General features: G+C 52.0%; 4 protein-coding genes across 10 annotated transcripts in view; 2 read left to right on the plus strand and 2 right to left on the minus strand.

Annotated features, from left to right (window-relative positions):
* Positions 1-3,980: 3,980 nt before the first annotated feature.
* DHRS7B (dehydrogenase/reductase 7B) lies at positions 3,981-19,322 on the plus strand. Of its 4 annotated transcripts, none has more exons than XM_057416842.1 (7): positions 3,981-4,390; positions 13,025-13,200; positions 15,061-15,176; positions 15,814-16,024; positions 16,665-16,757; positions 18,385-18,537; positions 18,849-19,322. In XM_057416842.1, exons 2-7 carry the CDS (start codon positions 13,050-13,052, stop codon positions 19,052-19,054), a joined length of 930 nt encoding a protein of 309 aa, XP_057272825.1. In that variant the 5' UTR covers positions 3,981-4,390; positions 13,025-13,049; the 3' UTR covers positions 19,055-19,322. The 4 variants fall into 4 exon arrangements, with proteins under 4 accessions (XP_057272825.1, XP_057272823.1, XP_057272826.1 ...); XM_057416840.1 differs by lacking the exon at positions 3,981-4,390 and adding an exon at positions 7,985-8,019; XM_057416843.1 differs by lacking the exon at positions 3,981-4,390 and adding an exon at positions 8,301-8,425.
* A 3,748-nt stretch (positions 19,323-23,070) lies between these two features.
* Positions 23,071-31,720, minus strand: TMEM11 (transmembrane protein 11). The gene is made up of 2 exons (XM_057416917.1): positions 31,590-31,720; positions 23,071-23,995 (listed from the first exon to the last, which is right to left on the minus strand). Exons 1-2 carry the CDS (start codon positions 31,703-31,705, stop codon positions 23,479-23,481), a joined length of 633 nt encoding a protein of 210 aa, XP_057272900.1. The 5' UTR covers positions 31,706-31,720; the 3' UTR covers positions 23,071-23,478.
* Positions 31,721-35,896: 4,176 nt separating this feature from the next.
* NATD1 (N-acetyltransferase domain containing 1) lies at positions 35,897-44,837 on the minus strand. The gene is made up of 3 exons (XM_057416835.1): positions 44,710-44,837; positions 37,323-37,441; positions 35,897-36,533 (listed from the first exon to the last, which is right to left on the minus strand). The coding sequence occupies exons 1-3, from the start codon at positions 44,804-44,806 to the stop codon at positions 36,417-36,419; spliced, it is 333 nt and encodes a 110-aa protein (XP_057272818.1). The 5' UTR covers positions 44,807-44,837; the 3' UTR covers positions 35,897-36,416.
* Positions 44,838-49,298: 4,461 nt separating this feature from the next.
* The window catches only part of MAP2K3 (mitogen-activated protein kinase kinase 3), a 28,969-nt gene continuing 9,591 nt past the window's right edge, over positions 49,299-68,676 (plus strand). The window contains exons 1-3 of one of the 4 annotated variants that reach the window (XM_057416828.1): positions 49,299-49,368; positions 67,113-67,142; positions 67,305-67,374. In XM_057416828.1, coding sequence (XP_057272811.1) covers positions 49,353-49,368; positions 67,113-67,142; positions 67,305-67,374 — 116 coding nt within the window. In that variant the 5' untranslated portion in view covers positions 49,299-49,352. Of the gene's footprint in view, positions 49,369-50,042; positions 50,485-62,399; positions 62,591-67,112; positions 67,143-67,304; positions 67,375-68,676 lie in introns of those variants that run through there. The other 3 variants (XM_057416830.1, XM_057416827.1, XM_057416831.1) reach the window with 3 other exon arrangements.

A 68,676-nucleotide genomic window follows, 5' to 3' on the forward strand; every position in this document is an offset into this window, starting at 1 on the left:
CAATGCTTCACTAATGAATGTCCAATGTCATTTTGGTTGCCCTTGTTTTTAACTTTTGTTATGTTTTTTCCCCCCAGACAGATCAGTAGTAATCTTGGCCTGAATGAACTGAAATGCTTCTTCATGTTAGGAAGGCTTCCACACCTTATACATCAGTTTTGCCAAGGTCTAGGAGGATGTGTGGTCTCTGGCACCCTGGGAAATCCCATTGAAGGTGATGAGGCAAAATCCTTCCATTTGGGCAAAAATCCATTAAAGAAATCATCACCTGCTTGGAAACTTTGAACCCTTACTGAATTCAGTACTTCAGGGAGTTGGATACTCAGTAAATTCCTCTTTGAATAGCCAATTTGAAATCACACTAACCTCATTCAAAATAAAATAAGCTATTTTGTCCATAGGGAGTATTTGTACTGATCATGCCCAGCGTTATCTTGGGAGTTATCTGCAGGAAACTGCAAGCTAAAGGGAATCGCTATGTGGGATATGGGGAGGTAAACAGACCAGGCAGGCACCTATGCTAGAACAGAGGCTAAGAAGACAGTATCAAGCAATGGCCTGTCATTAAGCTTCAGAACTGATGATCCACTGGCATTCACATCCTTTTTTACTGCTTTGGAGAGGCTGGAAGTTCCAACTTGATGGCATAGCGGGTCCCCACAGGAGTGCCCTTTTCTTACCTTGTTCCTTGGCTCACTCCTCCACTGCTGTCACCACTTCCAGCTCCTGCAGTGCTGTGGTTCAGCTCTTTGCAGACCCACAGTGCAAACCAAATCCCAGAAACAGAGTTAAGAAAAAAGGGCAACAGTGAGACAACAGAGAAAAGAGAGGGGCAGATAAGTAGAGAAAAAGGAATGTGGATTGGCCCTTAGACTTGGGCTTCCCAAGGTTGTCCCTGAGGTTATTTGTATTAAACAAAATCTTAGGCTCTGCAGCAAATTCTAACAGACAGAGATTATTTTTGTTAATCCCAGTGACAATAAAGCATGTGGGTTTGTAGTTAACGCTATCTAAAACTTGAGATAGAAATGCTCACTTCATAAAACCTCACTACTAGCTCAGGCTTCCAAATAAAACAGAGAGAGATGGCATCAACCCCCCCGGGGCTTCTGCTTGCAAAATCCCCACCCAGTTATCTTGCAATGTGGGAGTTTTACTCACAGCATGTATTCAGAATGTCACTGAAGGTGGGACTCAAGAGGAGGGCTGCCAGCCCATACTGGGGCTATTTACATTACCACTGCCAGCTTCTTCCCATCCTTCAGCTGGAAATCAATACTGTTGAAACAGAGACTGCAAAATGGGTGGCACAACTCTGTGGCCACCACTTGGGATAGTGCAACCTGAAACAGAAGTTTACTACTATGGTACTTCCATAGAATCATAAAATGGGCTGGGTTGGAAAGGACTTCAAGATCATCCAGTTCCAACCCCCTGCCATGGGCAGGGACACCTTCCACTAGAGCAGGTGACTCCAAGCCCCATCCAACCAGGCCTTGAACACTGCCAGGGATGGAGCATTTACTACCTTTTTTGACAACCTGTTAAAACCTTAACTTTACTTCAAGATACATGATTCTTGGTACCTACTAAGCGGAGCTGCCAAGTAGGGTCATGGAAATTGATGGTTATGATACTTTAGAGCTGGAATCCTGAATGTTGCCTTTTCACTGCAAATTGTATTTGGGCAGGGAGGGACAACTACCCAGCTTCTAATAAACAATAGCTCGTTTTGCAAGTCCATTGCCACCATTTGCACCAACTGACACTTTTTAATAGCAATCTCTGTTAAGAGACAAAAGATTTCAAGTAGGAAGGAAAAAACCCAACCCCCTTATTCTATTAACACCCCGGATTCTAAAGGCATCATCCTAATATTGGGATACACAGAGAAGAAAACAGGTTAATAACCCCCTTTCTTTAATAAACTTCCCCTAAGACATCCCAAAAGTGTATTCAGTACCATTCTGCTCCTCCCTGCTCTGGTAAAGAATGTTTTAGTCCCTGGAGTGGTTGCTGAAGTCAGGTCTCACTGTAATTATATCTCACAGCAGTGCGGGGAGACTTAATTACCAGAGTCACTGGAGGTGTGCTGCCAGACAGATACAACCCAGCCCTGCCGGGGGAGACACAAGGATCCAGCTGCAGTGGGCACGTTAGGGAAGACAACTGGAGTTTGCAGAGAGGGTTTTGAGATGCAGCACCGACACACCCAGGAGCCTTTATTGCAACCCCTCAACTCCATCATGAGGGAGTCTGCGGTTGAAAAACCTCTCTGTACTCACCAGGAGATGCTCTGCCACACCGCAAGATTTCATATTCAACTTCCCCCCCCCCCTAGAAAAGAGTGTGACTCACCAGTTTCAAACGGTGACATTTCATTCCCAAACTATTCTGGGAGCAGCTGGCTCCATAACACATGGGGATGTGGGGAAAAGGGAGGAGGGAAGAGCCAGATTGCAAAGTGAAAACTACTCATTCTCTCCCCCACACAGGTATGCTGCTTTTCAGTTGCAGAGCCACATCATTTGGGACACGCTGGCAAATTCCAATGAGGAAAAACAATAAAACAAGCACATTTCAGAGGGAAAAAATTTCTATCTACACACACCAGTGATGCAATTCCCTCTCAGCCTGGAGGGATTGGGAGACTGGTTTGCTCTCCATATCTAATAGATGTGAGGAAAAGCACTGTCCCCACTTCTTCCTAGTTTGAACCCTGCCGTTCTGGGCTGCTCCTTCAAACGGTTTCTCTGTGATGCAGACCCAAGTTTTAGTCATCAGCAATATCTTGCTAACGATGAACAAATGTATGTGCAGTGGGATGGTGACAACAGGGGAATGACAAAGAAATCACTGTCAGCTCCCAGTCCTGAGAGGAGTTTTGTGTCACGCTCCAGTTTAGCGCTGCTCATGTCCCTGCTGTGGGGATGTCACTGCCATAACGTGCAGCACGTGAAGGCACTGGCCTTGTGGGCTTGTCAGTCAGCACACACACGAAATCACTGTCGCTGGTGCAGTGCCACAGGCAGCAGCAGCATCTCTTCTGGCCTCAGACTATAAATCTGTGCATGGCTGACTGGCCTCAGAGCAGCAATCCAGCCCCATTCATTAATAGTGGTGAAATTCCATGGGGAGGGAAGCTGTAAGGGATGTAACCTCGCAAGTCTTCCCAATGGGAGCCTGGATGCAGGTTTATAGCTTGCAAGGCACAAAGGCTGCAGGGATGTGAACACACAACTCATCCCTACAGATGAGTGGCAGAGGGGCAAGGAGAGCCTCAAGGCAGGCCCAGCTCAGGATGGGTATCTTCATAACCCATCGCTGTGCATGTCTGCACAGGAAATGTTTGATTACGATTTCATTCATTTCCTCTGCTGTCTTTATACAAGAAAAAGGCTGTTCTGTCTTTCCTTACCCCACACTGACTTGGGACCTTGCACTGGCAGATTCAAGCCTATCCCATTCTTTACTTAGGGAAACCTCAGTGAAACCGGTGCTCATTCAAGGAAGAGGAGGCTGGCTCGCTGCGGGATGCTGGCATGCAGCAGCAGTGACCTTGGCTAGGTAACTGTCTCCTGAATACAAAGATGGATCTAAAAGCAGCAATTCCCTTTAAAAAGAAACAACCAACCTTCAGCTAAGGTAGGGAAAAGCAGCGGTTTGTTAAAGAAACGCATCTGTCAGAGCTGGGTTTTCTTTTCCCAGCTTCCCTAAATGCCCTTCACCAGCAGGGAGGGGGAGGGGACCTGCTCTTTGAAGCCTTTTCCTTATGGGAATAGAAAACACGGAAAGAATTCAATTCCCTGCCACAGCCCAGCAGCACTGATCTATGCTTCAAAACCCAGAGCCCAGAAGACGAGCTTGGCTGGTGGGTATGGGTGGCTCGGAACCTGTGTTTACCACCACATTAGCCTTGCTCAATAGCCAGCATCGCGAAGTGTCCCCAGTAGTGTTAAAGCACAGAAGGAAGAAGGGGAAGGAATGGAGACTGGGGAAGGAAAATTAGGGAATTCTGTGTGGAAAAGAACTGCGGTTGTTCAAATCTTTGGTCAAAAGCACCACCTAGTGAAGAAAGGGCTCACTGCAGCTGGCATTGCTCTCTGGGGCTGCTGCAGCAGCGACAAATGGAATGTGACTTTCACCACAGGTTTGCCTACTAAAATAACCCCAAATATCCCCACGTGCACAGCCCGAGCTCTGAATGAACAAGGACATGCCCCAAAATTGCTACCCCCTGTGTAAATAGATCTGCAGTGGAAACGTGTTCTCCTCCTCCCATCATCTCCCACCAGAGAATCTCAGCCACCCTGAAAGCCGCAAGGAAGGAGGCACCACAGGAAGAGGAATGATTTCCATGTTATAATCTGGGAGCTAAGGAAAAGAAAAGGTAAGGGACCGGTCCAAGGTCATGCAGGAAGCCAGAGGCAGATCCGGGAATAGAGATCAGCCACCCTGAACCCAGGGATGCCTGAACAATAGCACAGCCTCTCCCTCTGTTGTCATTTAACTCTTTCCTAACCCACCAAATACCAGAAGAGGGGCAGGGTATACATTTCTCTGCATGACTTCTTGCTGCTTTACAGCTCTTAGGGGCCCAGCCCTCAGCCCTTACCTGCTAAATCATCGAGGGAAGGCAGCAGGGAAGGACAGGGCTGGATATCCTGAGATCAGTGAAGGTGCAGGTAGGAGATACTTCTATACACAGAGCTTAAGCTGTCCCCTCAGCAATTAAAACAACCACAATTAGTACCTTTATGGAAACGATACCTCAGCTTTGCCACGTCTCCATTTCTGTGTGTGACAAAGCATCACTATCTCCTGTCACAGCAGTTAAAATGGCTGTGGTGTGTGTTTGAGCATCTATATAGAGGATATTGCTCCCTCTTCCCCTGCTTTTGGGTTAGCTGCAATGACTGGGGATTTGCGGCACGATCAGACATCACAAATGCAGTTTCACTAAGTCTGTCTACACTGGTGTCATACTGAGCCTGGAAATGCTGCAGTGCAGGGGCTGGAGAAGGCACTACTTACAACCAGCTGGAACCAAACCTTAGAGAAACTAACTCAAGAAACCCCAAAACCGATTCAGGTGATGGAAAACCCCCTGTGAATGCAGTGACCTGAATGTACAGCAGAGAGAGGAGCTCAAAGGAGTGACCAGGGGTCCAGCGAGAGGAGTTTGATGTCCCTGAGTCAGAGCCCAGTTCCAAACCAGAACTATAAGTGGAGCAAAGATTATGATCATCTCCTTGAATCCACTGCTTGGAAGGGACACAAATGATTATCCACAAAGAGCTGCACAGGAGAAGGCAAAAAGCCCCAAGAAACTCTTATTTATCTGTTTTCTGTCACAGGTCTCTTTTCATTCACTCCTATAAACCAAATCCATGCAAACAGGGAGGAGAGTTTGTACTTTTGAGACAAGAGAATCTTTAAGCAAGCCACAGCCCTTTGAACATTTACATTCTCCAGCCAAAGGCACTGTGAAACTGGGAGCTTTCAGTTCAAACTAGTTCAAGGATGCTTTCCCTGGGGGAGGTTTTGGTTACCCAGCGAAGGTTTCTGCTCTTAGGGTAAGCAACCAAAGCTTTTCTTAAGGAAGAAGCTACATCTCCTCCTTGAAGAAAAGGTGATAAAAAAAGAGCCTGGAAGAACTAGAGCACAAAATTGTTGCCCTAGAGAATAGGGTTAAAAGGCTGTAGATGAGCACTCTGTGATGCTTGCAGTAAAGCAGATGTCACCAAGCACAAGTGCAAATAGTTATGTGAGTTTGGAGGAGGTTTTCCCCCTCAAAAGAGCTCCTGCAAGTCAGGAGGGCAGCGGTAAAACAGGATGTTTGTCAAGGGAGTGTTAAACTGCTAAAAGGATTCCAGCCCTTTGCAGTTCTGGCCTGACACAGTGAGGAAGAAGAGGGGAGAGATTAAGTGCTAACAAAAGCAGCCATAACTGTAGAAGACTATACCAATATTTACCAGTTGGGTCTGCATGGTCTCCAGAACAGAAGTCCATTAGGGGCATAGATTCCCCCTAATGCTTCTGAGAACAAAGCCATGTCCATGTAAGTGAGTTCAATGTGCAATGTGTCACTCAGCAGGTTTAACTCTAAGCTGAATTTGTTGCTAATTACACCGGGTTAACCTAAGAAAATAGGATCCCAGTCAAAGCCCCAAAGTCAAGCCCTAGTTCAATGAATTCCCTTCTCTAATTACGATCCCAGTGTAACCCTTTGCTCTGCGACTCCCTCCTGGTACCATCACTGCAGGCACGTGGTTTCCATCAGCACCTGCCAGTGTGGTTCCCTGTTAGAATAAAACAGGCTGGCATGTACCAGGTAATGCCCACAGGAGCTCTCAGGCAACTGCTGGCCTATAAGAAGAAGAATCCTATAGGATACAGCTCATCCTGCTGCTTTGGTGGGAAGGATGGTTTGAAATGCTTTTTGTAGCTCTGATTTTCGTAAGACTGAAAGGACCACAGCTTCCATGGCATAACCCCCCCTGCTTCTGGATGTTATTGGTCAATACATAATTTGTGCAAATAAGATTACTGAGTCTCTCGTTTCACAATGGCCCTGAAGCCAGAGCAGTGCATTCCCATCATACCCTCTGGAATGTGAGTTTTCAGGAGGATCTTGGATCCTTTTCTCCTTTTGCCTGAAATATTGATCCCATACAAATGGCAAACTTACACTGAAGCTGTGAATTCATTACAAATGATGATTAAAATGCCTTTCAAGTAACTGTCATAAAAAGCTGTCCATTACCTCACTGCTTTCCGCAGGGAAAGACCTCTTGGATTAACTGCCTTTGCCACCAAAGTATTCCCAGCTCCCTCTTAATGGCTCTTGGGCTCATGCACACCATAATGAAGAGGAGGAAAAGCTCCCAGCACTGGAATGAAGCTGTGCATCCTCTCCTTCCTCAAGGCAAAAACTCCCAACACCACTGACTCCATTGAGGCTTTTGGAACCTCAGGTTTTCCAAAGGTCTGCTCAGGTTTGTGCTACAGCCTGGGGCACTCTATTGCCCCTTGTCAGCACCATTACCTCAATGAGACGTAAAGCTGCAGGACGTGCAGTGCATTGAAGCCCCATTTCATCACAGACAAACTGAAGTGGTCCCATAGCACTGCTGCAGCACTCACAGAACTCACCTGAAAACAGAGAAACTGGATTTCCCCCGATCATGGCTTTGAAAATGCCTTTTGCTCCTCCTGTTGTTGCTCACAGCCACGCACTGCCCACGGTCCTTTTGCAAGGAGTTTCTCCATCTTCAGCTTCCATGTGGAGAGACGTTGGGAGCTCCCGCATCAGAAGGATGTGGAGCTGTTGGAGTGAGTCCAGAGGAGTCCATGGAGATGCTGCGAGGGCTGGAGCAGCTCTGCTCTGGAGACAGGCTGAGAGAGCTGGGCTGGGTCAGCCTGGAGAAGAGAAGGCTCCTGAAGGGGAGACCTGAGAGCAGCTCCAGTGCCTGAAGGGGCTGACAAGAAACCTGGAGAGGGGCTTGGGACAAGGGCCTGTAGGGATAGGAAAAGGGGAATGGCTTTAACCTGCCAGAGGGGAGACTGAGATGAGCTCTTAGGCAGAAGCTCTTCCCTGTGAGGGTGCTGAGGCGCTGGCACAGGGTGCCCAGAGAAGCTGTGGCTGCCCCATCCCTGGCAGTGTTCAAGGCCAGGTTGGACACAGGGGCTTGGAGCACCCTGCTCCAGTGGAAGGTGTCCCTGCTTGGAGCTGGCTGAGCTTTAAGGTCCCTTCCAACCCAAAGACGACCAAAGGAAGGGCCGGAGCCCCGCGCTGTCGGTGCAGACCCTCAGCCCTAGCGCTGCGGCGGGTGGGGGGAACCCGGTCCCGCTGTAGGAACCGGGGGCCGGGGCCGCCGCTCCCCGCCCGGGCGGCACAGGCGGACGGACCGCCGGCGGGTGGTACCGAGGCGGAGCCGCCTACCATTGGAGGAGCAGCCGGCGCATGCGCACTCCGCCGCCACTTCCGGTGGTGGCCATGGTGACGGCAGCGGCCAGGTAGGGCCCGGGACCCCCGCGGCCTCCCCTCAGCCCCCGGCCCGGGCTCCTCCGCGGGCCTCGGGTCCTTCCTCTGCCCGCGGCACCCCCACACGGCCCCGCTGCGGGCCTCGGTGTCGCCCGCCTGGCGGTGACCTCCCGGGGAGCTGCGAGGGGGCAGATCAGGGACTCACGGGGTGGGATGGGTTGGAAGGGGCCTTAAAGCTCATCCAGCTCCAAGCGGGGACCCCTTCCACTGAAGCAGGGTGCTCCGAGCCCCTGTGTCCAACCTGGCCTTGAACACTGCCAGGGATGGGGCAGCCACAGCTTCTCTGGGCACCCTGTGCCAGCGCCTCAGCACCCTCACAGGGAAGAGCTTTAAGACTTAACTTTGTTCGTCCCCCAGACAGCAATGGTGGATTTTCGGGTGCGGGGTTGGAAATGAAGCTTGTAAGTGAATAGAAGTGAAAGGGAGATTTAGGAGAAGATGACTTCTCAAGTCCAGGTGTGGGTTTGGGTGCTGGAAACGTACTTTCTCTCCCTTCCTGTACCATGACGTGAGGTTGTTTTGCATAATGCCAAAACACGTGTGTGTATATATATATATATATGTAATATATATATACATATTATAAATAGTATGTTAAAATGCAAGCCGGCTGCCTTTGAATAACAATAGGGTTGTTATTCAGATGGGCTTTGTCGGTGATGCTTCAAGTGATGCTTCTGACATGGTCAAATTACCCTAGAAAAAGTGAATTCGAAGTATTCTAACCAATATTAACCCACCCCCAGCAAACCTCAAACACTGGGTCGTTGTTGCCAGCTGCTTACAACCAGACCTACCCCTGTGTAGCACTTGCATGGTGCTCTTAATGCCACTTCTCATTCTGGTCAGTTTATTGTATTCCTTCTCCCGAATTCCTTCTCTGTGTTTGACGTGGCTGCGTTGCAGTGAGCTCTGTCCAGTTCCTATGGGCCTTCTTTGGAATTTTACTGGTTTCTTGTGACCTCAGTGTGTTTTTTGCGCTGTTTTCTGCTTATGAAGTACGGAGTGAAAGCTGTGAACATGGAAGTGCACCGCGGTAAATCAGTCAGCTGAATTAATGTGATCTCACTGGGGTTTGAAGGAGGTTTTTGAGGTTGAACTTCCCATTTTGGGGGGGGGTTACATCAGAAAACTTGTCAGTAAATTTGCATTGTCAGCTGTGTGACTTTTCCTCTCTGATTTAGATATCTGCAAGTTTGATTTCAGCTTCTTTCCAAAGCAGCTGGGTCAATACAACCGTTTAGCTGATACAAACCATAAGTAAGCCTCGTTTTCCTCCCTGTCAAACACTTCTAAGGGATTCAGTGCATTTGGTCTGCTGGAGGGAATGCCCATTTCCCTGACACGTATGAGAAACTCACTTGTCAGTTCAGTTGTGCACAAAGGCTTCAGAACCCTAAGGGAAGAAGTTAAAAGTCTGTTTTAAGCAGCACGATACCCATTGCAGAGTGTGCTCTATGACACCAAAACTAATCCCACCAATAGAGCACTGATACTGCTTCACAAGCTGCCTTTATTTTCTTCCATCTAAAAGAGAAGTATTGGTCTTTGGGGATGCTCTGGATTCAACACCACGAATTGTTTAGTACTAGAAGTAACCAGAGGATCATCGGGATGTTTGTATCATTCTGAATTCACTTCTCTCTCTTCAGCCTGGGGGTTAAATTCCCCCCCTTGCATTTGAAAGGTCACAGCCTCTACTCCTCAGGTTTGTTTTTAGAGGCAGCTCTTGGCTGGGCTGGCATTGGGCAGAGCGCATTTGCTTGGAATGCTGCCACTTCCAAATTTAAGTGAGGGCTGTGCTGTTAAAAGCCCGGAGGGAGACGCCACCTCAGAGGCACTGGCAAGTGAGTGCTTTTCAAAGGTAGGATATTGTGCTTTCTTCAGCCTAAAGTCACTGGCTATTCCAGCTTAGAGCTGCTCTGCTTCAGGACAAGGGCTTCCTTAGGAAAAAATGATCCTTTTCCCTTCCTTTTAGCCCCCCCTTTGAAATGGCACCTTTTGATTGCTGAAAATAGCCTCCCAGTTGCTGCCATTTGTCACGTAAAGGACAATGTGATTTTAGGTGGCTGCAGCTAAAGGAGAATAGCTGTTGTGTATCCGGAGGGTAGTTTCTTCTAGGTCTTGGTCTCATCTCTTTGCTGCCTTTAGTGCACTCTCGACCTTTTTAACTAAGACCCTTCAGAAATCATTGTCCTGGGGTTTATGGGATAACATCCAGGTCTTGGTTTCAGATGAAAGCTGGGGTTTTTAACTGGATAGATATGATTTCTTTTAAGGTAAGCCTTTCAAAGAGTTTCCAATCACCTCGGTATGTACATTGTCAGTGTTCTTATTTCTGCTCTCTGATCATCTGTGTGTCCCAATCCTGCCTTTTGCGATGGGGAACTGAGAATTACAGGACTTTCTTTGAACCAGTTATAACCAGTAGCATCACGTGATAAACTGGTGCCATAAACATGATCTGTTAAGAGTTAATATCAGTGTTTTTCAGCAGGAATACCCAAATGTTTGACCAAAGGTGACGGTGGGGTCTCAAACTGAGAGACTGGGTGATTTGTCCACTTTGTATCTATAATACAGAGAAAAAGGGGAGGGGAAGGAGAGAAAGAAAACCAATAAAAGGCTTGGAAAGTGTTTTTCAAATGAGAAAGGATCAAAGAGACCTTCTTTGCATAGAAAGTGCATGAATAATAACTGATGTGATTCAGGAATAACTGGTTCATGCTGATGAGGCACCAAAACACAGCTTTTAGTTGCTAGGCTTGGGGCAGGGGGGGAGCTCTTTACCACCAGCCCCTGTGGCAGAGTTTAGTCCTTGCATAATCAACCTTTATTTTTGCCTAAGAACATGGAAAGAACCAGGCTGGCATCAAGCATGGGACTCTCTCCCATCTCCTAGTGTGCTTTAGCTAGAAAAGGTGTCAAAAAAGCCCCCTCTTTCTAGTTACCTTTTCATCTGCTTTCCACTACCTGCTGAAATCAGAAGCAAAGCTACTCAGGACCACATCTTTTAAATACCTCAGTGTGGACCAGGGCTCATAAAGGAAGCTCCACTGCATCTGTCAGCTCCCACTCTGGAAATACTGAAAGGTCCTAAGTGGGAGCTGAAGATTTTTGATCCCAAAATGTCCTGTGAGCCACAGCACCTGCTGTCCCTGCCCACACCTCACCTCCTGAATGTCAAGAGGCCTTTGAGAGCAGAAAGAAAGGGACAACATAGAAGGCAACTGCTGTAACTGAACATGGGACAGAAAGGAGAACTTTCTGCTCATCCAGCCTAAAGAGGCCAAAACAGCTCTTTCCCAGGAAGTATTTTAGGGGTGCTGCACACTCTTATGCTAAATCAACTCTGCTGTGTATCAATACAAAATAGTCTGTGTACAGCACAAAGAGGGATGAGATGCTGCTCTGCGTAGCTGGGTGCTGGGCTCATGCACTGCTTTGCAACAGAATGAGTTTAATCCTATTTGGGTTCCTGATTCCCCACTTTGAGCACCCTCCCTCTGCCCAGGAGAGCTCATGGCCTGGATGTCTTGCTGCATTATGCACAGTGTATTACACAGTGGGTTAGCTCAGGAATGGGGAGCTCCATAGTTCCTTGAGAAGAGCTGTGTACTAACTTAAGGGGTTTAGTTTTAGACCTTGTCAAGTTTATTTCAAGCCAGCTCAGCTATCTTTAGGTGCTGTTTTATTGTGTTCCAGCTATCCCTCCAGAAATACTTACTTTACACAGTTCACTACTGCTTCAGCAAGCTGGTCTCCTCACTGACCAGCTACATCAGGAATTCTGACCAAGCCCCTGATGGAAATCTGGAAGAGCCTGGTATTTTCCACATTAGCTCTGTTCCATGGCATGCAGCACCTCTGTCGTCATCTCAGATCCCTACAAGTTCAGTCCTGCTTAGTGACACTGAAATCTGGCTTGGCATTATCAGTTACCTCTTGTTTTCTCCTTCTTGTGCTGTTCTCTGCACAACCAGGACTAAGATGATACACTAATACTTGGTTTTTACCTTAAGTGTGACCCCAGAGCTGTAGAGATCCCAGGAAGGGATTTAACTGACTGCACTGTGCCACCAAGCATAAGAGCTTTGGGTTAGATACAGTGGGAAAGTGAGTGGCCTTTTTTACAGCTGAAAGTATCACTTACTCTTCTATCCATGGAGTAAGCAGTAACATAAACTACTCCCTTGAAGGCAGTGGCTTAGCAAGGAGATTAGGGTTATGCACTGGTATCAGAATCCAGTTCCAGGATGAGCTCAAGGTCTCATAGCTACCTTTAGCTTGGGTTTCATTCACAGGTTTAGTTTCAGTACATTAGAACACAATTAAAGTGCATGATTACTGTTGGCATAAGAGCACGATCTTAGGCTTTACCCTGCTAGAATGGACATGTGGTTCATTTAAATCAGACAACTTGTCTCTGCTAACAGGTGGTGAAAGACGCTGAAGATGGAAGCACAGATTCCAGTGTAGCAAGCAAATAACAGGCTACAGAGAAAACTTACTCTGAGCCACCAGAAGCCAGATTGGTTTATATTCATCTGGGATGATAAGCAGTAACTGCTCTCTGGGATATAGATACTGCGGTACTGGCTGTTCTAGAGAAATCCAAGAGGTTTTATTACAGGCAGGAGGATGCAGAGGCACATCCCAGCCCAGAGGAGCTTTCACTCTGAATACAAGAGAGTGAACCTAGAGCAGAATGGGGGAACAGCATCTCTGAAGCCAACTCTGTGAGAAGTCCAACTCCAAATGTCCTGCTGGGATGTGCAGATGAGCGTTTCAGTGCTTCAAATTGGGCACTGATGTGAACTTTGGAAAGTCGAAAGGAAGGGAGGAGGAAATGAGGAAGATACCTCTGTATGGGATCTGTTTATTGGTGATCAGTGCTAAGGAATTCCCTAGTTGTCAAGCATCTGCTCCTTTTCTTGCTGATGAAACAGTCTGTTCCCTTCCATCTTGTGGCTCTAGGAAGACGGTTCAGAAAGGAAAACTCATGGATTTCACAAGCACAGTCCTCATCCCACTGCTTTTTGGCAGCGTGGGGATCTTTGCCCTTTTTCGCCTGCTGCAGTGGATGCGGATGCGAGCGTACCTCCAGGAGGCAGTGGTGGTGATCACAGGGGCTACTTCGGGCCTGGGAAAAGGTAAGTGCACACAGAAGGGCACCAAGGGCAGGACAAGTAGAGGTTTGTGAAGGGGCACTGGAGGAAGAACAGGAAAGGGCAAGAAATTCCTATTGCTTGGAATTTTGAGGCAACCCTTGCACAGTTAGAACTACAGCCAGCACAAGCTTTGGTGCAAGAGAGTCTCAAAACTGAAAGATGGTTTTCATCACGCTGTATAAACTGGAGGTCATCAAAGCCAGGAACAACTTAGGCTATTCCTGCACTGTCAGGGGGCTTTTCTCTAAATCCTGGAGTAGCCAGGAAGTCAAATTGTTTCTCTAAAGCTTCCCAGAACTGGTGGTCTGTATTCACCTCTGTTGTATTTCCAGATACTCTCCTATACTTCCCATTTCACCTCCTTGCCCCTCTCACCCTCATGTGAAGGTACCTGTTTCTTGCGGTACAAATCCATCCATTCTAAATTCAAACTCTTGGCAATATTAACACCAGTGAATAGAATCACAGAACCATAGAATGGTTTGGGTTGAAAAGGACCTTAAGATCATCCAGTTCCAACCTCACTGCCATGGGCAGGGCACCTAGACCACACCACCCAAGGCTCTGTACAGCCCAGCCTTGAACACTGCCAGGGATGGAGCATTTACCACTTCTTTGGGCACCCTGTTCCAGTGCCTCACCACCCTCACAGTAAAGAACTTCTTCCTTATATCTAACCTGAACTTCCCCTGTTTTAGTTTAAACCCATCTATTCTAAATTCAAACTCTTGGCAACATTAACAGCAGTGAGTAATAGAATGGATTCTTTGTCTGAGTGGATACGTTCTTTAATTCTGCTTTTTAGAATTGCTTTAAAAGCTTCTTGAAGAGAAAACAAGGTGCTCTCTGCTATCAAGGCCTTTCATTAGGATGAGTACATTCATAGAACAAATAGAGCTTAAATTGATGCTGTCTTTGCATGTGGGCTTATCTTGAAGGATAGGGGGGTTCAGTAACTGAACAACCAAAGGAGATGCAATGGGCCTTTGCCTGTCACAACCAAAGAGATGGGGAGTGCTAAAGCAATTTGTATTTCACATCAAGAAGAGACAGAACTAGTGTCTCAGCTGTGGTAGGCTGGGCAGATGCAGCAATGTGGTGTTGGCTGTATGGATTTCCACCATCATACACGGAAGTTTCCTCCCTTATTGACTCAGTGGCAAGATCTTCCACTATTCCCCTCACTCCCAGTTATTAATACACCAGAGCACCTCTAATTACTGTGTGTCCTTATACACCCTTTTTACATCCACTGTCATCCCTTGCACAAGTGATTTGTCTCACTGGGTCACAGAGGGGTAGGGTAGAACATGCAAATGCCTCAGCAGCTGGTAGCACTGAAAGGAGCACAAGCCATCCCTTCTTCAGCCTTGCCCTAATGATCACCCTGATGAAGTCATTAGCTTCAGGGCTTCCAGAACCTTTGGAGGTGTTCACTAAACCCTAAATCTCCTAAAACCAGGCCCTGCTGCATTAGATGACACACAAAGGAACTGTAGTCCCTATTATGAGGGGCATACAGTCAAAACTGAAGAGGCACAGGCAAACCTGACCAGCTGATGGGGGAGAATGTGTGAACAGCACAGTAACTGCATAACCAGCACCCTAACTGTGAGCACAGCAGCTGCTGCACTGCTGTCACATGTCTGTCAGCCACAGAAAATGGCATCTTGCACCTTCACTGTAAATCACACCACTGTAATTCCTCATTAGGAGGAACAAAGCCACCTTAGACCCTTGCCAGCTAAAAGAACTTTTAGCCTATCCCCCACTATGATGTGAACCTGCTGTTTGTCTGTCATTCACATATCTACTTTGCTCTCTTCCTTGCTTCCTCCAAAGAATGTGCCAAAGTTTTCCATGCAGCTGGCTGCAAGCTGGTGCTCTGTGGTAGAGACAGGGAGAAGCTCCAAGACATGGTGCAGCAGCTTTCCTCTGTGACCAACCACCGCAAGAAGGTGAGTGTGGGAGGAGAAGCTGCTGCTCGTGGTGGTACAGAATGGCTTGTGGGTTGTTCTGTTGAGCAATAGGAAAAATACAACTCTGTGGTTAGGGATAGATCCTGCTCTAGGAGTGCACAAGGCTGACAAGTCAGATCTTGTAGAAACCCTACAAAAATAAGCCATCTGAAGGACTCCTTGCCTTGGAATGGAAGTGCAAGTGCACAGTGCCCTCAGCCTTTGCATCTGTACATCCTAGACTGAATCTGGGAAGTGACTTTCCTTCTGTTGGCCTTTATTCCTGATGCTTAGTTCTGCTGACAGTGGCTAAGAAGGGTATTGCTGGCTATGTAGAAGACACAGGGGTTGGGGTTTTGACTTTTTCAGATGCATCTTCTGTAGTAAGATAATATGATGCTTTAGTACTTGAGGGAGATCTCACTTGCCCCTTTCCTAAGCTCTATAAGGAAGAGGAGCAAAGAAAGATGAGCGCACAACCTGCTCCTGTTGTGTGTCCCCTCCAAATGGAACTGCTGCACAAGGTCTGGGTGGCCCTACTTCTGTGCTTGCAGAGCTGGGAGATGCCATCATGAGTACACACATCACATTCAGCACAGCTTCAACTAGGCTTTTGCTAACTTCTCTTTGTCCACAGACACACAAACCTCACACTGTGGTATTCGACCTCTCGGACACCAAAACTGTGCTAAATGCTGCTGAAGAGATCCTGAAGTACCTGGGGCACGTGGACATCCTGATCAACAATGCAGGCATCAGTTTCCGAGGCACAATTGTGGACACAGGACTGGATGTGGATAAGAAAGTGATGGAAACAAATTATTTTGGTCCTGTAGCCCTCACCAAAGGTACCCGTGATCCACATTACTGGGGGACAATGGATTTAGCTGATACCTTCTGCAGGCCAACACAGCTAAGCACAGTTTAACCTCTGTTTGTATTTGGTACAGTACAAGAGGGGAGGAAAGTCTTGTTCTAAAAGAGATGCTTGGGCATGGCTGCATGGGAAGTACCTGATCAGAGATACTATCTTGTATAAAGCATCTCCTGACTCTGGTCTTATGAAGAGAGCCATGGTTACCCTGCCTATGCTGCTAAAACACTCAAGCAGGCAGACTGGCTCCTAGGTGAAGCTGTAGCTTCCATGGGAAGCTTCTTTGGGTACACAAAGCTCAGCCTGGAGGGTGTCAAGCAGCAGGAAATGCAGTGGTAAAAGAAAACAGCAGGTCCTGCTGATGGTGCTTGCGGGAGATCACAGGAACTGTGACAAGCCTCTGTGGCACAAGGAGTCTCCTCACAGGTGAACATCCCAGCCAGACTGCAGCTTCAGTCTGAGGCATCCTAAACACTATCCCTTGCCCAGCCCCTGCACTGAACAAGGATCCTGTAATTCACTTGGGCATCTTAGAGCGCTCTGAAAGCATTGATTCTTGACAGCAGTGATGGCAGCACTGGGATTCTCAATGGGTCTTTTCTGTCTTTTGCTAGCGCTTCTCCCCTCCATGATTAAGAGGAGACAAGGCCACATTGTGGCCATCAGCAGTGTTCAAGGCAAAATAAGCATTCCTTTCAGATCCGCATGTAAGTACCTCCACAGAAGATGGGAAGACATATTTGGGGCACTAGAATGAATGAATACTTGGCTGCTGCTTCCACTTTTAGCTCTGTGTAGAGCTGGCTGCATACAGGGAGAGCAGAGCTGCGCATCCTTCTCAGTGTTGCCACAAAGCACTGACAGCTGTGGAGGAGGGCACTCTCAAATACAGAATCTTAGCCCTGTCCCTGGTAAGGGATGGGGAAGGAGAATGTGTTTTCACTGTCCTGAAAACACCTTGATATACACAGACTGGTTTGGGTTGGAAGAGACCTTAAAGCTCATCCTATTCCAACCCCCTGCTATGGGCAGGGACACCTTCCACTAGAGCAGGTTGCTCCAAGCCCATGTCCAACCTGGCCTTGAACACTGCCAGGAATGGTGCAGCCTCAGCACCCTCACAGGGAAGAACTTCTGCCTTATATCTATCTGAATCTACCCACTGTCAGTTATTTTCCTATCTTAACACTTGAGAGTCCCTATAAACGGCCTGAATAACTGTATTTGACTGTATTTTATCCTTGCTGTTTGCCTGGTTCATGTCCTGTAAAAAAGCAGAACCTTTTTGTCCTGGTAAGTTCCAAAGTGCCATAGTACAAACAATGCCAAATCAAAAGCCTAAACGGTTCTCTTGATCCAGCAAACTTTGTGCTACATCAGTTATGACAAGAAATAATATTGCTGAGATTACTAGAAAAAGCCTTGTAAAAGATGGAGGAACTAAATGGAGAGTATTTGACATAAAAGCATCTGTAAACCACTGAAAATAGGCATAAAAAGGGCAAAGTCCAGTGATGATAAGAGTGGTAGAGCATGCTGAGTGCAGGAGAATGGGGACCATCTGGGTAATCTCCTCTTGCAGATAATGTGGGGATGATTGTGCCAAGAAGCATGTTCTGAGGAGCCTGCAGAGCCACACGGGGCTGTGAGTGTGGAGCTCAGCTCCTGCCTATGTCCTCAGACAGGGATCACAGCCTGTGCTGAGCTCCCTGCTGCTGGTGTCAGCCCTGCAGCCACATTCAGGTGATGGCAGGCACAGTGGCAGTGACCAAGTCCACATGGAAAGGGAGTGAAGAAGAGCTGCTCAGGCATTTAAAAGGGGGAAATCCTGCCCTAGGCCACGCTTCTGTCTGCTTGTGGGATCAGGTTTTGACTTGTGTGCAGCCGAGCTCTGAACCTGCTCTGCAAGTCTGTAGTACTCAGCACACGTAGGCTCAGCGAGTGCCAGCTCTGCTCTCCTGTACCAGCACTGCATTCCCCAGCCCCAGCCTATCCTGTCAGATGCTTCCCAAGCCAGACTTCCTGTCTCCTTTACCATGAGCAGGAGGCAGCTTGGGTTCACTCTCCAGTGCTTTGGCCTGGCTGTGGCGTTAAGCTCAGGACCCCAGCCAGTTTCCAGCTTCAGTATTTGCATTCTGCCTTCCTCATCCCCACTACCTATTGCTGCCATTCACTAAAAGAAAACCAAACTACACACAGACCAACCTAGAAGTTGGAGAACTGCTGGCTTCTTGCTGAGAAGTGGGGGCACTGCAATGACAAACGCATTCAGGGGAGTGAATCTTCCTTCAGCCCTGCTCCTTCCCACTGCATGGTGCTTTCCCTGTTTTTCAGATGCTGCCTCCAAGCATGCCACCCAGGCCTTCTTTGATTGCCTACGAGCAGAGGTGGAGCAGTATGACATCGATGTGACAGTTATAAGCCCTGGCTACATTCAGACAAACCTCTCTCTCAATGCTATAACAGCGGATGGATCTCGCTATGGAGGTGAGATATGATTCTGTGCCCTGTATCTAATGCATCTCCACCTCACTGAGTTACTCCAAAGGTGGTGGGGACACAGGGTAGCCCTGAAGCATCAAAAGATATCTCTGGATGCAGGGTAGGAACAGCAACCCCCAAAATTCAGCCTTCCTAGACAGCAACTACTGACTTCTAGCCCAGCCATGCCTTACACCTGCCTGTGCTCCCACACACAGCTGGTGTAAAACCAAAACCATCCAAGCAGCCATGCACAGTTAGAGTATTCCCAGGAAAGGTGCTCAAGCATGGGCTTACCTGAGGCTTTCCTTTGGCAGTTATGGACAAGAACACCGCGGAAGGACAGACGGCTGCAGAGGTGGCTCAGGTGGTGCTCAATGCAGTGGGACAGAAGAAGAAGGAAGTACTTGTGGCTGGGCTGACGCCCTCCCTGGCTGTCTACCTGCGAAACCTCTGCCCCAGGCTCTTCTTCAGGTTAATGGCAGAGAGAGCAAAAAAGGAGAGAAAAGCAAAGGCCTCTTAGAGCTGAGCTCACTGGAGCAGGGACTGCAGGGAGAGGCTGAGCCCCTGCGCTTCAGCTGGGACATCGGGAGGTGCTCCTGCAGGAAAATCCTGTCTCAGAATGCTGCCGTTTACCATTGCATGGAGAGTGGGAAGCGGGTTCCCCCCACGGCAGGACAGGCCCGTTTGCTGGAAGACAGCACCTACAACTCACCTGGAGAAGGGTGCTTGGACAAAGGGGAGAGCTGAGGCTGCAGCGGAGGCAGCTCAAGGGAACACGTCGCAGCAGGGGATGCTGGAAGACAGCACCTTACCTCACACTCCAGGCTTGCTCAGCTTTACTGGCCTGCTACAAATAAAACCCACCCGTTCTGCCTTCACGCAAGCAGATCTTGTCTTTTCCTACCCCATGGCTCCTGTGAAATACACTCCTCAGCTCACTGTCTCCTTCCCACTCCTTCCACTCTAATCCAGAACCCACTGCTTGAAGTGGGGAACTTCACAGAGCATGCCACATCATCTGATCTGTTCAGCTGAAGTCAAGCCCAGTGCCACTTTTGAAGTAACTGATGTAAAATCTAAGCTTTATTTGGCAGTTACTTGTGTGTATCATGCCTTACTGACATGGTTCAGTCTAACTCTGCACTACCAGACAGCACAGTGTTCACCCCAGCATGAGCTAAAGCAGGGGGAGGACTGGACAGACAGAAACCAGCACAGCAGGACATGCTGCGAGCTGATGGTACTGGTCCCCCTGCAGGAGCAGGTGTGAGTCTGCAGGGACCAGCACACTGTCTCTTGCAAGCAGAGGGTGCATAGGGTGGACAGAATAGGAGACAGACCCTTAGTTCTCATCTGGTGTAAAGCAATCAGGTGCTCATAAGGATCACAGCCGGGGGGGGGGAATGATACCAGCCCATCACACAGCATAAGCCTCAGGGAGCCTGATGGCCTTAGGGAATGCCATATTCCATTCCTTCCCCTTCTCTTCATGTGAGGGATCCTAGGAAAAGGAGTGGCTGCACAGAGGTAGTTCAAAAAGGATCATTTCTGTCCTTGCTAACTGGTATTTTAGCTAAAGCCTATTAGTGGGAACGAAGGTCCAGACCCCTGTGGCCACCTCCATGCACTTCCCAGCATTTTATGTATCCTGCCTTGTATGTCCTGCCTGTGAGTGCACATCGATGACAAATAAATTACATTGCTATGAAATCAATTCTTTGTTCTGCTTCAGCTCCTCACAGCAGGCAATGTTAGAGGAAGGGAAAGCAGGAGAGGTTTGGGTTTCTCCCATTCCTGCAAGGTGCAGGACAACATACTTCATCCCAGCCCTCTTTCCATCAGCTTACAATAGGCATAGTGCAAATCCACACAGAGGATCAGTCACACTGGAACTCAAATACAGGTGTGCAGGCTTAGCAGGAGCTTCTTCAAGAAGTCTTTTCTTTACTACAGGTTTATAACTGATCTCTGAGAATCCATCCCAGCTGATGCCCAGGATGTGCTTAATGACCACAACACTACTGCTGCTCAGTTAGGACACCTTCTACCATTCAATATGTGGCTGAGGTTCTAGATTTGTTACCTAAAAGCCTAGGGTTGAAATTACAAGTTGAAGCTTTACCTTCTCTCCTCCTCCACAACGGGTTTCTAAGCATTAGTTGGGCTTTCCTTTCATGTTTTGCACATTCAGGTCCTCCTGCCAGTCCTGTCCAGCTGCTCACTTCTTCTAGGTCATGGCAACCCAAGAAGGACCAAGGGGTTCTCCGTGTCATCATCCAGGGTGCTGAAGGGTACAACACAGGGCCTTAGGAGAAAGATTACACACGGGGAGTTAATTGTAATTACTGTTTGAACCACAGCTCCATCTGAGAGGTTACCAAGAGTGTGCACATTCCCCTTTGGAAGTAAATCCCCTCTCTGTGATGAGAGGCACGTTAACATGCTCCACTTAAGAGCCCCTCCACAACGGCCAGGATGGGCAGCAAACCATGGGGGGGCTTTTGCAAAGCTCATCCCCAGCTGTAATTCACAGCTACCAGCAATGGGGGTCAGCAAATACAGCCCTCACCTCATGCAGTGCCCCAAAACACAACCTCAGACCCCTCTTAATACTCCCCCAGCTCACCTTGTGTGGTTCCAGCACTGATTCGCTAACAGCCAGGATGTCACCAAGCACTCTAGCTCCATTAACAGGCCTCCTACCCCATCCACGTCCTCTGTACCTCAGCATGGAGCAAAGGGCGAGTTCTTAAACCAGACCTACCTGTTGTGACAGCTGAGCTGACTTCACCTTCCCTCCTGCAGTAAAACACCACAGGGAACTTGCCCATTCTTAACTCCAGAGTCTTTGCTGCAAGCCAGGCAGTTCAGGAGCCTGCTGAGGGTCAGTCCTTCTGCCATAGCCATCATTCCAGGCAAGGAAAAGCATAGCACAAGAAAGTGGCAGGACCACAGGTTTGGTGAAGAGAAGGAACTAACCCTGACAGTTATCCTGGATTAAAACAAAGAGCAGGAATGCCTTTGGTGTGGCCAGCACAAGGGGATTTCAGTAGTAAAGCACATATCAGCTACGGCAGCTCTGCCACTCGATTAGACTCCATCCAGTAGACAGCACTTCAAACGTCAGTCTGAAGGGGCAGCCTGCCCAGCAGACTTGGCCTAACCACAGGAAGATGAAGTAGCTGCATTTCTTCCCCTCCTCTCTGCCAAGGCAACTGTACATTGTCGCTATAAATAGAGATGAGCTGGATCCCTACTTCTTTTAACCTTGGAGGGAGACAACTCAGCCACTGTACCAGCAAAGGGCTGTTGCCACCTAGGAACATCTGGATGCCACTGGTGTTTCCTCTCAGCCATGTGCCTGCTGAGGTTTGGCTGCCTCAGGGGTAGAAGCACATGGTCAGGACTCCCAGCAAACCCAGTCTGCCCAGCACACACACTGGGACGGGTGCCCTGCTGACACAAAAGCCACATCAGCAGCAAAGCACGAGCTGGAAGCATGGCCAGAAATGCTCACTGCAGCCTGGAGGCCAGGAGGATGCCTCAGTGCCTGCTGCTGCAGATAGGGAAGATAAAGACAGGGCTACTGAATGTGGGGTTTTGACCTCATGAGACTGCTTTCCAAGGTCAGTGCCTCACGGTGGAGGTCAGGCTCCAAGCAAGCAGGACGCCTGTGTGCAGGCAGGTTTTATTACAGGGCTTTGCTCTTGTATTCACATCGTAACACTTGAAGCTGTGCCAAGCTGGCCTTGGAAGCGCAAACCACGCCTGGTTTCCATGTGGGAGGAGGAGGTTATAGGCAGCAGGCCCCTAGCTTTTGAAAGGAACTGGCAAAACCAGTAAGTATTTCCAATTCTAAGAACAAGATTTTGACGGTTCTGAGCTAAAAGATGAATTAATGCACAAGAGTGGAACCTAATATTCCAAGTAACAGAGTTACAAGACACAAGCACATGGATCATTGCAGCAGCAGCAGCAGCTCCGTAAGTGCACGTTCCAAGCGGAAGCAGTGGAATTGCAAAGTAAGGGCGCAGCCCCCAAGGGTCAGCACATAACAAAGCACAAGGGTGAGAGCCCAACTCCCACCTTAGCAGTGCTCAGCTGCACAGGAGAGACGGATCCACGTTAGGAAGAACATGAACAAGAGCTGAGCAGGATGAGTTTGTAGCTGGAAACTCAGTGTTCTCTCCACTGTGTGGAGCAGTAACAGCTGGAGGAGAGCAGCAGAGGATTTGGAGCCCTTTAGCCCCAGCCATCAGTATTTAAGCAATTGCCAAAAGGATGTAAGCACTGGGGTACCAAGTTAGCCTCTTCCAAGAAACACAACTAGTCAAGAGGGAAAGCAACACTACAACAGCTACTCCTTCAACAGATGGAGATTGTCCATGGACACCACTGCCATGGGGCCAAAGGGAGCATCAGGTCTGTGTGTGAGCACAGATAATCAATCATCACCACTGGCATCCTCACAGCAAAGTCTCCATCCCCTGCAAGGAAAAGGAACTACGATACCAGTAACAAGAGAGCAAAAAGCAGTTGAAATTCTCATCCTTTAATGGTCAATGATAACTTCTGTCTGGTTCTGTGTAATACAATTAAACAAGATACTTAAATGTTTCCCCCCCCCAAAAATAATAAAGAAGTAGAAGAAGCTCTCACACCCCCTCTTCCTATAGCTCACTTTCGACATGCTGCTGCTGGATTGGACTCCCATCGCCTAACATACAGCTCTCAAGTCACCACACATCCACACCTTAAGTGTAACTGAGAAGAACTGAAAAACCTCGGTGCACCAGTGATGTGTTATTTGAAAAATAACATCTCTTATGAAACCAAATCCTTTCCCAGTCTCCAACTGCTTCTCAAAAAAGAGGAAAAACAAAATGTTACTGCGGGAGTCTTAATACACTTTGTCTTTGTGGGTTTCTCTCTTCCCTGCTGGAGTCATACAGCATAGAGTTCGTAGATCTTCTTTACACAGTACACCAGGGCAGCGAGTGCTATCGTGTTGTGCAGTCTCTTTCTGTGCAGGTCGTCCTTCCTCACCAGCACCACCGGGGTGGAGGAGGTGAGCGTATGCAGGGGCAGGCGGGAAAGTTTATAGGCATCGTACTCTACTTGGTACTTGCAACAGGGATCAAATTGCCAAGAGATGCCATAAAGGGTGCAGCAAGCCACGCTCAGCACACCAGCAGGCAGGGAGATGTAGTGAGAATAATCTACTGGAAGGGCCAGAGGGGTGAAGAGGCAAGTGGTACCCGCCAGCACGGCCGTCTTGTGCAGGCAGTTCCCCACCGTGATCCAGCGCGCGGTCTCGTCCCCGATGCGGGTGGGCTCTATCACTATGTATTTGTACTGGGCTTCCAGGGCCTGCTCCAGCTCGTACTCAAACTGGTCCTGAGCGTTCTCTCCATTGTAGATCTCATGCACGATGTAACAGTCCGTGGAGGACAAGGTGACCCTGTTAATAGGAAACACGGAATTAAAACTACAGGGCTTCTAGTCAGGAGAAACATCCCAAAGTGAGGATGGGCAGCCCCTCGAGGTCAGGCACTGCCTCTGTTCCACAACAAGCAGCTTTTAAACTCGCCTCATTTCACATCAGCTGATTATGCCTGCTGTACGTGAAGTCACCCCAACATAAGGCAGGGTATTTTTCCTTGCCTTTACCTAACTTGGAGGAGGGAGAACATTGAGAAAACAGGATGTTGTCAACAGTCCTGACATGGTTCCTTACACTGGTACCCCATCGGCTTCTCTGATGCAGAGATGCTGGAGTGTCACCTTAGTGACCACACACATCAACCACTCAACCACCCAGACCTGAGGAGTTTTCATAGAAAATAAGACTGGCAGCAGGAAATAAGACTGATGCACTTGATGGGTGCCTCAGGAGGTCAAATTAAAGAGAGAAAGCACCTTCCAATGAGCATTTGCTTCCCCATCACAATAACTACCTCCTTGCCACTGATGCAGCTTGCTATTTAGTCCTCCACAGTAAATCCAACCTAGTAAATCCATAGTAAACCTTCACAAGGATGGCCAAGAAGCATTGCTGGAAGTGAAGGTGAAAAAGGTAGCAGAGCACCCTGTTACGGAATGGTTCATTCCCTCTCCTGAAACAGGACACAACAAAGCAAGACAGGAGGATGTTTTTAACCCAGGCAGGCTTTGCCAGTGCAGAAAGAGCTGCTCGCTTCACCTCAGAGCACGCTCCTACTGACAGAGCATTCACAAGGCCCCATCTGAGCTGCAGCTTTTAGCTACCTGAAGGCACATCAGTTCCCACCTTCCCTCCACCCTCCTCACACATCGCCTTTGCTGCAGCTACATTCATGTGACAGACTGCTAAGGAACACGCTGGTGACTGTTTACCTGCGCTGGGAAAGAACAAAACCCCATCCATGAGGAGGCAAAATCCTTCCTTTTAAGAGAGGAAATAATTATTCCTGACAGACTTGTGCTTAACCAGAGCATGCGGCCTCTCCAGGATAAAAATATCCAGCAGATTCCTTCAGCAGGAGGAGAACAAATCCTGCAGCAGACAAAACATCTCATCCCAACCACACTGAGACCCTCTCCATACCAAGAGGCAGGACTCTGCTGAGAGGGAGACTGAAACCACCACTTTTTACTCCATTAGTACAATGGCACTTGTGTGCACACGCTGGAAAATAAGGGAGGAAAACCCACATTCACAAGCTGCTGTGTTAGACGTTACCCTTAATATGCAGCTCCATTCACGCTGCACAGGGTGTTGTGCAGTGGGCAACTGTAATCAAGGCTATTAGTAAATTACAAGCTGTTGCCAAAAGAAGCTGCTTGTGTGAGGAGCAGCAAACACATCAAGCAGCAGGACCTGAGCTGCACCAGCCTCTCAAAGCAAAGGAATAAGCAGTTTCGTTAGCAGTCTGCCTGGAATTCATATAAACCACAAGGAAAACTCAACTGACAAGCCAGCTATTGAGGTCTCTGCAGTGCATTTCCCCCTTGGCATGTTCATGGGTAGAAAGGAGAATAAAACTCCACTGGAATGCTGTGTATGTGTACGCCAGGGGCTTCTTTAAGGCAGATATTGGTTGGAAAATAAGGATTAACTCTTTCAGCACAGGATTTGGGGAGCTCTGAGGTTCTGCAGTGAATTGGAAAGTGTTTTAAGGACGAATAATGAAGCACCTATATAGAGTTCTACACGTCTAATAGAACTGAATGCATCAGCTAACACAAAGGTGGTTAACCAAGAACTACTTAACCGAGTTACACTGATACATTAAGAACAGAACTGCTAAATGGGTTTTGCCAAGGGTTTTCTTTCCTTGATGACAACTGTCCCAAATGCAGCTTCTTCCAAATCAAACTCCAGTTTCATTACAGCCGAGACTTCAGGTAACTGTAAATCAACACCAGTGACTGTGTGAAACCACTTGCTAAGGCCTAATGAATGACTTCAGGGCAAAGCTATTGCTGAAAAGCATTTTGAAGCTGGAAGCTGACCCAGTGCTAACACAACCCCCCAGATAAAATTCCCATTTCCTACCAAGGAGGATTTTCAGTGTTCTGTAACACACAGGAACATGCAGAGAAGCAGCATCCAAATTGAACTAAGAACTCTGCAGGGGCTTAGCACAACAGTCTAATCACCCTGGGGTCTTCTCCCTGTTATCAGTGGCAAAACAAGGGTGAAGCAAGCCCATTTCATCCCTGCCTGTATAGAGCCATGGAGAACTGGGTTTCTAACTCTACGAATCAAGTAACTGCATTGCATGAGGTTTCTCCAGGCTCACTGGAGGCACTAACCCATCAGCCTCGTTTCCCCTTGCTCACATCTTGCCTGGTTTCCCCTCTGAACACCCCTTTCTTTCCTTTCACTGGGATGTACAGGCAGAGCCAGACCACAAGCCACAACAACCTGTCAAAGAGAGCAGGAATCCAACAGGCTTTAGCCAGAGGCAGTACTGTCCATCTCTTCTGGAATCTTTTGGCTCTGGGGCTTTGTAACGATAAAGTCAAGAAAAGCACAATCCTCCTAAGCCAAAACAAGCAGAACTTAAAATACGCTCTATTGAAAGCAAAAAATCACTGGGCACTGTACAAAGGCTTCAGCCATGATAGTGTGGCCCCCAAACTAGGCTGCTTCTCCAAATCACTCCTCTAATATCAAACCCAATCTCCATCACAGTGCTGAAGCTGCAAATGTGCAATCCAAAACCAACAGAGAGAGCATGAAAAACGAGCTGCCCAAACAATAGGACACATGAAGAGTCAGCAGCACAAGCAGAAAAGCTCCAGTTCCGTAACAGGGGGAAGTGGGGTTCAGCACGTACTATTGCCATGCAAGAACTGGCTGCCTGAGAGGATGGAAAGCTGGAGACTAATATAGAAAGAGACACAGATGAGATGTGTGGGCCTGGGAAGGTTCTGGACCTCGTTGGCATGCAGAGAAGGACCCAGGACTTCAATCCCAGCAGCAATCTCTCCTGACACAGCTTTTCAATTGAAGCCAGCAGCTGCACATGAACAAACCCAGTGAAAGCAATGGGATTTGCTGGAATGCTGGAGGCTTTTGCCTTTTGGAGCTTGTCCCCCACCCCCAGAGATGGGAAACAAAAGCGCAGAGCTATGCAGGAACTCCAGGCTGGCATCCCCCCTGTTGTGAAGTGTGGTGATTTTATAGCAGCTCCATTTTACATAGTAAATAACCAGTGACAGAGAGGGCCTAGCTCCAGGAGCCACAAAATGCTGTACCCAATGCAGAAACCCAATGTGCTATTTCCTACACCGACAAAACCTAAAAGCAGTTGTTAATTATTCAACCAGATTATTTTCCAGGACCTGTCTCCCCACCCCAAATAAAGAGGGCCAAGTTACGAAGTTGTACAGCTTCTCTGTAAGAACGGTTCCAGACCTTATATCCATATGGTTTATTCTGTTGCAGCTTCCTGCATTCTAGGCTTGCAAAGCAAGATGAAAACCATTCAAAATCCCTGCTGTCAGATTTGGTATTGCCAAAGTTATTTATAAGGGATGGGTTGTTAACGGAGCTACCACCAGCAGGAGGGGCAGAAGTGTCTGTTCAGCTATAGGGCAAGCTTCAAATTACGTGTGGATTAGCTTCCTAACATGGGAATATCCAGAGCACCAAGAGAGAGGTGCTGCAGCTGCCTGCAAACAGCCACTCCAGCAGTTTCCCAGTTGCAGGCCTCAAAGCAGCTCCATTTCTCTGCCTTCAGCTTGGGAGCAGTGTCCTGAGCTGCCTCCTGCAAACAGCAGCCTGTCTGTTAATTCTAAGTTTCAATTAGGTAGTTTTATGGGTGAAGAAATAAATACTCTTGTAAGGAGGAGCCACAGTGCTGCTCAATGTGTAAAAGCATTTGCCAGGTGCCAAGTGGCAAAAAGAGAAAGGAAGAGGGTGCTGAGAACAGGGTAGATGACAACATCCTTCATCCTTCTACTGTCCACTTGCAGGGGAGAAGGACTGAGCTGTTGCCCTCAGCCTAATGGTGTTCCTCAATCCACCAGAGAGCCTTTTGGTGAGGGTTTCCTGTTGTCCAGCTATCTCAGTTCTGCAAAGTGTTGAGAAGCATGATTAGAAGCAGTCTCTCCCTGCACAAAGCATGGGTTCTAAGCATAAGCAGTTCTTTTTAAACCACTCCCATAATATGCAGGACAAGTTTTGTTCCTGGACAGCAGTACTGCTGAAAGCACCAAACACACATTGAGATTAACAGCAAATGATTAGTAGTTAGAAAAATAAGGAAGGAGAGGCTTGCAGCAGTGTGATAACAACTGTCACAAGCAGCACAAGCAATCTCATCTAGCAATGCAGCAGTGGAACTTCATGTTGCTGTGCAAGTGAACTGCAGCAAAAGGACGTTACAGATGGCCAAAGCAGTGTCTGGGGTCATTCTTAGCATCTCTGCCAAGCTTGATTAAGTCAATAAAGTCAAGACATGACAAATACAAACACTAAAACTCCCCTCCTCCCACGTAAATCCTTCTTGAAACTTAATTTCATCCCAAGAATAAGGAATGAGCTGTGGTCTGGCTTTAATTCTCAGGGGAAATACTCCACCTTATATTCAACTGTATTTGGCTACTCAGGAGAGCTCCAGGATATGGTGCACAGAAAATACTGACCCATCCAAGCTTAAACACATGAAGAATTGTTTCTCTGCTCAGTGTCCACATAATCTACCAGTCTCAGGCCATTAGCCACGGCTGTCAGGCCTAGGAGGCTGTTCTCAACAGGCTGTCACTGCATGCATTAAAGCAGAGGAAGAACAGGAAAAGCACAGCAATAAAGCAAGACTTGTGCTCAAAAGATGAGCTTTAAACACAAACGGGGAAAGAAAGAACAGGGGAACATAGGTGAGATCTTCAAGCAGCCTCAGTAAGGGAAGACAACATGAAGGAAAACATCACCAGAGCACAGCAAACCACTCCAGCCATGAGACAAAAAGGAGGTGTCAATTTTAAGTCAATTAATGATTAGCCAGACTAATGGAAACAGGTCAATCATTGCTGTAAGCAAACAGAGTACCAGAAAACTGAGCAGTGCAGGTAGCAACAGCAGAGCCCTCTTTAAGGGCACAGAGAAGCCAATGCAAGCAGCAGGGAGGACATTAAAGCTGCTCTTTCTGGAGTTCGTTAGCACATCACCCAGGGGAACAAATGCCATTCTGTCTTTTGCCCTGGCGGGCATCGTGCTGAATGTCATACAAAAAACACTAAACACAATTCAGTGCCTGTTCTGTACAGAAAAGGTTGTTTTGGTCTAGAGATGAACAACTGCCTTTAGTCAGGCTCCATTAAAGAGTCTATCCAGAATGAAGAAAACCAAATATTTAGCTGGTTCTCTTCAATGTTTTGGGTTATTTTCACTGCACTATTTCAGCAGCAGCTGGGCTTCACAGCAACATCCTTTGAAATTCATGTCCTTACATTGACTCCTATTGAGGAAAGGACTTCTGGACCAACCACTGACTTCTTTCTCTCAATAAAGTCCTTTATGAAGGGATACCGTCTCCACAGATAGAGCTGCTGCGCTGTTTGGGCTGGGGTATTTTTAAACGAAGGCTGGGCCGCTCTAACAGCACACAGGATTTTATTCACTGCTGAGTCTCCTCAGAGCACCTCCCAACACACAGATGCCTTTCAGACTCGCTGGCTGACAACTCTAAAACCTCCTTGAAGCAGCTCATTTAGGAGGAAAGCTGGATTAGCATATTCAGTTCAAAGGAACGTGTGTCTTTGGACAAGAACCCTGCCCAGAGTGAGGGAACTGCATTCACCATATAAAAAACACATGTCATCAAAGGCTGACATCAGGCCTGCCAGCACTGATGCACAACTCGAGGTGCCAGCAGCCAGATGAGATCAGGAGGTGTGATTTAGGATGGTGGAGAGGGGAAGAGGCCCAGGCATGTGCATCTCCACCTCTGCAGCTGCAAGGAAGAAGTAGCACGAGGCTGATATCACCCAGCAACTATTGCAACTATGATCTTCCATCACATCCATGCAGGATGACACCGACAAGAACCATCATCTTTTGATGGGGATTGTGACACACGGGCCGATGGGGCATGTGTTGTTTCATGTCACTTCTGTGCTTTCTCATACTTCGCTATATACTGATTGGGAAAGGAAAACTAATACAAGTTTATGATTAAATGGTTTTGATTATAAGATCAAGAGTAATCACAGCTTAAAAGAGTCACCTCCAACTGCACTTAGATTACTATATGATTCACAGATGAAGTTCCAAAGTAACAACTCACTCTTAAGTCAGCATCGATTCTCATTGAGGTTATTAAGTGCTCTTTTCCATCCTATTTTCCCCCTTCACTTCTATTGGGAGGTCAGGCCTACCACAAGGAAAACCCACATGGAAACTCCACACCTCATGGGCTTCAGCCAGCACTGGGTGCAGGCAGCTTCACCACGATGCCACTGAGCCCTGTGGCATCCCGAGTCGTTGTATATAAACTCCGCTGATGCAGTAATTCCGTTGGCTCTTCCAGTTCAATTACTTTTGAATTCCCTGAACGCACCCCGCATTCCCGCAACTCACATCAGCGCCAGGGTTTTAAGGGCTGCTTGTGGCTCTCCTTGGCTACACCATCAAATAGAACAGCGTTGAGTTACAGCAAGAGAACAAAAGGAAGCAAAAGCCAAGGCTGAAATGAAGGGATAGATCAGAGTGTCTCGGTAAGGCGGGAGGACAAAGGAAAACTCACACTAAAAAACGGCAGCCGCTTGTTACATCAGTCAGCCCTGGGGCAAAACAGGGAAAACGCCAACGTAAGGAAACGCAGGCTTTAACCAGACGGTTTAAGGAGGTAAAGAACCGTGCACACCGATTTTAAAGCAGCTCAACAAGATTTTCCTCTGCTTCTCCCCCCCCCCCCCCCCTTCCCCGTTTTAAAGCTAACGACTCCCAAACTTCCACAGCTGCTCTATGGGAAGCTCCCGCACGTCCCAAGCCGCTCCTCTCCATCCCGACAGGGGCAAAGCCACAGCGTTACCGAGCCCTGCGAACGCCCAGGCCGCAACCGCGCCTTTCCCCACGGCTCGGGGGTCTCGGCGGCTCCGCACTGAACCCCGCAAACGGCCGGGACCGCGGCGGCAGGAGGTCACCCTGGAGGACTCCTCGCTGCCCTTACGGCCTTTATAAATAGCCGCCGAAGGAGCCTCCCCGGGGCTGGCCCTCCTCCACCCGGCCCCGAGCGCCGCATCCCCGCCGGCGGGAAGGGCTGCCACCGCCACCCCGCGGGCCGCGCTGACCTTCCCTTCGCTTCCCTTCCCTTCGCTTCCCGGTTCTCCCCGCCCGCAGCGGGAGAGCGCTGGACCCAGCGAGCTCCACGCCTCAGCCCCACACGCAGCCGGGCCGCGTCCCCTCACACGCACCCTGCCCGGCCACGCTCCCCTCAGCGAGGCCCCCGCCCTTGCCCCGGGGTCGCGGGGAGCCCCGCGTGGCTGCAGCCCGCCTCGTCCCGCTCGCTGCCCGCCCGAGGAGCCCCGGCAGCGCCGCAGCCTCGGCCCCAGCGGCGGCTCACCTCTCCCGGCCGCCACCGCTGCTGCTCCAGGGCCCCCTATGGCTCCTCCCTGGAGAAAAGGAGCCTTTTTCTCTGGAATTCATTTTTCCATTGCAACGAACAGCTCCCTGATCCATAACCTCCCCTCTGTTGGAGATAAACCTTGCTACCAGCTGTCCCCAGCACCCATCAGAGCACAGCCCTCCCTTTATCCTATGCACCCATCAGCAGGGAACGGCATCTCCCATCCCTAGAAAAAGCCTCTTTTTACCAACATCGTTCCCAAGCGATGTCACGTAACCAAAGAGAACAAAGGGAATGGCTGCTCGCACCGTCCCCGGCATCCCAAGGATTCCCTCCAGCACCCCTGGTTTGTCAGCCAGAACTCGGGGTCCGGCTCTTTTCGGTGGAGGTAGATGCTCCGTTTGCACTAAGAAGAGACATTTGGGAAGCGTGCCCAGCCTGGCATTGCTGGGACAGGCTGGAGCTTCGGATCGTCTGGAATGTGGAATGCAAACAGAGCGTGTTACCAGCAACAGCCCGGCTTGCTGCTAGAACCCAAACCTACCGCGCTGTCCCTTGGGAGCAGCAAACCCCACGCTCCTGCCTGCTCTCATTGCAGCCCAAGGGACGCTTGTCACTTGTCAGGTTGGATGAGAGTGTGACTGTAAATCAGCTATGGCCTTTCTCCTCACTCCAGCCCTGTTTTTAGCCATTGGAACTCCAGGCTCAGCCTCTGTAGCTTTAGGAAGTGACAGAAACACGCTATGATGGGAGCTCACTGCATTCCCAAGGCCCAGCAGGGAAGCGCCGTGTGTTCTCTTGCTCTGGCCAAGCACAGCAGGGAATGACTCCATCAGCTGCTTATTAAGGTGTTTTCATCCCTTAATGCTTTCAAACACCTTAAACCAGTGAACACAAGCATTGAGTGGCTGCTCAGCAGAGGATAACACCCAAGGACTGGCCTGAAATCTCAAGGCAGGACTGAGGAGTGTGAGCAGGGCTGGATCTGCTGGTAAAGGAGAGGAACCAGTTGTGGTCCCACTCACTCTTACGCTCTATGCACTCATTGCAGCCAGCCCTATGACCTGAAATAAAGTCCTATTGCTTCAGCGCATGGTTCCCTGTTTATCTGCAGTGGGAACATCACCTAGGATCTGGCTCCAAGGTGCTCCATGCTGGGAGATGGGTTGATGCAGGTAGCATCCAGGTTAGGTGATGAAGATACAAGTGGCCAGCTGCAGCCACAGGGAGCTGTGGCCAACGCCAGCCCTGGGACCACGACTCCTTCGTCCTGAACCTAGCAAGGGTCTTATGGACCCTCCATCATCCTCACCTCTTGGATGGGGTTCTCCTTGCACGAGATCCTCCTCCTCATGAGGGAGAGAAATAGCATTTGCTGGAGGAGAAGGGTAAGCAGGAGGAAAGGAGCTGGTAAGTGCATCAATGTGCAGATCTGCCAACTTGTGTCTTTTACTGTCACCTTCTCCTGACAGATGCATGGCAGCTACTCTCAAGAAATTTAGGGTTAGATCTGTTAGAATACATGGGTTTTTTTTGGAGGGATGAGGAAAATACTATTTACCTTTATGTAGAAAATGCATGTGCAGCAAAAACCATACCCTGGCCATGGACTGGAGAGCAGAGTTGTGTGCCAGGACCTGTCAAACAGGCTCTGTGTCCAAGTGACCCAGCCCATGGTGACAGAGCTGGGGACACCCACTGTGCCGGGTTCTGCAGCACTTCCTCCTGCTTCCCCCCCCCCTCCCTGGTGCAGCAGAGGGAAGCACTGCAGGGCAGTTAAGCCACACTTTTTATTGTATTGTATTCCATGCATTATGTTCATGTTTTATAGTATGACAGAGGGGAGGGAGGAAGATAAATGTTTGACAGAAAGAAAAGCAGAAAGGTCATTTGTAACAGGTCCTGAGAAGGAAAGGCACATCGTAACCACCGAATTCAACAGAATGGAGACCTTGGACAAAGGAAGACAACGCTGGGAAGTGGGTGAGGGAAGGGGTGTTTCAAGTTGGGTGGTGTGGAAGCACGTTGGACAGCAATCTGCACCTCCCCACCCACCCAGGTCTATAGTTCAAATGGATCCGGGGAACCTCGCTATGCAACCAAACCACTTCCACACTCCTGTTGCCAGAGAGAGTCCAAGATCCCCAACTCCTCCAGACTTAGTGAGCACCAAGGGGCAGCACAGGACTCATAGCTCCTTCCTGCAGAGGCCAGCTGGAGGGGCAGGGCTGCCCAACACCAAGACCCCGAGCCATCTCCTTCCTGGCAAGGCCAGATCTCAGGAGCACCATGGACCGCAGCATCGCTGGTGACCTGTGGGTATTGCTATTTATCATCAGAGACCACAGGGAAGGGAAGACCAGGGCAGAGGATGGGTACAGCAGTGAAACTGTTGGCACGGACACTGGCACACGTCTCCGTCAGGTCACACACCGGAGGGATTGTAGCACCTTGAAGGGAAGCAGCAGCGAGACCGTGTGCTGAGCCTGATTTAAGGCAGCTGCTTGTGATCCAGCGCTGGGAAGCATGAGATTCCTGTCAGAGCAGCATGAAGGGCTCCAGAGCCAAGCTGGGATGCTGGGATACTGCAGCAACCACAGCACACCCTCTGCTCTCATGCAGCTGATGCAATGGTACTTCTGGAACTGTCACACAGTGGAAGCGAGCACAAAACCAGGGCAGAGGCTTGCGGCACTGGGCTCACGCTATTGCTCCCATGAGGCAGCCAGGCACACATCTCTTCCAAGCGCCCAGCCCCACTGTGATAACGATACAACAGTGTCTTATCTTGGCTTGCAAGAGAGGACATGGTTCAGCTTCACCTTGAGATCAAGAGCAGGGATGGCTCTGTCATTGCTTGCTGTGACAGAGCCAGCCTTGCTCCTGTAACTGCATGTTGAAGTGTTTTTTGCATATGAAAGAGTGAATATTTAGCAGCCCAGATTTCTTCTTGAGCCCTTTTAACTCATTACCTGCAACCCTTTCCCAGTCCCTCTAAGCCACCCTGAAAGTCACATCCTGGCTGAAATAAGCAGCAAGAGGGCAGAAACGTGAGGCAGTGGCAGGGCTGAGCCCAATGCCTTTCCTGAGCAGCTCAAGCTGGAGATGGGTCTGCTTGATGGACACAGGCTGTGTTATATTGGTGGTGGGCAGCCCAAAAGCAGAGGCAGGCAGCCTCAAGCCAGAAGGAACAGGGCTGGAACAGCTCAGGGCCGAGATCAGGCACAGGGTTTCCATCTCTGACCAATGCAACCAGGGTGTAGGAGCTTTTGCCTTTGCTGCCATGGGCTTGGTGCTGGGCACTGGGAGAGAGCTGAGCTGCCTCCTGGCCTGGGCTTCATTCAGTGCGTGGCACAGAGTGTAAACTTTAGTCCCTTCTGAGAGATAAGCTGGGGCTGGATTTGACCTCCAGGTGAAAGGCTCCTTATCTGCTTCTGTCTGAGGCTGCCGAGCGCAGGTGTCCCCACCACAGCCCAGCCCTGGGATCAAGGGGAGATGCTCTGGGGTGTAACTCAGGCCCCGGCAAGCCTGGGCAAGGCAGCAGAGGCAGGAAGCCAGAAGCAGGCAGTGCCATCACAGTGTTACCTCTACATCCAACTGCGGCAATGCTGAGCTGTGCTACAGGGTCATCATCTGTGGAGGTAACAGCACAAGGGTGTTCCTGCTGCTGGCTGAGCACCCTGGGCTTGGAGCTGTGTGGGGGGCAGTGAGCAGGCAGGTAATGCCCTGAGCCAGGGCTCCTTTCCAAAGGCTGTAAGGAGAAGTGATCAGCATCCAAGTGGAGGCAGGCGGCTCCAGCATCAGGTCCTGGAGATGGGATAGGAGCAAGTCCCAGAGGCCTTACCCCTGTTGCTGTCAGGACACAATGACAGGTCAGGCTTTTACGATGTGGGTGCAGAGCTGGAGTTGAGGGAGATGGAGGGGAGCCTTCCTCTTCAGCTGCAGGAAACCACTCTGGTGCCTGCAAAAGCAGGGGGTGTCCCCTTATTGCTTAGGCCAAGGCTGGTGCTCTTCTCCTGAGCAGGCTTTGTCCACACCAGCACGGTCAACACCGACAGCAGGGAGCAGAGACACGAACGATGGCCATGACCCTGTGGAGATTCCATGCTGGGGCTATGTATAGGAGGCTGGGCAGGAGCTGGCATCTCCAGGGAGGAGCATCTGCAACTCAGCTGCCTTTCTTCCTCTGCGCACTCACATTGCATATGCTCTGCCACAGCCCCTGTAGATTAAACCCACTCCTTACGTGGCTCCCGTCTCTAGACTTGAAGGTGTCACCATCCCAGTGTCTCCACAATGGTGCCATCACGGCCCACACGTTCTCATCTGTACTCCACATGGGCTTGGGCAATGCTCAGTGTTCAACAGATGCTGCAGGGGATGAACCTGCCACCTCCCTCTGTCCCACAAGGCCTCATCCATAGCATCTCCCCCACCTGCTGGGAAGAAAGGGGAGCTGGTACCCCACGACCACCCCAACCAGCATCCCTCAGCAAGTTCATAGCTGTCACCAGGCAAAGGGGACAGGATGAGGGGCAGATCGGCTCATCCCCTGCTCTTGTGATGGAGTTTGGTGGAAGAATCATCCTCTTCCATCGCCTGGCTCGGCAAGAGCACCGAGAGGCACCGCGTGTGCCTGGAGCCAGCAGCCACGCTCGCACGTGGGCAGAGAGGAGGAGGTTGTGCCCACACTCATGCACCACATGGATGCACTTAAAAAAGAGAGGGAATTGTGAGTGTGGGAAGGGGTTTTCCTGAGACGGCAGAGAAGCGAAGGCCGCGTTGAACAGTCAGGGACAGCGCTGGTGTCGGAGCAGTCCTGCCTTAAGGCTGCAAGTGTTCCAGGTACTGCGGCAGGGGGTTCTCCTTGACGTACTTCTGAATGTACCAGCACGTCAGGTGAGCTTTCAGGTCCTCCTCCACCACGAAGTCCAGGGCTGCCTGCAAGCAGTCAGAGAGGACACAAGGTTTACAACCAGCACCCTCAGCTCTATGCTCTCCTCTGAAGGCTCACAGGGGTCCGGACTCCTGCACCCCACATGCGACTGAGGGAGCAGGAGGTTGCCCTCATGTATCCCCTGTATGAGGCAGATGGAGGGAGAGGATGGGAGCAGAGCACAGTTATCCTGCCACAGCCTCTGTGGTACCACTAGGTCCCCAGTTTAACAAGAGATGTGCAGGGACCCCCTGGGTAACCCTCAATGCATCCAGCCTGGTGGATGGCTGGCACTGCAGGTGACCCAGCCATATCTTATAAAGGCCACCTTTGTCACCCCTTTGCCTGGTTTATGGGGCCAGGGAGTAGCTGTAACCCCAAAGCATCACCCCATAGTCCCCACCACCACTGTGCTTGTGGCTCCTCAGCTCTCCCTGCAAGGCTCCAGGCTTCAAGGGCCGGAAAGGGGCTTACAGGGACCTTGAAGCTTTGAGATGAGGGGACCCAGCCCCCAGGAGAGGGGCTGCATCAAAGTGGGTGTGAGGGCTGTTTGCTGCAAGGAGGAAAAGCAGAGCCTGGCTGAGCAGCTGGACATGCTGACACCCACCCAGTCCCTCTCACCACCAGAAATAGGAATGCCTGACCACAGATTCCCATCTGCCCCGCCAGCCGCCCCATCTCCCATTGGATCAGAGTCAGTTCCCAGGGGGCATGCATTCAATTCCAATGGGATGGGATGGGGCTTCAGGCTTTCTAGCCATGGCTTCTGCCCTTTTGGGTGGCCGGGGCTGTACCTTGGCGAGGTGCTTGGCTATTCCTCTCCCTCGATAGGCATCTGGGACTTCCGTGTGCTGCAAGTCCACGATCCGCTTCCCCACGTATTCATAGAGCAGCACTGCCTTGTCGTGGCAACCTGGGGGTGTGAGAGAGAGGGATGAGGCTTGGGATGTCCCTGGGGAGCCCCGGGCTCCTGGTCCACCAGGATGGAGCCCACAGCAGGGGATGAGCAGCTTTGGGACTGATACAACAGCCCTTGTGCCCATGGGAATGGCTGTGGTGCTGTGGGGGACACTTTGCTTTTGGTGCCACTTGGACAGCCAATTCCCTTCTCTCCACAGCACAGTGTTTGTGTCATGGCATGAAACAGGACAAGACTTCCCAGCCCGGACCTGCAGCAGGACAGAGACATTTTGGGAGAGGTGAATCCCATAAACACACCAGAAAGCTCCCATAGGCACGCGAGGGGGTTTGTGCACGCACATTTACATGCACACACACACACACACACACACACACAGAGGCTTCCTGTTACAACACCCTGACCTTTCTCACAGCAGCTCAGTTACAGGAAAAAAGACATTTCAGCACATGTGTAAACCAGAGGAGAGCTAAAAAACACCCTCTGGCTTCATCTGCAGAGCCTGAGCTTGGCCTTCAATGCAAAAGCAAACACTTGAGGTCTAGAGGGCAGCTGCGTTTAAAAGCCAGTTTCAGATAGGCAAGTTTCCAATCTAAGACACAAGCTCAGTTCAAAGAACGGGAACCTTTCCTTTCCCTCCACTAAGGGCCACAAGTTTCCCCTGCATTTACTCACTATATGCTCTCACTGAGCTCAATGCTCTGTATTTCAATTGCATTTCAGCCGCCAGCTCCACCCCATCCCTGTATTTGTGAGGCACCAGGAATGAGCCCATTTGAATTGTGTTTCGAGAGAAGCAGCTCAGGTTTTTTTGGTTCCTGCTCCTTTTAGGCAGCGATTCAATCCCCCTGCGTTGGATGGAAGACTTTGCATTTCCAGCCCGAGTTTATTCCTGCTGCTTTCTACCCACTCTTCCTTGTGCCAACATTGTTCTGGGATGGACATAAATAATTCCCCTCCCTGCTGTTCCCCTGGGTATTTCCAGGCACCAGTCCTGCCCCTCTCAGCCTCTACATCACCATAAAGCCAAGCCCCTTTAGTCTCCCTATAGATGCCAGATGCCCCACTCTGTCTTAGGACAGAGGGTTTTGGGGTAAAGCACTGGGATGGGCAGAGATAACAGAGTGGGGAAGGGGCTGAAGGGGTGCTTGCCTCTTCCCTGTTACTAAGCCCAATGCAGATGAGATCCTATAGTCCCATTTTACAGCGGCAAATCTGAGTGGGGAATAAAGGGAGAACCAATGGATCCAGGGCACCCGAGAAGAGCCAAGGGAGCAACTGCAAGCCCAGCTCTTCCCCAGCAGCACAGACCGGTCTCACTGGAGGGACAGCCCCAGGTCGGGGCACAGGCAAAGCCTCCTGTCAGACGTGCCACGGTGAGTGGCAGCTCCCTTAGAGGCACCTCTCAGAGGTGGTTTTGGCAGAGCTGGCAGCACTGAAGGCTGTAAAATGCTCTGACAAGGGCGGCTTTCACATGCTCCAGCCCTTCCACTCTGCTCTGCGCTGCTCCTGGGGCAGAAGTTGCCATAGGCTCTGCCTGAAGCTCTGATAAGTTTGGAACTAAATTCTCCGGGTGATGAGAGAGCAAAAAGCATCTTCTTCTTCATATACTTCTTTATATATGATCTGTTTAGAATGATCACACACACAAAGGCATTCAAAACAGAAGATGATGCAGTGCTTGGAAGACCTTGGATTTGCCCTGGACAGACCTTCCCTCCTGTCTGCTGGACCACAGAAGCATCACAAGCCCCCAGCCAACAAGATGCCCCCAGTGTACAGGTGAACACACACACAGAGCCCAAAGGACTTTACAGCTGGCTTGACAGAGCAAACCAGCACTGCCAATGCTGTGGGAAACTGGTCCCAGTGCAGAACATCCCAGTTCAGTACTCAAACACATCTGGATGTGCTCACCTTGGTGATGGGACCCTGAGCCACACAGCACATGAAATCAGGGATGCTTAGGACACAGGGTTTGGTGAGGAGCCTGCAGGTGACACTGACAGCCTGGGAGGAGATTGCTGCTGGCTGTGCAGTCTCCCAGTCCCTCACCTCCAGCTCCCTGCTGTGGGTGATGCAGAACCACAACTGCAGGAGGAGCTGATGGGGAGGATAGCCAGGGGTGAGTGGTTATGCTCAAAGGTCACCGCAAACACCCCCTGCAAGCCCTCTCTGGGCAGGAACAAACCTGAACGCTGGGCACAGCTGGATACACACATCTGGAGGTGGGAGAAAGCCCTGATAACAAAGGAGACACAAGCCGGGATCCAAAAGGAGATGGAGATCCCGCTTCCTCTGCTGAGCAAGGCTGAAGGTTGCCAATGGCTCACAAAGGGAAGGGAAGGACCAGCCAACGGGAAGCCCATTTCCTTCAAGAGCAGCTGCTCTGAACACGTTCTCTGCACCGTTCCCACTGGGACCCAGAGCCCCTGGGAGAAGCAGGGTGAAGCAGGCTGTACCCCAAATCTGGGCTGTTCTAGCTCTCCAATGAGCCAGACATAACCCTTGTTTTCCCACTAACAGACTTCCCTGGGGCTGGAGGGAAGAGAGGAAGGAGCAGAAGCACCTTGCTGCAATACAACGCTGGAAGAACCCAGCCTTGCTGCTATGTGGCACCTTGGACATGGGGAATGTTCCCAGCAAAGCTGGGGGAGCTGGAAGCAGGAGCAGCCCAACCCCAGCTTATTGCAATCCCAAAGAGGGGGCACACAGAAACCACACCAAAACACGGCATAACTGGGATGCCACGAGCCAGCCTCCCACCTGCCTGTCTTATCCCATGGACCTCGGAGCAGGGATTTTATCAGCCTGGGGAGATAGAGCCTGGCAAAACAGACTCAGGTCTTAACCCTTGAGCCTCATCGCGCTGGGTGAGATGTTGGACTCGCAGACACTCCCCTGCACAGCGCCTCAGCTTCAAGGAAGTCTGAGTCAATGCAAATCAGCACAGCAAGAAAGAGGAGCAAGAGATGGAAGCGGCAGCAGGGCTGGTCCTCAGCCTGCCCTCCTTCAACCACGGGCTGCATGGGGAAAGGGAAGCTTTCTTTAAAGGGGGGCAAGGGACAACTTGCTCTCCATTGGGATCATGGGACGGAACTTCCACCCAAGCAGGGCGGACGGCTTTGGGCAGCACTGACAGACACCAGTCGCCAGGCTGGGTGGCTCATGAGCCTCAGGGGAACAAGCAGTGAGCCCAGCCCCAGCTGGGCACGGCATCATCCAGAAAGACACAGACATCCCACTCCAGCACACCCTTCACTGACCCTTCTCCCACTGTCTTCTCCCTGTCCCTCTATGTTGGCCCCAGCCCAAATACACCATTGCGAGCCCAGGGAGCTCATGGTTGAGCAGTTGCCAGCCTTTGGAGGCAGCCCCTGAGCTCCAGCCTCCTTATAGCACTGCTGCGAAGCCATTCCTGGACAACAATGGGGAGAAGGGAACAGACACCAGCCCCGTTTCCCACTCTCAGACCTAAGAAAACCCATAGGCAGGCAGCAGCTCAGCTCCTCTGGCTGCGGAGCCCAAAGGAGGATGCTGAAAGCTGCACGTGAGGCGATCCAAGAGGACAAGATGTCCCAGGGAGCTCGCGCATCCCAGGCTGGAGCTCGCTGCACACTGTCAGCTGGCCTTGATCCCCAGGGAGCCAGGGGCACGTTACTAGGGAGAGAAAACACAACAGAGTACAACAGACAGAGCCGAGTGGAGATGGTGCAGCCCACGGAGGGGCCTCACTCACAGGAGCAGCACTGGGGGGGGGGAATCCTGGTTTGAAGCAGTTTCCTGGTTAGGAGCTTTCTTGAGGTGACTGCAGCACAGGAGGAATGGGGATGGCACAGAAACAGAGTGGTTTGGAAGGGACCTTAAAGCTCACTCAGTTCCAACCCCTGCCACAGGCAGGGACACCTTCCACTAGAGCAGCTTGCTCCAACCTGGCCTTGAACACTGCCAGGGATGGGGCAGCCACAGCTTCTCTGGGCACCCTGTGCCAGCGCCTCAGCACCCTCACAGGGAAGAGCTTCTGCCTAAGAGCTCATCTCAGTCTCCCCTCTGGCAGGTTAAAGCCATTCCCCTTGGCCTGTCCCTACAGGCCCTTGTCCAAAGCCCCTCTCCAGGTTTCCTGTAGGCCCCCTTTAGGGGGTGCCTGTCTTGATGCAGTGACCGGATCCCTTCATCCCCACTGCAAACTCAGCAGTTGCCCCTCCAGGAGGTGCAGTTGCCCCTCCAGGAGGTGCAGTTGCCCCAGTGGTGAGTGAGGAAAGCACCAAGGCACAACCGGCTCCAGTTTTCCTTATAAATACAAGCCTGGACTCCCGACAATGAGCTCCGAAGACTCAGCTCTGCAGCGGGCAAAGCAGGAGCTTCCAGCCACTGGATCCTGCCCAAACCCGGCTGGGGAAGAGCAGGAGGTTTGGGAAGTGTGGCTTGCTGCACCCACGGGTTGGATGAGCAGGAGTGTGGGTATCCAAGGAGCCCACGCATCCCTTTGGATCTGGAGCCGCTTGGTGCATGCGGTGAGCCCATCTCCCCACCGGAGAGCCTGATGTGTTTGATGGGTAGCAAGGCAGGTCCCCTGCCCCAAGGCAGCTGTGCCAGCAGCTGGAATGACCGACTCCTTCAGGGCGAGGTCTCTTTGGGTTTCTTGTTTTGACCAGAAATGCTAGCTTGGATCTCAAAAATCCCCAACTATTCCTGACTAAACCAGCCTGTCCGATTCCCATGGAAGTTCTCAGCTTTGTCAAACTGATGTTTTCCAACACAGTCGCTAACACGGGGAGGTTTCTGGCTCGCTCGTGCTGTTAGTCACATCTCAAGCGATTACAAATCCAGTTGGGCTTCTTCCTACCCTCCCCTCAGAGGGATAACCAAGCTCGGTGAGGTCTGGTTGTAATCAGCTTTACTTCCAGCTTCCCAATGCATTTGGGATGCAAGGAGAAAGGGGATGTGTTAAAGCGAAGCAGCTGCTTCCATCAGAGCTTTAGGAGCCATGTGCAGCAGTGAGGTGAGAAGGGGAAGCAAGAGCAGAGAAGGGAAAGCCAGGGCAACCCAGAAAACACCAAATGCAATTCATCTTTCATGTGTCCGAGGAGGAAGTTGACACATGAGGTTACCCTCCCATGAGGTTACCCGGGGGTGCAGAGGCAAACACAGGATGATGCTGAAAACCAGCACTTTCACAACCACTTCACAGCTTTCACAGTGTCTCAGGCCTCTTGTACAGGGATTTCCATTAGAAGATCACCACGGAAAGTGGTGATATTTTAATATATACTATATTATATATACTAATACATAGTATATTATATATACTGCACTGTATATACTAATACTATATTATATATACTAATAGGTAATATATATATTATGTGTGATATATACTAACACTATATACTATGATATATACTATACATTAGGTACTATAATGCATACTATACACTACCCAACATCACAGTACCGTAAGCCACCCACCCCTCAGAACAGAGGCCAGCGAAGCCTGGCTCCTTGCTCCACGAGCCCCATGCACCAGAGCATCACCCACACTCAGCGTCTACCTAAGATAAGGACCAAGACAGCAGATACAAGCTGATCCCGGAGCCCACAGCTAACTACGAGTTCACGCCAGAGGCTGCAGTTCATCCCTGCCACGCTCCCTTTCAGGGGGACACGCAGGGCCCCTCGGCACTAAAACCTGACCCGTTTCTTGTCATTCCCTTGAGTGCAGCGTGGAAAACCAGCTGGAACATTCGGCACCACTGACGCTCATCGTGCCAGCAGCGATGAAGAGAGCAGCACAGGAAATAAACACCCTGCCAGGCACTCCCCCAGAGATGGTTATCGCCTGAGCACCTTCCAGGGCTTGCCTGTCATCAGCACATGCCTAAGGAGGAGGAGGGACGGATCACCCGCTCCGCGTGGATGTCAGTCAGCCCGGTAGCAGGAATACCGTCACGCCAGGACGCGGCTCAGCTTCCTTGCGTGGCCGGCACTGAACTCCCAGAGAAACAACCCTGATCTGGCGGATCCACAGACAACACTGAGGCTTCCCAAGCCGCGGTCATCCCCTTCTGGAGCTGTTTGTGCCGATTCCCACATGACTCCCACTGCGGATCCTCTCAAAGTTCCCCTTCTCCAGACCCAACTCATCCCACAGTGTGGCCAGCTGAGGTTTTCTATGGCGAACCACGATAAGGAGATCACGCTTCCCGAAGGAAACGCTCTCTTTGTGCGCACACAAACTTCACCGAGGGCGACGACGCTGCGTCACAGCTCTTGTAATGGCAACAGGGGACCTTGTTTGATCTCCTTCTGTTTGAAACAAGCAGTTGGAGCGGTTGTTTTCCCCGCACCCATCACACACGTCTCCTCCTTCCTCGCTCCTCCACTGCTGAGCCTCCAGCCTGCACTTTGTAATTAGTGGTTGAAATGAAAATGGGATGGGGGGGGGGAGGAAGAGCCTAAAATAAACCCCAGCCTATTCCTGTTGTTTCATTGGGAATGCTCCTACAGCCGGTGTCATTCTGAGCTACCCAGCTATTTTTTAGGAGACAACTACCCTGCAATTTCTGCAGGGCAGCGAGGCAGCCTGTTTTATCCAGAGTAGCTCTCAGCACGACAGATGGGCAGCGAAAAGAGGTTGGGATGGTGGAATATTTGGGATTAACCATTAAGAGGATGGCTACAAAAGAATCAGCGTGCCATAGAAAAACTGATGTGTTACCTACTGCTTTTGCTCAGTCCACCCTACACATGGCAGAGCTGTTGCGGGGGGTCACCCCATCATTAGGGGTCCCCAGCCCTGGTCCTACTTGTGGCTTGATGCTTGTGGCTATGGTGCTGTGGGTCCTGCTGAACCCACAGTGCTGGGCCCCCTAAGCCCCCAAGGGCTTCTCTACAGGGATCCCACCGAGCAGCTCACACACACAGAGGCACATCCCCAACACCGACCAAAGCCCCTTGCTCCTGGTGGGGGCAAGCTGGTGCCCCCCAAACCGACCTGTGCCAACGTGGGGCTCCTCACAGCAACCAAGAGAGCCCCAGACCCCACGGGTTGGGAACGATGCAGGGGATATCAGGAACCGGGGGCACGGAAGAGCATCGCGAGGGGGACACAGAGGGACGGAGAGCGGGTGGCAGGGTGGAGTGTTCGGGGGATAGAGAAAAGGGGGAGCCAACAGGGGTAAGAAGGGCGGATTAGGACCCCCAGGGGGTACAACCCGGGTCGGAGCGGGGTCGGTAACCCCCCAGCGAGCCCCGCTCCTTACCGTTGAGCCGCACGGTGAACTGCCGCCGCTTGCGATCGTGCTCCACCTGGATGGGGCAGCCCTGCTCCAGGAGGCCGAGCGGCGCCGAGTGCGCCATGGCCGGGTTGGGTTGGGTTGGGTTAGGCTGGGCCGGGGCTCCGTTAATGCCGAACGCGGCACAGGAGCACCGGGTCCCGGTACCGGTAACGCGAGCACCGGAGCGGGGTCGGGTCAAGCCGGGCCGGGCCGGGCCGGGCCGCGCCGCCGCGGGGCTGGCACCGGCGCGCGGCCGCAGGAAACCAGCTGTGCGCCACGTGCCCGCGGCCCAGCCAATGGCCGCGCCGCCGTTTTGTTTTGGTACAGCCGTCCGGCTCTTAAAGGGACAGCGCACCCTTAAAGGGAGCACCCGCGGGGCACGGCGCCCCCCCGCGGGAGGGCACGGGAGTGGCCCCCCCAAATGTGGCCCCGCTGCACAGCACTGGGTGCTTTGAACTGGCTTGTTGGTGCTGTACTGTGGCCCAGCACCAGGTATTGCCCCACTGTGCCGTCTGCCAGGGGAACCCTGGCCTTGTACTGGGTTCTCTGAGCCGGTGGAGTGGTGTTGTGCTGCTGCTGGACTGGTGTACTGGTTCTGTGCCGGTGTACTGGTGCTGGACTGGTGCACCGGTCTTGTCCCAGTGTGTTGGTGCTGTGCTGTTCTGGATTGGTGCACTGGCCCTGCCCCAGTGTATTGGTGCTGTGCTGTTCTGGATTGGTGCACTGGTCCTGTCCCAGTGCATTGGAGCTGTGCTGTTCTGGATTGGTGCTCCGGTCCTGTCCCAGTGTATTGGTGCTGTGCTGTTCTGGATTGGTGCACTGGTCCTGTCCCAGTGCATTGGAGCTGTGCTGTTCTGGATTGGTGCTCCGGTCCTGTCCCAGTGTGTTGGTGCTGTGCTGTTCTGGATTGGTGCACTGGTCCTGTCCCAGTGTATTGGTGCTGTGCTGTTCTGGATTGGTGCACTGGCCCTGCCCCAGTGTATTGGTGCTGTGCTGTTCTGGATTGGTGCTCCGGTCCTGTCCCAGTGTGTTGGTGCTGTGCTGTTCTGGATTGGTGCACTGGCCCTGCCCCAGTGTATTGGTGCTGTGCTGTTCTGGATTGGTGCTCCGGTCCTGTCCCAGTGTGTTGGTGCTGTGCTGTTCTGGATTGGTGCACTGGTCCTGTCCCAGTGTATTGGTGCTGTGCTGTTCTGGATTGGTGCACTGGCCCTGCCCCAGTGTATTGGTGCTGTGCTGTTCTGGATTGGTGCTCCGGTCCTGTCCCAGTGTATTGGTGCTGTGCTGTTCTGGATTGGTGCACTGGTCCTGTCCCAGTGTATTGGAGCTGTGCTGTTCTGGATTGGTGCTCCGGTCCTGTCCCAGTGTATTGGTGCTGTGCTGTTCTGGATTGGTGCGCTGGTCCTGTCCCAGTGTATTGGAGCTGTGCTGTTCTGGATTGGTGCACTGGCCCTGCCCCAGTGTATTGGTGCTGTGCTGTTCTGGATTGGTGCTCCGGTCCTGTCCCAGTGCATTGGAGCTGTGCTGTTCTGGATTGGTGCTCCGGTCCTGTCCCAGTGTATTGGTGCTGTGCTGTTCTGGATTGGTGCACTGGTCCTGTCCCAGTGCATTGGAGCTGTGCTGTTCTGGATTGGTGCTCCAGTCCTGTCCCAGTGTATTGGTGCTGTGCTGTTCTGGATTGGTGCACTGGTCCTGGCCCCAGTGTACTGGTGATGCGCTGTTGCTGCCCTGCTCTACTGGTATTGAACAGGACTGGTGCTGTGCCGGTGCCATAATGACTGCTTCTGGGGCAGTTGCACTGAGTGCACCCACAAAACCAGAAGCACTTGAGCACCTTCAGGGGGGATTTAGGCTGGATATAAGGAAGCTCTTCCCTGTGAGGGTGCTGAGGCACTGGCACAGGGTGCCCAGAGAAGCTGTGGCTGCCCCATCCCTGGCAGTGCTCAAGGCCAGGTTGGACACAGGGCTTGGAGCAAGCTGCTCTAGTGGAAGGGGTGCCTGCTTGGAGCTGGATGAGCTTTAAGGTCCCTTCAACCGAAACCATTCTGTGCTTCCACACATGACACCATGCACCTCAGGGCCTTGATAACCCCGGTGTAGCCAAAATGTACAAACTGGGAGAGGAAATAGAGGTGTTTGTCTCCATACCCATGGACCTGCAGCACCAACACCTCCATGGACGTGAACTGAAAGCTCCAGAGGTGGGAGCTGAGCCTGGCCGAGGTGTCTGCCCACTGCCTGCCTGTACAAAAGGGAAAGCAGCAACACCTGGAATGAATCTGGAACCAGTAATAGTCCACCAGCAGCTACTCCACACCTAAATACCACCCCATGTAGCTTGGCCTTTGTTTCCTCATCCCTTTGGCTCCTGATGCCTGAGTTGGAGCCCATCATCAGGGCACTCCATTTGTGCTGCTCCATCAGTGGGTGCTGAGTGCAGGTGCTGTGCCCCTCTCCTTCTCCCATCGAGCCCCCACAGAAATGGGTGTCTGGAGAGAGGCTTCCTCCTCTTCCTCCTCTGTGAAAGGCTGGAAAACACCAGTGGTGAGATGCCATCCCTGGCTGCCTTCACTCCGCCTGTGTTCCCACACCATATGGCGGTGCAGGAAGATAAAAATGGGAAAACACCCGGAGCAGGGAATGCAGGGGGAGGCAAACAAGGCTGCAAACAGCCAGGCCAAGCACAGCTTTGATTTTGCAAGGGGGGAGCCTGGGGCAGGCAGAGGGGCCGAATCCTGCATCCTGATGCCCTCCAGTGCACAGGGATGCTCAGGACAAAGTCACTTCACGGGGAAGGCTGAGGAGAGGGGAAAGGAGAAGCAGGTTTTGCACAGACAAAGGCAAGGGGCTCCTGGTTGGTTCTCAGTGATGCACCCACTGTGCTGGGGACACCTTCTTTGGATGCATTTCCACATGCACCTTTCCCTGTGATTTCCACATTGCACTGCCTTTGCCTGTGGCGATTCCCTCTGCCTCAAGCCAGCAGTTACAGCATCTTTCAGATGCATCTCTCCCGCACAGTCTATGGGGTCCATGCTGGCAGGCACTGGAGGTTGCAGAAGAGAGGCGCTCCCCATGCCCGGCTATGGACGAGGAGGTGACCCTATGCTGCCTCTGGTCCCTTCCTTGCAGCCTGTGGGGGTCCATGTGCTCCATCCCCACCCTTCCCACCCTGCTGGACTTTGATGCTGAGCATACCCCATTCTCCATTCGGACTCCTGCAGCCCTGGAAGGCCTCAGAATAGATGACAAAGCCCCACTTGTGAAGTGCCTGGTGATTCAAGGTGGGTCAATAAACACCAGGTGGGTGTTTCATCCACCCTATAATTGCAGCTGGGGCCAGCAGCCATCTCCAGCTGTGCCTGGGGGTGCAGGTGAAGGGATGCTGTAGTATGCGATGGAGACAGCAGGGTCATGTCCTGCGCTCCCAGGTGCCACCAGCACCTGTGCCCAAGCCGGTCCCACCACTCCTTGCAGGTCTGCATCCAGCAAAGATGCCAACTATGCTCTGCTCTCCCTAAACCTCCCACCCTAACACTGCCAAACCCCATTCGGATCAGCTCAGTTGGAGCTCAGCCCTCATTGTTGGCTCTGATTTATGCAGCTAAATACCAGCAGGGCCCAGCCTGCTCCCATCTCCTGCTGGCCCAGCCCAGGTAGCAACGTCTGCAGCTCTTGCATCAGGGGTAATTACCCTGCGGTTGCACTGGAGTGGGGTTTTTGAGAAAGACTCCTCACCTGTGTTGAAAGGGGGTGAATCTGCTCTGTCTCAGGCAGGTAATTGCTCTCCCTATTAAACCCTGTCATTTACTTCCCATTTGACCTTTTCTAGGTTCAGTTTGAAGCTGACAGATCTTCTGCCGGATTACAGGTCCATTTGAGGCACCGATCCCATTTCACCCAGCTCCTGCCACGATTCCCTTGTGTTCTCCGCTTTTCCAGTGCTGGAACTCATCCAGAACACTGCAAAACATGAAGCTGGGAATGGCTGTGACAGACCTGCTGTGATTTCCCCAGGGCTGTCTGCAGTTCCCACCCCTCCTTTGTGTCTGAACGGTTCATGCTTGGAATTTCAGCCAGAAAATGGCACTTGTAATCTCATTTTTCCTTGCTTAACTGCACCACTCATGTTCTGTCCACCAGCTCGGGTGTTTGGGGAGCATCCTGTGCCGTGGCACACTGCTGGGCTGACTCGTAGAGGAATAAAGGCCCATCAGGTTGTCACCCAGCCCCATGGAAGATGTGATGAGCTTGGCCAGTCTCAGCTGCACAGCATCACCCCCATCACGCTCTGTATCCCTGTGCCAACACAGGGGTCCCTTGGGCGTGCTGCCGGTAGGGCAGCCCCCCAAACTCCGCCTCTTCCCTGCGGGGTCTGGGGGAACAGAGCAGCACCACTCTCCGCCCGCCCGCTCCACTTCACCCTCACAACCACGTCTGAGAACCGCAAAGCTCTTTCCGCGGAGGCCGGGTAACCACGCCTCCTTCCCCACCGCGGACCAATCGTGACGCTGAGGGGCGGAGCCTACAGGCCGCAGCGTGGCTCCGCCCCGGCGCTGTTTTCCGGCGGCCGCCGTGCTGGGCCGCACTCACCGGGTGCGCGCTGGGCCCGGGGCCTCGGCGCCGCCGCCATGTCGCTGCCCAGAGGTAGGAACCGGAACCGGGGCCGGGGGCGGTTGCTCCGCGGGGCTCGGGGACGAGTGTTGTGCGGGGGGGGGGGAGCGGGATTACAGCCGTGTTGAACCGGGTCTGGCGTAACCTGCTGCTGTTGCCCAACCCGGCGGCCGCGGCTTCCTCTATGGGGACACTGCATCCCTCGGCCTGAGGGCCGCTGCGGCGGGGGCAGAGGCGCGGAGCCCGGGTGTGTGGTGTGTGCTGCGGGCGGGGGAGCCAACGAGGCGGGTTGAAGCTCCTATGGAGGACGTGAGTTGCATCCCCCGCTGCCGGAGCCTTTCCCGTTCCGGGAGCCCGCGAGTGTCGTCGGTGTCATGGGAGCCTTCGTCGTAGCGTGGTGAAGCGGGAAGGATGGGATGAGGATCCCGGTCCTTGTGCCCCGGTGGCAGGGCCCCGCTGCCGGCGTGCGCTGGGGATGCCGTGGTGGAGTTTCCCATCGCGGCCGGGAGAACGTGACCGTGTGTCACGGGTGTTATTTATAGAGCATCGCCGTGACTAAGGTGGCCCGGTGCCTGTCCCAAGGTGAGAACCGACCGGGATGACCCTGCCGGTGTACCGGGATTGAGGAAGATGGGGAAAGAAAGGGCTTCGGTGGTGCCTTGGTCCTCCGTGGAGCCGTTTGCATCAGTGTTGGGAGCGCGGACCGGACAGAGGAGGGAGCGCACGGAGTGCGGTTGCTGCTTTCTTATCATTGGAATAGAATTAGAGGGTTTTTCCTCGTTCTGGAGTGATACGCTGGAAACTTGAAGTCAGGCGCCATGTGAGCAGATGAACGCACCTCGGCGTGACTTTTCCTCCCCCCCCCCCTTGCTGTTTTAAATGATCCGTGTGTTAACCGGAGGGAATGTGGACCCGAGTTTCCTGTTTGCTGTGTAAGCAGGGTGTGAATCAGCAGCGATTTACCGTGCTGCTGAGCGGAGCTGCTGACTCACGGGTCGGAGCACATGCCTCCAGCCCGCCTTGGACGGCAGCAACCGTGCTTCTTTAAAAGGCTCTCACCGGGATACCCCATCCCAGACCTCTCGCTCTGCTCGTAGGTACAGCGAGCTCCCAGTGCCCGCCCGGTGGATGTGTGGATGGAGGGAAGAGGTGAGCTTGGCTGAGGGATTCGTGCCCTATAGGAGATGAAGCTGGAGATGGATCCAGGGGGATTTTGGGGAAGTGGGCTGACTGACTGATGGCAAAAAGCGATGCTTGTGGAGCACCCGTGGTGCTTTCCTTGGAGGAAGTTTGGAACCTTTCTGTGTCTGCGGGTTTCTGGTTGCACGGGGCTGTTGGTTGTGGTGAACTGGTTCATTCATAAAATTACTCCTAATATCCTTTGCTTGGAGGTGTGCTGAGTGCGCCTGGTTTCCGCTGGAGCTGGTCCTCATCCGACCTGAGCTCCTTTGCCTTCACTGGAGCAGCCTTCACAATGGGGATTGATCCTGAGTGTAACGCATCTGCCTCTTCAAACCCTTGTTGCTTCGGCAGTGCCAGCGCTCCAGGTGGATTTGTTGCTGCTGCACAGGGATGCTTGCAGGTCTGAGTGCGTGTACCCACCTCTGGGACTGAAGACAGCGCTGGAAGCACTCAGAGCAGCTCCTTCTGCCTTTGGGCAACGTGAATTTAAGCTAAATTTCCCTAATTTTCCTTAGGGAAATCCAGCGAGCGGCCTCGCGTTTCCTTTGGCTGGTTGCTTTCCCTTCTCCTGCCTGAATGGATCAGGATTGTAAGCGGAGGCCCCTGCGTGGTAGCTCTTGGGTTGGCTGTTTCCATGCTAGGTGCATACCAAGACTCGCTTGTCGTCATTCTGGCTTAGTCACGGGGCTGTCTCCTGCCTCGGGAGTTCTTTGGGATGCGCGTGGCTGGCCGTGACACGCGCGATAGGAATGGTGCTGGGCGAGAGCTTTGCTCTGTGCTAAACATAGTTTGGGAGATAAACACCTTCTGGGGATTATAGGAAGCTTAGGAAAGATTTCAGCTTTCTTCCTCTTTCCATTGCTTGCATCTGCCTGATTCACATTGTCTCACAGGGCCAGGTAATGGGAAAGCGCTTGGTTTCTGTGTTATCTTGCACCGCTGGGTCTGATGCATACCAAGATATGCAAATGCTCCTCCTTGTCTCGGGTCACCGAAGCTCCCTTGAGCTGTGCTCCGTGGAATGGGTGGTGCTGAGGGAAGGAATTGTGTGCAGAGCTCTGGAGCTGCCTCTGTGTCCTCCGTGCAGAGCTTTGCAAGGGACACAGCCTCTGGTTGTAGATTGCAACAGTGGCTGGTCCTTGGCCATGATTTTCCAATGAAGTATGTACCATTTTCTGGTGAAATGGATGCTGGAAAGGGAGGCTTTGTTATGTCTGAGAGGTTAAAGCAGAAGGGGATGAAGCCTCGGGAAGTTCACAGCCTTTGGGTGCGTGGAGAATCGTGGTGGAGGATGTTGGACTTCAATCCAAGCTGCTGCCTTTCTCCAGGTGCTTGAGGCATGTTTTCTGCCTGTGTGCCCATCCCCGTGGCTGTTGGCTGTGGCCCCTGATGGCTGGGAAGCTGTTCTGGAGGGAGAGGCAGGAACACGCTCCCCAAATCCATGGATTTTGCTGGGGAAAGTGGCTGCAGAAGGGAGGATGCATGGATGGGGTCTGGAGGGAGAAAGCTGCTTGGCCTCTCCTGAGCTCACCCAGTGCTGATGCCTGAGTGATTCAAAAGCAAGTCCTCTTTAGGGCAGGGATCCTGTGGGAAGATGAGTGCTGCTGGGGGCAGGATCCAGTTGGATTCTGTGTTTCCAGGGAGGCAGCTCTCCTTTGACACTGAGGCTTGGAAAGATCAATGGCGAGAACTGCCGGAGCCTGGGGATGGACTGGTGCTTGTTCTGGTGTCACATCTATTCTGGGTAGGTAAATAAGTGGTGGGGACACATCCTTCCCGTACCCTGGCCGTGCCCTCCATCAGAACACACCATTGCACCATTCAGTGTGTGAATCCTGCTGTCTCGTGTGCCATTCACGCCTTTCCTGCTGCCATCCCTCCGAAAAGAGTCCGTTCTGCTGAAAATCCACATGGAGACATGACCTGCAGAGGCAGGGCTTTGGCGTCAGGCTCCTGTCGCCAGTGTGATGTCCTTTGGGTGTTTGTGGGCAGGGGTAGGAGCCAGGTTTTCATTCTAGTTGAAGCATCACAGAGCTTGCATCCAACTTATTATAAGAGTCATAGGGAGAGCACAGTGCTTTGTACCTGTGGTCCTCATCCTGCCTTCTGCTAGTGTAACAGTGGGCACCTGGAAAGCATCACATTGGATGTGATAAATATTTAGCTGTGCTTCAGCCATCCATTTCCCTCCCTGGAGGGATGCTCTGCTGCCTTTTCCTCAGTGGATAATGCTCCTTCCTGAAGGCTGCTGCTATTATTCCCCAGCTCTGGACTGCAGGCTGAGTTTGTTTTGCCCCAGTTGTTTCTTTACAGGAGGAAACTCATCTTTGCTCTGTAGAGCTTCCCTCGGGGGGCCTGGGAATGGGTGCGGGTTTCTGGTCCGGGTGATGTGTGACCCAAGCAGCCACCGCTGAGGACGTGGGGCTCTGTGGGTTTATCGGATGGAAGATGGTTTTCCCTGGTGTCAGTAAGGCACTGCCTGGGCAGGCTCTTTGCTGGGGAAGCTGCTGAGAGAGGAACTTGTCTTGGCCGAGGAGGTGATTTTACTCTAGCAACAAAAAGTTTGGGGTTTTACTGGCGTGACTCAGGACTACTTGTGGGTACGTACAGGGCTAAATGTGCTCACTGCCTGACACAGTGCTGACAGAGCCCTGTAGTGCAGGTTGAGTGGCAGCCAGGGATTTTAGGTGGGGGAGGGAGCAAAGAGGAATGGTGGAAATGGGAAGTTTCTGTTCTTTTTTCAGCCTGGGAGATCTCCCATCTGCCTTGTCTGCATGGGGATGATGCTGCATTGATTCCATGGCAGCGTTGTGAGCCTAAATGTTCATCGCCCCAAGGAATACTATGATTATTGCTGCTATCTCTGATATCATAGTAGTGTTTTGTGGCCTCAACTGGCCTTTGTTTGCACCTTTTTCTTGCAGCCACTTCTCTTTCTATCAAAGGCTGGAGCAGAGCTGCTGCCCGTGTGGGATGCAGTGGGTTACGGTGTGGCTAAGCGGAAGGGCAGGATTTGGGGGTCTTGTGGTCCCAGTGGGTAGGGGACGGAGGGAATCACTGCCTCCTGCTGGGGGAGGTTCTGGACCTGCATTGGAGTGAAGGTGAGGTGGATGTCCTTCAGCATCCTTTCCCCACTAATCCTATGCTGTGTAGTCCCCATGGCTTAATCCACGTGGTTTAATACCACAGGGCTCCTTTGTGCACTGTCTGCTCTATTGACCTGTTGCAAGAGGAGACGGGCAGCACTTTGGAAGAGCACATCCCTTTCAAGACAGGAGCTTTTCCATGTGGCGTGATTGTTCTTGTGTGCTGCTGAATCTAATGTAGGAAGAAATGAGGAATCGCTTGAAGGCTGTAGGGTCAGGAGGGATGATGGTGAGCATCGTGCTCGGCTGGAGGTCAGGACGTTGCTTCCAGGAACTACTGCAGTTAGTCCAACAGCCTTTTTGGGGGGGGGCAAATTAAGCCAAGTTGTGTAAACAGCCACTGGATCTTGTTGTGAAAGACACCCAGTGCTGGAGTTTGGTGCCTCTGAAATGTGTTGTGACCCTGGGGAGCTGTTTGGAGCTCTGGGGTGTGGTGCAGCGGGATGTCTGCCCAGCCCTTGGCTCCCTCCTGGCCCTGGGAGCAATGGCTCCACTGCTGGGAAGGGGTAGTGTGAAGATGACAGTAGCCTGGCTGTTGCCTCCTCCCCTGGGAGCTGGCAGCAGTGTGCAGGAGGGGCTGGGGTGGGTCTGGTACCCGTTGGGATGCTGAAGCCTCCATCCTTCTGCTTGCACTGTGCTCTAGGAGGGTCCTTGCTGGGTTAGGTCTCTCCCATGTTCTGAACCTTAATTTCATAATTTCAACTGAAATGCTTATTTTTTTATCTATTTAAAGCTAAGTTTCTGTTTAAAACGCAACGTGAGTAGAAAAGGCACGATGAGGAGGAGACAAAATCACCCAGAAGTTGTTTGTAGAGCATCCACCCTTCCTCCCTTCGCACCATCACCACCAAGGAAAAAACCCTCCTTTTGGAAAGGAGGAAACCACCAGAGTGCCCCAGACAAGTAATTTCCCATCAGAGGCTGCTAACCTGAGCTGTGGTTTGGCACTGCCATCAGCCTAACTGCTTGTATCTGATGAACCCGTCTGGTGCTTGGAGCTTCTCATCGGAAGCTGCCTGTTGGGCTTCAGGTGTCCTTTGTTGCAGGGTGTTTGTACCGTGCCTTGATAGTCACTGTTACATCTTTTAAGAAACTTAAAAGCAACTTTTAATGGTTGTATTTCATTCTCATGTTGGAGATTTCCAATCAGGAATGCATAAACCCCTGCATCTGAGATAGGATCGGGCCAAGCTGTATCCTCCTTCCCGTCAACGGTGATGGGCACCGGTGGGGCTGGTGATACAGAGCAGAGGGAGAGGAGGGAAGCAGCTCCCTGCAGGGCTTGGCAGGTGACAGTCATGTGTCTGACAGATCATAAAGACGCAGGGCTGGTTACGTGGATGGGCTGGGGGTGGCTTAGGAGGGGATGACGGGGTTATCTAGGGAGTGTCAGCTTGTCTGGGCTTGCAGGCCAGCCAGATACTGCTTTGTGGTGTGCGTGTATCGGTTCTCTCCTAACCCAAATCTCACAGGGATGGCTGACGAAGCAGCTTGTCTGCTGCTGGAGTTGCTGTGCTGGGTCAGGTGCCGTGGCCCTTGGCTGTCTTTAAGCAGTCTGTGTTAACAGCAGCCCTTGGAGATGGCAGCCTCCTGACCCAGCTTGCTGGAGGGCATTTTCCATAGCTGAAGCAGATGTCTTCTGCTGCGTGCATCAATCCCTGGAGGAGACTGTTTCCTATTAAAGGTAGCAAAGGGCAAATACACTTAGTGGTGAAGGTCTTTTTTTTTGCTGCAAGGTGGAGACCTTGGTTTACTTGGTGTTGGAATGGGAAAGCTGAGAGGGGGACAAGGGAGCAGCAGAGCCTGCAGCCTTGAGGATGCTCCCTCTGAATCAGTCCTGACCGTGTGCCCCGTGGCTCAGCGCGGCTGCAGGGGTGCATGGTGTCCTGAAGATGCAAAGACATCTTTGCAGCTCGTCACTAAAAGTGACGTGGCTTAGTTTCTGAGGGCCAGATGTGCTCACCACCCAGCCTTTGTAACACAGCTGCTCTGCATAGCTGAAATCCCCTGCCGCTTGGTTTCTCTCCTGACGCGCTGCCAAGTTGCACCTCAGCCAAAGATGAAATGATCTGGTGCTGATGCATTGCTTTGGCTGCTCTTTGTCATCTTCCAAGCACCTTCTAAAGGTGCTCGGGGGTGGGTGGCAGCCCCAGCCCCACGTGCCTGGTTGTAAAACCCTCTGCCTGCACCCAGAGCATCCCTGGCAGCGCAGGGCAGGGCAGCACGAGGCAGTTGGTGCGTGTGTGCTCTTGTGCTCAGCTGGCTTCCGAGGTTTCCCTCGTCTGCCCACAACTCAAACCATCCACCCTGTGCTGAATCCGACCTGGCTCACTGATGGAAGGGTGCAGAAAGGAGGATGAGGGGGTGATGCTGCTGGGGTGACCAGTGTGGACCCTACCAGTCTCCGTGCCATGTTTTGTCTCTGTTTGGCAGCACCCGTTTTCCTTAGGGCTGGAAGCAGCAGCATGCTGCCTTGAGGATGTGGTGGGTATTTTGGACCTGCTGCTTCTGCAGCCCCCAGCGTTCACTCTTTGTTTGCACCTGCAGCCCGTTTCCTCCAGGATTTTGGTTGATCCCTGTGATGCTTTGCTGTGAGCATCCTTGCCTCGAGCATCAGTGGTGCAGTGGTGAGCACTAGGAGCTGGAGGATGCTGGGGTCAGGGCTGGGGTTGTCCTCTGAGCCCAGGATACATCTTGTGATGTGGCTGAGCTGCCTTTTGTGCTCTGGAGATGCTCTTGCCCAAAAGAAGCTTTTTTGCAGGTATTAATAACACCTTCCCCTGCCTGGCTTCTTGAAGGATGCCTGAGTGATGAGGGTAAAGCAGAGGCTGGAGGAGGTGCCTCTAGAAATCACCCAGCAGAAATTGTGGGTGCATTCTAATTGAATCTCTTATCAGCCTCGTGTGTGCTTTAGCAAGGTGCTAGAAAACCACTCGGTGTTTCCTCCAGTAGCTCTCCTTTACGTGTGATTTCTTGATGTACATTCCAGGCTGCTGCAAGAGTTTACCCTTGAGTTTGGATCCACAAAGAGTTGCTTGTTCAGTAACTGTGGGTTTCCCCGTGGGGTTTTACAGTGGCAGCTCAGTGTGTAACCGTGGCAGGGAAAGGAGCCAGCGTGTGTTTCCCTTTATCTCGGCCAGGTTTGACGTTTCACACGTCTCCTTCCAGCTCCTCACTGTTCCACATGCCGCGGCTCCTTTCCCTAAAGCCATAGAAAACCACATTGGACATGATCTCGGCTTGTTCTTTGGTGGTAAAAGGGGGTTGAAACTGAAATGGTTATTTCTGATTTAAGTGGAAATGGTTCTTGGAAGCCCTGAATGTGCCCCATGGGGAGCTGCAGGCTGAGCTGAGTCACAGCCCCTGAGCTCTTGAGACGGGACATGAACCGGATGCGTTGGGACCGGCCCGTCTGCGGAGACCTCTGGCTTCCTGGGATGGAGTGACAGCTCTTGAATGTGGCTGGGGAAGCTGCAGTGCAAGAGGTGGCTTTGAGAGAGGAAGATGTGCAGGGGATAAAAGTATGGCCAAAATATAAAGCCCAACCAAAGGGAGCAGCGGAGCGAGGCTGTGCCCTTCCTGCTGGCAAACCGTGGTGGAGAAACACCACTGAGCTGTGGGCACGTTGCTTATGGAGCCCCTGCCTTTCCCAGGCTGGAATCAAAGCTGCCCTGTGGATGCTGGGCAGATGTGCCATAAAATAGGAGTTTTCCCCACATGGAGTGGTTTTAGCGTCGGAGGGGAGGCGGAAGGGGATGGTGCAAGGTGATGCTGGGTGGTGGAGCTCTCGGTGTGCTGGTGGCCCAGCCTTTGGTTGGGAACAGGGGGGAATTTTCCAGCTTTGCAGCAGGGAGTTTGGAGGAACAAAGGAGGAATGTTTGCAGGGGATTTTTGCAAAATGATGGGAGTATGTGGTGCTTCCCTTATCTAGCTGTCTATAATCTATTTAGCTTTATAAGACAGATAGCTATCTTTAACTTCCTCACCCAGTGAGCAGCAGGAGCTGATCTCATGGAGCAGCTGGACTTGTATGGATGTCCTCTGTCCCCTGGGGCAGAGGAGCAGTGGTAGGAGAGCAGGAAGTATGCAGTGCAGGTCAGAGGGATGGTTAGTGCCAGCAATAGAGGCTGCAGGTCTGGCTTACTAGGCCTGAGCTCTCCTGGGGGTTTCAGAAGCCAGCTTTCCCCTTGCTACATCAGCCCTTATTCCCAGCACTGCTGCAAGCAGGTTACAGGGACCATATGGGTCACCTGCCACCTCTCTTGCTTGACTTGGGTGCATCATTAGTGGTTAAGACTGATGCTTTCCAGCTGGGTGCTGAGGTTTGAGTGCAGTCACAGGCTTTACATGGAGATAAGGCTGAGGGGAATTGGGCAGTCTCCGTGTTCCCTGGCTGCGGTTTTCCTTTGCCTCATCCAAGCCTGGGGAGACATCCTGGCTCCTTCTCTGCCTTGTGATGGGGTGGGTTTTTGTCTCAGCAAAACTCAGTGGAGAAACTGAGGATGCAACTAGCTCTGTTCAGTTGGCATGATGAGCCCTTTGTGTTTGTGTCTTCCTGCCTGGAGCAGGGACAGAGTGAGAACTGCAGGGAAGAGACACTAAAGACACACTAAAAAGAGCAATGAATTGGTGTGGGACAGCAGGAGGTGTAGGAGAGTATTTACCTGCTGCTTTCTGTATGCTGCCAGATCGGCACCCTGCTCTGAAAGGAATAAGGTTTTCCCTGCTCCTCCAGCGTGATGCTGCACTGCTGGAGATCAGAGGTTTCCCTCTGAGGATGAGCAGGCTTTGTCTGTCCGAGCTGTGGCAGCATCCCCAGAGCATCCCAGAGCAGGGAATTGCTCCGGGTCCCAGAGGGTAGCATCACTGTGAACCATCTGAACTGCTGCCTGTCCCCTTGTGCAGTGCGGATGCTGCTCGTGCCTGGACTCTCTGGACCAGAGAAGCACTTGGGTCTGCCTCTTGTTTCTGCCTCTCTCCCAGAGCAGGCAGCTGCAGACGTTGAGGCCTTCCTTGATTTATTTTCCCCACTCCATAAATCCCATTTTCAGAGCAGGTGCCTGCTCTGTCTTACATCATTCGCAGCGATGAAATCACTCTGTCCCTGCCCAAAATAAATGAGAGGGTGGATGGTAGAAAGCTATTGGGAGCAGAGGGAATACTTTGCTCTCTCGTGAAGTTTACAGAGTTTTGGGGACACCTGGAAGTACTTGAATTGCACCAATTCGGCTAGAAAATAAGGGTCTGTTTACTCTGGAATTGAGGTAGAACCAACAATTAAAAGGCAAATGACTCTTTTCCTTTCCCACTATAACCGTGTGCCTCTTGTCAAGCTGATCTGTTCCAAAACTGGTTCAAGTTTCGCCCCTATCAGGAAACTGCCACCAGCTGCTCATATAAATTCTAAACATATTCTGTTTTGATGTGGATTTGTCTATGGGCTGAGAAATGAAAGGGAAGAGCGTTGCTCTGAGGAGTGCTGGATACCCATCGGCAGGGAGATGGATGTAGGTGATGCTGGTTCTGCCTCTTGCTTTTGGTTCTTGTTTAGCACCCTCTTTGCTTCTCTCTAAGCACCCTCTTCTTTGCCTTCTCCTCACAGCTAAGGTGTTGGGGCTGGGATTGCTTCCAGACCTTTGTCTCGTGTCTGCACACCAGGGCCTGCAGCCCATCTGTGGGTCCCACAAGGTGGATTTCACGCTGGCAGCTCCATGGTTCCTGTTGAGCTGTGGGTTGGGTTAATGACCCATCCATCCCAAGCATTTAGGTACACGTTGGCATCGTGCTGCAGCTGAGCTTTGCGGAGGTGCGGCCTCTGCTGCTGCTTTGCCAGGGAGAAAACCCCGTTAGAGCAATGGATACAACGGAGGCAGCATCAAGTCCTGTGGCACCGTTCCCAGAGGATGCTGTGCCCACCCCCCAGCTCTGTGCTGGCTCCAAGGAGATGCCTTTGTGATCGTAATGCACTAGGGTTTTGCACAAGCAGCACAACCCTTGGCATGCACAGAGTGTGTTCTATAATGGCATAGCACAAATGCCAGCTCACTGGTCCTTTTCAGCTTACTAAAGTGAGTCTATCGAGGGCAGCCCATGTGCTCTATCAGCACGGGGCTGCAGGACAGCAAGCTGCCACCTAGGAACAAAACACAACATCAGACATTGATTTTTCCAGCCCTTGGGGTTGTGCAGGTAACCTAAAAATACATCTGGAACGTCACTGGGTGGTGACATCCTCCGGGAGCTGCTGGCACAGCCCTGTCGGTGTTATCTGGCTGGTGCATGAAGCCCCGGTGTGGCCTCTGCTTCTCGGTAGCTCTGGCTGATGTGCCCTCCCCAGGCCCCTTGCTGGGTCCCACCCTTTATCCTTGCATCAGTCTCTTCCTCGCCCTGCCCTTGTGGCCCCATCAGTGCAGTGCTGCAGTGGAGATGAGCCCTATGCGGTGATTGATCAGCCCCAAGCACCATCCAAGGGATGGGAAGGGTGATCCCGTTCCTTTTCCGATTGGATTCAGTTCAAAGGGCATGTTTAAATACAGAGCTGCTGCGGAGTGTCCAGGCTGCTTGACTTAGGCACGTGGAGCTTTCCCATGGGATGTGCACCTTGTGTGTGGAAGGGTAAGCACATCCCGGGCTTGGGGCAGTGGATGTGTTATGGCCTTGTCTAGGGGTCCGGCTGCAATTCCCAATGGGACAGTGAGGTGCAGTGAGCACCGGGCAGCATGGCACTGGGATGGGATGGCCGGCTAGTGCATGGACTTTGATCAGAGGAAAATCCTCTCCTTTCCCTTGGTTAGGCAGGGGCTCTTCTTTTGCAGCAGGTGAAGCCATTAACTTTTTGCTCAATTCCAAGCACACACCTATAAAAAGCTCCTTTCTCATCCTAAATGGAGAATCCCTCTTTTGCTGCTTGTGGCAAAGTGCTCTTTTTAAGGGTGATATCTTCCACTTATTCAAGCCAGCTTGCTGGGAGTGATGGGAGCCATCCTCATCCCTGCCTTTGCCCTGCTCTACCTGGACCTGCCTTGACTTCTCCCCATGGCAGGATTTGCTCCCCCAGCTTCCCTCGCCTGCCATGGGGTGATGTCCCCGCACTGAGGCGTGGGGAGGCTTCGTTAACAGCAGTGAAACACCCGACGCCTTTTGATCCTGTGGGATTACCTGGAATGCATAAAAGGCTGGATGATTAATGGCAAACGGCGTGCATCTTTCAAGGCATTGGCAATCCCTATCCCGTCTTGAAAGAGCTGCCAATAGCGAGACTTGAAAGGATGTTTTGGGTTTCTTTTCCCTTTTGTTTTGGGTTCTGTGTTTTGCTTTTTAAGATGCTTTTGAGATGTCAGGAAGCTCGGCTGGACACCACCCCTGCTCCTCGGGGGCTGAAACCCAACAGGACTAATTCAAAGGAAATAGTGCTTCCCGTCCCACCTGCTGGGTTAGGGACTTTCTGCTTCCAAAGAGCGCTGAACTGGTGGGTGTCTGTAAAGATCCTTGGAGCACTGTATGCCTGGCTTAGGGAATGAAAAAGTGAATGCCAGGAGGGTAGCGCAGCATCGTGCCGGGGATGGGTGCTTGGTGCTGTCTGTGATAGCAGCTCCTGCGTCAGCATCCTTTCTGTGCTGATGATCTGTGCCTGAAACTATACCCTGGGAGTGGGAATGTGCCGGAGAAAATATCTTCCGCAGTTCTTCTGGGCCTTCTATAAACACTGTTTAAAATCAGAGGCCCTCATTATGTTGGTATGTGCGTTTACCTTGACCTCTGACTTTTCTGCCTGCAAATGCCTATTGGCCTGGTACAGCCTGCAAGTTAGGGACTGGCTCAGGAGCAACACAAAGGCATGTTTCCTGTAATGAGTTGAAGGTAAAGAAGCTGGTCCCGCATCTCCCTTCCAGGCTGAGAGGGAAATCAAACCCAAACCTGCAGCTTGGCAAAGCTGAGCCTGGCTTTGAGCAGGAATGTCGGCTCTGGGCTGGTTTTGAGGGAAAGGGGAAGAGCAATGATACTTTGCCACGGCTTTTCGTGCACATCTTTGCAGAGAAAGGAGTGGTTTTCCTTTTCCACGCCCTCCTCTCTCTCCTTTGCTATTCCCCAGCCAAATCCATGCAGCAGTTTATCCTTTGCCACCAGAGATGCCGTCTCTGGTGTCACCCGGGAATAGCTGCAAAGCTCCGTGCTCCTATTGTCATGGAACAATATTTCTCCTATTTGTTGTGGTAATAGTTGTTAGTGGCAAGGCAATTACCCTGCCACCTGCAGCACAAAGAAACGCGACCTCTTTCTATCCTGCCACCTCCTCTGTGTCCAAACCCAGTGAGCGCGGGGATGGCTCCAGTGATCCCTCGTGTGCTGGTGGTGGTAGGGCTATCACGGAGCACTGGCCGCTCCAGTGGGATGCACGGGGAAGGGGATGGAGGAGGCAGGAGTGGGTTTGAACGATTGGATCATTGGATGAGGAGGCATCCATCCCACCGGGATGCGCTGTAGCAATCCAGCGCTTCGGTGGCTCCCGGAGCTGGAGCTGGCTCCCCCTCGGTTTCCTGTTGACGTCAGCTGCTATTTCACTGCTGCAGTTTTTACAACTGTTGAGCTTTCAAGGGTAACCGGAGCCCAGAGCACGGCCAGGCTCAACAGCTGCCGATAGGGAGCACGGCACTGCCTGCCCTGTGTCCCCCCCGCTCGCCTTCGCTGCAGCTCCCGGACCCCCAGGATCCAGGGATACCGGACAAGGAGCGCTCCGTGACGCCGCCGAGCGCTTCGGGCCATGCATTCCCACTGAAAATCACAATCGGTGCTTGCAAGAAGGGCCCTGTGCCGGATCCCGTGGGATTTCTTTATCCCCTCCCTCCTCCATTCCGCCCTCATCCCTCTCTTTTGCCAGGCGTGCCGGCGCTTCCTTCAGTTCTGGGAAACCATGGACAAGAAGCAAGGTAGATGTTGCAATTACCAAAACACGTGGTGAGGGAGAGTGAAGGGCTGCTAAAAGGGGCTCTGTGACTTTTTGGGCTCAGTTAATGTGGTTTTAGCTGTTTTTTCCTCGCTCGGGCAGGGGGTCGGCGTTTGCAGCCAGGGATCTATTTTTAAAGCACTGGAAACTTGCATGTTTTGTGGGGAGTAAACCATCAGCATCTTAATTGTGAACACAATAAAATCCAGCATGGCTTCGGGGAAAATATGTGGAGGGTAAAGCTCGCTCCTGGCTCCCGTTTTGGTTGCATTCCTGGGACCCAAGGGCTTTCCAAGCAGCCCTTGCATGGTCGTCCCTTGCTCTTAAAGCCTGTTGCACGGGGAAGGCGAGTGCCCACGGTGGCTGGGGCAAGTCGGGAGCCGTGATTCAACGCGTGCTGATTCGGGTTGGGTCGGGGCTGCAAGGGGCTTTTTGTGGAGCGTGTTTTTTTCCTCCTCCTTGCTCACTCCTTTTGCAGAAGCGCCGTGCACGGGGCGGTGGTGACCTGCAGGATCCCCCCCCCCCCGCAGTGGGACCGATGAGTGATGGCTCTGGGCAGGTTGAGAGCCCGTTTTCCACTTGCCCAGATAAGCTTTTTCCACTCTCAGCAATGGAAAACAGCACAAAGTGTGCCTGTGAGGAGCTGGCTCTTAGGACCCGAGCAACCCAATTCCCCTTCCCTGCTTTGCAGCCTGCCTCCAATGCCTCTCTTTTTTTCCTTTATGCTTTTTTTGTTCCAGCTCTTTCTTTGCAGCAGGGCTGGGATCCACCCTCCTGCCCTATCCCTGGCATTGAACCCTTTTCCTTGCATCAAGGAGAACCGGGATGCATCCCAAACATCCTCCCCAGCACTAACAAAGCGGCGCAGCTCTGGAAGCAGCCTCCAGTGCTGCAGGACTTCAGTCTGGGGCTGGCACCAGCGCCTTGGGGAGGCAGTGGAGAGGTTTCATTTCAAAGGTCGGCTCAGGCAAATAGTTTTATTTGCAGTCCTTTAGATTGTCCTCTTCCTTTCTTCCCTCCCACCCACGCCAGCAGAGTGGGAAGGATAAACCCCATGGGGGAGAGGTGCAGCTTCATAGGACTTGAAGTTGGCAGTGGCCAAGATGAGGTTTCAGATTGAATTAAGCAGTTCCAGGAAATCTGTGTCAGTTTTGGGGCTGGTTTGAGGTAAGAAAAAGAATTGTGAGGCTTTTTCTCCTCTCTTTAGGAGGAAATGGTTCCTTTCTTAGCATAAAGGATGCCGTTACATGCTTGCAGCATCACGTGGGTTACAATCTCGGCCGCACCAGGAACTTCTGTCAGCTAATCTTACCCTGCTCGGGTGCAAGGCGCTGTGCCTCGTGCCCCCACAGCCAGCAGCTCCTTCCGCTGCCCGGAATGCTGCACCAGCAGCTCCCAGCTATCCCATGAGCTCAGGGCTGGCAGCAGAGCCCTGGGGCTTGCAGGAGGTAACAGGGATATGTCCCCACATCGTTTTATCTGCTGCTGCTTTGTGTCTATAGGGTTTTCAGCTGACATAAACCATCCCTCTGCACTGACCCCACTGGGATCCCAAATGTGGGAGAGATGGTGCTAAGGTCTTGCTGCTGAGAAGGAGCTGACAGCAGCTGCTTGCGGGGGCTAAAAGCAAATGCTGCCCTGGGATGTGCTTGGGACTGAAGGGCTTGGGTTGCAAGGGCTCGTCATGCTCAGCCCACTGCTTCCTGCAGGCAGCAGAAGCTCGCAGCAGGAAGCAAGAATTTGGAGCAGCCTGGAGTGTGCAGGAAAACTTGGGGCAAATCTGGGGAGAGCTGTAGCAATCTCTGCATCAGTTCCCCCCCCCCGTTGCAGGGCAGCATCGTGGGTGATTTTATTCCTGCAGGCATGGGCTGAGCTGGATTTTCCACTGGTGTGGGTGGCCCAGCCGGAGCCTGGGAGTGGTGACAGGATGCCTCCTGTTTAATCTGTGCTTTTCCAGGTTGGAGCTAGGAAATGCTTCTGGGGGCTCAGCAGGATGGAGTGGGAAGGGGGGATCATTGCTAACCCCGGCTGGGAAGTCAGGGGCAGCAGTTTGGGGATGCAGGGAAGTGGAATGATGTGCAGGGTCCCTATGACAGCAGAGATGAGCAGTGCACAGAGGCATTAAGTGACTGCAGAGGGTGTGCAACAGGGAATCCCCATGTCTCCGCTGCCCTTCTAAGCCCATGCTTGCAAATCCTCCTTGGATTTGGAGCTTGGCCCCCACTGAACAACTTATCCCACTGATTCCCGACCCCAGGCTGGGTGCTCCCAGCTCCCTCAGGCCCTGCTCTTGCAGCCAGGGCTGACGCTGCAGGATGCCTGGCATGAGGAGCAAGTGGACCCTGGTCCTGCTGTGTGAGTCACGGCGCTGCCAGCCGAGCCGGTGGCACAGAAGGAGCGTTGTGCCGGCTGTGTGGGCTTACTATAGCCATTAGGGAGAGCAAGCAGATGAAGTGTTTTGGGGGCATTTCGGGGCTTCTTGTAGAGCTGGGGCTGGTCACTGCCTGGGGATGCTGCGTGCAAGCTATTTCAGAGCGGGTCGTGGGGGAGAAGCACTCGGTGCAAAGCTCCTGGTCACCACTGAGCTCAATCTGTCCTTGTGGATAGGATGGGATGGGTGCCCACAATGAGCTCCCTGCCTTGCCTGGGTGCAGGAGACCTCTGAGAACCCCGGGTTTCAGGTTCTGTGGCCAGCCTCCCTCACTGAGTAGCAAGCAGCTGGGTGTGGGAAGGGGAGGCATTTCGGAGCCTATGGATGGCATCTTTTCTTTGGCTCTGGTTTGCGTTTGCTGCCGTTGTTGCTCAACCAGGTATTTTGCAAAGCGTCATCTGTGGCCATTGATAGTCCCCCTTCCAGCCCTGCTGGGTTGGGGAGATGGGGAAGGGAAGCTTTCCAGGCTTATGAATTGGAAGCTGTGGCATGGTCAGGTTTCCAGAGGTGGTTTCCAGCCAAGCAGGGAAGGTTTGGGGTGGAGCGGCTCGCTGCCTTGTTTCACTGAGCTGGAAGTTCACATTGCTTCCATAGCTCATGGGAGCTGCACTGGTCCCAGACCTAATGGGTTGGCTCTGATACCAGAAAGGTGGCAGATAAGATGGGGATATGGGCTGATCCATGCTGATTCCTTCAGCAGGGAGGGATGCTGCTGGTCCACAGCTGGGACCTTCGCAGTGTCTTGCCGACCAGCTTTCACATGCAACCTCAACAAGGTTTGAATATGGGGAAGGACAGGACTGGAAAAGTGGGGTTTAGGCACCCATCTTAGCTGAGGCATCTGGAACTAGGGGGGGGGAGGGGGGGGAACAGGGATGGGGATGGAGGCTATCTGTACTGGGAACCTGTTGGACACGTATCATCCTCCTGCCTAACTGCTGCTGCATCCCAGCTGAAATCCCAGCTCCCTCCCTCTCCCTTCCCTTTCCCAGCAGCCTTCCAGTGCTGGACTTTGTCCTCATGACTCTTCCCAGGAGCCAGGCAGGTAGGAGCCTTTCCAGAGGGCTGTCCAAGGCCATGCTGAGGTGCCTGCTCCCAGCCTGGTGCCTGGAGCACACCTTCTTCTTCGTGCTTTTTAATGCACCCTCCAGGTCTGTGCAGCCAGAAGCGTCCTTAGCTGCAAAGTGCAGTCACCCCCTTGTCTGTCTTGGGGGGATCAGGACTTTGATGCTCTCAGCTCTATCACTTCATCCCTCATCCCAGTCCCTCGTGGTCCCGGTGAGCTGGGGTCAGTGGGTAAGCTGTTTGCTGAGGGAGGAATGGCTGGGACTTCAATGAGCAGCCTGGGGTCGGTGCCACTGCAAGGAGCTGATTCTCAGCCCTGCACAGGTCTCCTCTGCTCACTGGCCTCCCATGTTGCTTACCTCTTGTCTCTGTAGTTTTGTCTGCAAGTGTTTGGCCTGCCCTGGACCTGCTTGAACCCCATTTCCCCCTGTGACAATGGGTTATGTTATCTCATTGCTGTTTGGGCTTGGGAAGGAGCAGGAAGAGAGCATCCTCTCGCTTTGGATGGGGTCGTGCCTTGTCTGGTGGGATCTCAGCCACTGCAAGCTTGATTTGTGGCTGATTCACTGCTGGTTCTTGCAGTCAGCTCCTGACTGGTTTCATCCTGGTTTCCCTTCATTGCATGGTGGGGGGTATTTGCTCTCCTGTTGGGACTAACTCCTTGGTTTAGCTTGAGGTCTGATGGACATCGCCCTCTGTGCCGGTTCCAGCCCATACTGCAGAATGGGTCTGGGTGGGGGGTGAGGGTCTGAAGTGCAAGGAGGAGGTAGACAGGGAGTGTTTTCGGGAGCCCTGTGCATCACTAATGGCATGGGGACCTCTTGTGGCTGGAGAAACGGGGATCGGGCCAGGCTTGGCTGGGCTCCAGCACTGCCTGCATCCCTCTGCCTGCAGCGTGGCTGGGAGGGCTCCCCTGGGCCATGCATGTGGCCCTAAAGGATACCAAGGTAGTACCGGGCTTATCCGGAGCATGGAAGCTGAGCTGGTGTCTCCCTTCTCTCTCTTTCAGATTCCAAAGGACTGGAGCCACACAAACCGGGTAAGTGCCAGCGGAAATTGGTTTTAACCCATCTTCTGAACACCAGCAGTTAAAATCCCCCAAGAGAGGGGACTGTAACGGCCATGAAGGGGAAGGAGCAAAAAACTTGAGGGAAGGAAATGAAAAAAAGCCCATTGCTCACGTGTGTGCTTTCTCTTCCAGTGAAAAGCAGGAAGAAAGGGGAACTGAGGATAACATGTGTCCCCATCAAACAGCCTGTTGCCAACACAACGTAAGTGTGTCTGCTGCTCAGAGTGGGTCTCCAGAGCTGAGTTCAGCGCTGTCTTAAGGGCAGTGGCCTGGGAAGTCTTCACAAGATCAGCAGTTAACTCTCTTAAGCTTAAGTGGGTGATGAGAAGGAGTTACACACATACACACGTGTGTGCATATCCATGTACAACATGTGTCTCTTGGTGCCTGATACGAAATGGCTGAGACTCTCTTCAGTCTTTCTGCTAGGGTTGATTCCTGATGGTGTTGATGCCAAAGGGCAAAGGTATGCTGGAAAGGGCAGATCTGCCTGAGGGAAGGAGAAGGGAAGGTTTTTAGTGCCATGAGGTGATGGCAGCTGGACCACAGCAGCAGCAGGGGTACATGGCACAGCATCCTTCCCCTGTCCTGTGCATCGGGGTTAGTTTGAGTTGTTTGGGGAGAGCCTAGGGTAGCTGTGCTTGGTTTGACAAAGAGCAGGTGGCTGCAGTTCCTCTTCCATTGCTCTCTTTGAAAGCACCTTGGGCTGCATCTTCACTGCTGAGCCTTGTTTGCTCCCGTAGCAGAGGCTCACCCAGCACCAGGAGAGCAGTGAAATCCCCAAAGGGGAAATATCACTACTGAAAACCCCAGGTAGATAAGGCAGATCTATTGGAGGGGCGAGCCAAGGGAACTCCCCTGTTAACGCTGTGCAGCACAGCATGCAACAGCCCCCTCCTTCCACCATGGGTGCAGTGTGTGTCTGCTCCTATTCATGTTTGAATTCCCCCTGTAGAAGGCCTCCTGCTGGAGTTTGTGGTGCTCTTGCATGCCCAGAGGCTGGTGTAAGTTATCCCCAGCTCCTTTTCTCTGCGCTTTTCAAGCTGCAGTGCAAATATTTGCACAGTGCAGGGCTTTTGCTGTGAGCCCGAAGTACTTCCTCGAAGCTGGAGGTGGCTCTGATGGGAATTGAGAGGCAAAATCAGTTGGGCAATCTCCACTTTTAGAAGGTCCCAGGGGACGGGGAGAGCAGAGAAGCGAAGCACAAGGGACAAAACGCTTGTGTTGGCTCTAAAAGAACCATGCTGCCCATAATGGGAAGTGGGCAGAGATGAGGAAAACAGCCATAAAGGAAGACTTTCGCCTGGGTGGTGTTCACTGTGACCCTGAGGTGCTGCCTGCCCTGCTTGTGACGCTGTCTGAAGCAGAACTGCGAGTGTACACAAATGACTCAGGGGTGAGGCATTACCTGTTGTTCCCTCGGCGTGGGTTTGAGGCTACGTGGCTGTCCTGTTACAACACCTGCCTGTCAAAACATGACAGTCCAGCTGCCCTGCCACAGGAA

The sequence above is a fragment of the Pezoporus wallicus genome, unplaced genomic scaffold (assembly GCF_028554395.1).
Source record: "Pezoporus wallicus isolate ANWC-B61680 ecotype Strahan unplaced genomic scaffold, APGP_CSIRO_Pwel_v1 scaffold_7392, whole genome shotgun sequence".
NCBI lineage: Eukaryota > Metazoa > Chordata > Aves > Psittaciformes > Psittacidae > Pezoporus > Pezoporus wallicus.

Coding starts and splice junctions, on each gene's coding strand:
- DHRS7B (XM_057416840.1), top strand. CDS start 8,000: ATGGTGACGGCAGCGGCCAG. Junction 15,177..15,813: donor TGACCAACCACCGCAAGAAG/GTGAGTGTGGGA, acceptor CTTTGTCCACAG/ACACACAAACCTCACACTGT. Junction 18,538..18,848: donor GGATGGATCTCGCTATGGAG/GTGAGATATGAT, acceptor TTCCTTTGGCAG/TTATGGACAAGAACACCGCG.
- TMEM11 (XM_057416917.1), bottom strand. CDS start 31,705: ATGGATCAGGGAGCTGTTCGTTGCAATGGAAAAATGAATTCCAGAGAA. Junction 23,996..31,589: donor AGCGGTGGCGGCCGGGAGAG/GTGAGCCGCCGC, acceptor TCCTATTAACAG/GGTCACCTTGTCCTCCACGG.
- NATD1 (XM_057416835.1), bottom strand. CDS start 44,806: ATGGCGCACTCGGCGCCGCTCGGCCTCCTGGAGCAGGGCTGCCCCATC. Junction 37,442..44,709: donor GTTCACCGTGCGGCTCAACG/GTAAGGAGCGGG, acceptor TCACACCCCCAG/GTTGCCACGACAAGGCAGTG. Junction 36,534..37,322: donor TAGCCAAGCACCTCGCCAAG/GTACAGCCCCGG, acceptor GACTGCTTGCAG/GCAGCCCTGGACTTCGTGGT.